The sequence below is a fragment of the Vipera berus genome, assembly GCF_964194415.1.
Source record: "Vipera berus genome assembly, chromosome: 5".
Lineage (NCBI taxonomy): Eukaryota > Metazoa > Chordata > Lepidosauria > Squamata > Viperidae > Vipera > Vipera berus.
Window position 1 is genome coordinate 63,848,347 of NC_138207.1, and position 60,948 is coordinate 63,909,294.

At 36.5% G+C, this 60,948-nt stretch overlaps 2 protein-coding genes across 5 annotated transcripts in view; one reads left to right on the top strand and one right to left on the bottom strand.

Moving 5' to 3' along the window:
* The window catches only part of TEX36 (testis expressed 36), a gene marked incomplete at both ends in the record, with an annotated part of 17,518 nt that extends 8,816 nt beyond the window's left edge, over nt 1-8,702 (bottom strand). Inside the window, 2 exons of the mRNA XM_081328572.1 lie at nt 2,737-2,868; nt 8,652-8,702. Of these exons, the coding sequence (XP_081184698.1) occupies nt 2,737-2,868; nt 8,652-8,702 (183 nt within the window). The remainder of the gene's footprint in view (nt 1-2,736; nt 2,869-8,651) is intronic.
* An 8,619-nt stretch (nt 8,703-17,321) lies between these two features.
* Nucleotides 17,322-56,387, top strand: EDRF1 (erythroid differentiation regulatory factor 1). Of its 4 annotated transcripts, none has more exons than XM_081329677.1 (25): nt 17,322-17,529; nt 18,969-19,177; nt 22,902-22,968; nt 25,573-25,698; nt 26,812-26,936; nt 28,178-28,337; nt 31,123-31,224; nt 31,500-31,621; nt 32,195-32,306; nt 33,170-33,317; nt 34,057-34,165; nt 35,190-35,301; nt 35,839-36,099; nt 37,193-37,264; nt 37,357-37,507; nt 38,685-38,873; nt 39,568-39,768; nt 41,499-41,721; nt 43,987-44,206; nt 45,128-45,286; nt 46,297-46,446; nt 46,590-46,743; nt 46,927-47,042; nt 47,917-48,083; nt 56,055-56,387. In XM_081329677.1, exons 1-25 carry the CDS (start codon nt 17,416-17,418, stop codon nt 56,218-56,220), a joined length of 3,735 nt encoding a protein of 1,244 aa, XP_081185803.1. In that variant the 5' UTR covers nt 17,322-17,415; the 3' UTR covers nt 56,221-56,387. The 4 variants fall into 4 exon arrangements, with proteins under 4 accessions (XP_081185803.1, XP_081185804.1, XP_081185805.1 ...); XM_081329678.1 differs by having other exon boundaries at nt 56,058-56,387; XM_081329679.1 differs by lacking the exon at nt 31,123-31,224.
* Nucleotides 56,388-60,948: the final 4,561 nt, after the last annotated feature.

Here is a 60,948-nt window from a genome sequence, read left to right on the forward strand (position 1 = left end):
AAACACCTACCAGATTACAAAAACAATCAGATATTACAGATTAAAAGTCTTTCCTTCCCACAAAAAAAACCCTTCACCATGAAAACATACAATAAAACATTACATTGATCAAAACAATATTCAAATATATTTCTTAAGATGTCAATCATTCGTTTCCAAAAACTACAACTGTTCATTACAATAATTAAAATGTGACATTACGCATTCCATAATATAGTTCACTTAGTTTTGGCTTACAGGTTTGTATAAACTGAAAAAAAAATAATATAAATTGTAAACCAAGCAAGGTTCATACACTGCACTGAGTCCTGGGATACTTAACCATAATTTGCTGAATAAGCCATAACTGACTTTGAATAAAGTCAAAACCCATGGTTTCATAAAACATAATGACTAAATTCATACAGTGAAATAAATTACACTGTAGTTTCTTCACTTTGGGCTTAGCGTGTTGTGTGAACATGTATTGAGTAAGTGCGTCTTACAACTTTTGCTCCAGGGAATTTTGGTTGGCATTCATTCTGTTTTCTTTTTGGCATGAGGCAACTAATTTGTTATTTAACCAAACTGAACCAAATAGTTTATGCTGCAAATGTATAGTTCTTTGGGGAATTAAGCCATGTAAAATTAAATGGGTTTTACTTGCATTAAATAGACATTTATAGGATATGTTATATCAACCTACATGTTACTTTATTATCTTTTTTATATTAGTCTATTAAAATATCTGATTTGTAATTGTGTCTGTTACATATTGTCCTATTTTCTTTTTTTCAATTCTGAAAGCTATGCTAAGCTGTCAGGGCTTAGGCTGAAAACCAGCTAAAAATAGCATGCATACATAAATGAAGAAGGGACTTAGAGCAACTAGTAGGAATAAGCAGAGTTCTGATACTTGTTCACTTATGTAGGCAACGCCTCTCAGGAAGTACGGCTAATACTGAATGCTCCATCTGTGGTTAGTTAATTATTAGTTAATTCCTGATTTCTGTGTACAAACAAATTATGCACAGGTAATTATCTACACCTGGAAGCAGGATTTAAAAAAAGAGTGATCAAGCATATTGATCAACATGCTAGTTATCAGATATGCCAGTATTAAAAAGCAAAGAAGTAGGTACCATACTTTGATACAAACACACATATACTCTATCACTCCACATAACATAATCTTTATCTGTTTTGGATATAAATAGAAAGTGGAGCAAATTGCCTTTTTTTTGTTAGGAAAGACAGCTAAGCTAAAGCTTTGGGGCTCTGTAAGAACAACAAAAAAACTCCAGGTGCTATAAAATAATTTCATTACTGTCTAGCACATTTCAGATACAAATCCTTCCTCAAGGGCTGATTTCAAAAATCCTTTTATAAATTCCATATCAGTTTCTGTTAGACGTTGTGCTCTATAAAAAGTTTTGAAGAAACAAAAGCTCTTCAGGATGGATTTGTACACTATCTAAAATATAATAAACTATTTTCTCAAGAGCCTGAAGCATTTTTGTGCCTTTGCTTTTCCCTCATTTTTTTGATTTTATGAAGGGATTAGAGTTAAGCCTATGGTGATCTCATCCCAAACTGAACTTGATTAAGTGTTTTGAACCTGGAATTTCTGGCTCCTTAGAGAAGTTGAAGCAAACATAAAGGAATTTGTACTGTTCATATCAAAAATTGTTGCAGCACATGTTAGTGATCAGGTCAGAACCATATTTATCTATAGACCATACATTGGAGAAAAGACAGGCATATTTGCTTGGCAAAATAATGTCTATATAAACTGTCTTTACAGTTTCATATATTGGAGAAAATGACTTTAATTTGTATTCTTCTAACGAGTGAATGTAAGATTTATTAATATCACTAAGGTATATTATAAAAGAAGGCAAATTATTGTAGATTTATTCTAATTTACTGTATTTGTTAAATGGCATAGGCAAATTGACTCTAGGTCACAGATCTCAAACTCGCTACGTCATCGTGAATTTTTTACATTGCCGGAGCTGGGGTGGGCATGGCCTTCCCATGATGCAACCAGCCTACCGGCCGGCAGTTTGACACCCCTGCTCTAGGTCATGAGATGAAAGTTCTGAATAAACAGGAATATAGCATTGAGATAAACACAATTTAATTACATTTTACTGACAACTGCTATTTTAGCAGCTAAAAAGAATTATACATTTAATACAAGGGTCATCAATTTCGCTGTATCTCAGTGCCTTCCCCCATGACAAATATTTGTGTGATGGTATGTGATTAAAACTACATAACTAAGAAATAAAACTGCTGAGACCAGTGGTTTTGCAAATGGCTGGACCCATAGGGTTTAGCCATCTCTCAAAACTCTGGGTTTTACTCAGTGTTTTGCCTCTGTAAACCTGCTACAATAATGTCTAGGCAACTCAAAGCAAGTTTTGATAGTGCTTCCACTTTGTCTATGTAAGTCTGATTAGTTAAAAAAAAGAGAAAAAAAGACTATACCTCTGATGTGCTCACAACAGCCCAGGGACTGCAATCTAGTCTGAGAAATTCTGCATCAATTTAGAAATTCCAGATTAGGATATAATGTAACTGCAATTGAAAATCTGCTAACTTCAGAAACAAACAGCCCGAGAAAACACTGATCTATACTATAACAGTACTAACTTAGCTACAAATTGAAGTTGAGAAGTTTCAAAATTAAAACAAACTTAGACATGTATTTATAGTAAGCTGAAGTTTCGTAAAAATTGGAAAAATACTTACTTTCTCACGTTCTTTGTACATCATTGGCACATTTTTTCCAGTTTGATAATTGGCATCTATACTAAATATCTGCTTTTGCATTGTAGCTGTAAGAGATTCTGGAAATATTTGCAGGTTTCCACACTGTTTGAACTGCAAAACACAAACAAAATAATCTATACAATTCAATACTTAAAAAATGAATGCCAGATTCTATAGTCTGCATTTTATTGTTTGTATTACAGCAACACCTAGAGGCCCCATATAGAAGCAAAATCTCATTCTATTTTCATTTTATAAAAACATAACATAATTTCTATTTTCCAAGTTACATGATACATAAAAATATGTTAATATATTACACACACACACACATACACTTCTTGGTTGGTTGGATTTGAATAAAACTGTTTTATTTATTTGTTTAATGTGCTGCCCATCTCATCTAGAGGGGGCTCTGGGCAGGTCACATCATATTCATATTGGATGCACCGAGGTGCTTCCAGGTTGAAAGGATTAGCCGGTGACATTATCGTTGTCTGGAGGAAGCTCAGTTGGGGGCTCCTTTCATGTCCCCAGCACGACATGAGCTGGAGCAAAGGATGGGAGCTCATCCTGTCTCTGGTGGAGTTACAAACATTAAAGCCAGTAGACATTAAAATGATAAAACAATAAATAAAAAGTACAACTAAAAGATAGGGAAGAGGAGAGCACAAAGGACATGGGGAGAGGTGTGGTCTTTTCTTAATCTAATTATCACCTCCAGAATGGTACGCCCCTGTTGGGGGTCCCAGTTCAACCGGCAGAGCCAGATCTTCAGGACTTTATGGAAGGTCTAGCAGGCTGAGAATTTTAATTCTAATTTTAATTGGGGGTTTTTACTTTTTCAGGGACTGTTATAATCTTTTTAATTGTTTTTAATTTTTGTATTTCTTGTTTTAATTACCCTGTTAACCGCCCTGAGTCCTTCGGGAAAGGGCGGTATACAAATCCAATTAAATAAAATAAATAAAATAAATAAAGCTATAAATTAATTATACTTTGCATGGAATAATTTATGCCTTGCATAAAATTGGATGTTTCCAGCACGGTGGCCAAATGTACAAAAAGTAATCCATACTGGCCTTATTGTTAGAAGAATGCTGTAAATATAGTTAGTCATCTATCTATAAATTCTATATATTACTAAGAAGGTGTAGGTGACAGTTTCAATTGACCAAAATGATAACAAATGGGCAGATATCACTCTCTTATGTGCCTATCTACTAACAATGAGCAAAGTTTGTATAATACAGCTTTTTTTGTGGTGTTAAAAAACAGTCTTTCTTTCTCTTCAGCATGTCACTGAGAAATACATAAATTGTAAAAAGGTTCACTGCACATTTGTTGATTTAGAAAAAGTATATTAAAAAGGGAGTAAGTCTAATTTATTTTTATCAAATTTATTTTTCATTTTATCACATTTGTATGCTAGTCATCTTGCAGTACGAGGCAACATTGAAGCAATTTATGATGAATTGCACAAATTTGGAGTTTTTCAATGTAGTAAGAACAATGTATGATCGGACTAAGCTTGTGAAAGATTAGGGGGGGGAAGTGTTGGAAAAATGGTATAAGAGTAGATTGTATGATGTTCCCTTGGTTATTTAATGTAAGGTAAAGGTAAAAGGTAAAGGTTCCCCGGCACATGCGTGCTAGTCGTTTCCAACTCTAGGGGCCGGTGCTCATCTCCGTTTCAAAGCCGAAGAGCCAGCGCTTGTCCAAGGACGTCTCTGTGGTCATGTGGCCGGCATGACTAGACGCCAAAGGCGCACAGAACGCTGTTACCTTCTCACCATAGTGGTCCCTATTTTTCTACTTGCATTTTTACGTGCTTTCGAACTGCTAGGTTGGCAGAAGCTGGGACGAGTAACAGGCACTCACTCTGTTACACGGCACTCGGGATTTGACCCGCCGAACTGCCGACCATCTGATCGACAAGCTCAGCATCCTAACCCACTGAGCCACCGCGTCCCTTCTTATTTAATGTACTGATGGATAAATATATAAACATGGATAAATGCTTATGCTAACTTCATATACATTAGTTAGGGATAGGAATATGCACACACACATTTGTATGCGGATTATGCTGCAGTGTTGGTTGAGAAGCTGAATGAGTTACAAAGAATGCTAAGACTGTATGAAGCAAAGAGGAACATGGATCTGAAAATTAATACAGCAAAGTTATGGTTGGCAAGAAAATAAAATGAATAAAATAAAATAAATGGCAAAAAACTAAAATCAGTACAACTGATGAATTTCTGTCACAGCAGAAGAAAATATATGTAGCTCAGAGTTGAACTATGCTGCTCTCTGAGCTTGCTTGTTAGTTTTCCAATGTTTCATTACCCAACTAGATAACATCATCAGTGCTAGTGAGTATTTTATACTGGCCTTTTTTTTTACTTAAGATGTTTTGGAGGATTTTAGTTGGTTTGTGTGCTATGGTGATAGTATGTGGATGTGTCAGTCTGTTGGCTGTTTCTGAGATATTTTTTATGTATGGCAGTGTTATCTTCTTCAGTTCAGTAGCCAGTGACCCAGTAATTCAAGAAGAAAAAACAGGAGTCATCTACAACACAATAAGAACTGTAACTGCCACTATGTAGGACATACAGACAGAAGACCCTGCAGATCATCAATGAACACCAAGAAGTCAGATGACATGACCAAAACTCTTTAATCTCACAACACAGAGTTGGACAGAGTCAACCATACTGTAGAATACCATTCAAGAGACAATAAACTACGAATGAACCAAAAAGACAAAAAATACATTCTACAGTAACCAACACCTAGACAACCATAGATTAATCCCAGACAAGCAATCAAGCAGACAGCAATAGCCTGATCAAAAAACTACTAAGCAGAAAACCACACCTCCACCAACACTGTCAGGGCGAGCTACTGTATATAAATAGGAGCAAATGTCACACTCACTAGCACTGAAGATGTTAACTATTAGGTAATGAAATGTCTGCAAGCAAACACAAGGTTTGAAGAGCATCAAGGACTCCACATGAATTTTTGTACTATGTTACTATTGAGTTTATTAAAAATGGAAAATATATAGAAAATATATATTATAATTTAGATGTATAAAGTTGCCCAATTCCACATTGATTCAATGTACAAATTAAAAACAGATACAACACTTACAAACAAAATAAAAATTATGCAGTACATAAAGGACTAAACAGACATACCCTAACTGAAACACACTGCATGTCAAATGGGCAATCTCTCCCAGAGCTTGGGGGAGGGGGAAGCTGTTTTTTTAAAAAAGTGCTTAAGGCTTGAAGGGAGTCTAAACCTCTGGGGGAATACTATTCCAAAAAGGAGATGCTGTCACAAAGACAATGCACTTGTTAAGTCCTTTCAAATGGCATTATTTAAAGCAGGGGTGTCAAACTCGCTGCATCACATGACGTGTCGTGACATATCGCAACTTTTTTCCCCTTGCCGGAGCTGGGGTAAGTGCGGCTTCCACGTAACACATCAAGCCCGCAGGCTGCCAGTTTTACACCCCTGATTTAAAGGATAGAATATGAAGCACACCTTCTCTGTTAGATCTTACAGGGCAGAAATGGGAGAGAAACAATTCCTTCAGATAGCCAGGCCTTATGCACAAAGGCTTTATTTCAGTTATACATGCCAGTTCAGCAGCCTCATTCATGAGTTTTAGTTACAGAAGAGGGAAGGCTTGTTACATATACCAATCTGTTGTTTTACTGCTAGAGTTCAGAGCAACTGAGAATCTAGTTACCTAGCAATGGAACTGAACAGTGGAAGCTGGAAGGCATAACTGATATCAAATATTGACTCAGACATTAATATGTGCAAAACTGCTAAAAAGGTAGTAGATAACTGATAAAAAATAAAACGGCTTTGTGTGCTATCTAGCCACTTTGTGGGAATGTTATCTAGAAGTTGAGCATGTCAGAAGAACCATAAAATTGAATATAATGGGAATCCAGGGTAATTAAGTGTGCATGGTAAAACAAGAAGAGGCGAATGAATGGGTGCTGAATGAATGTGGATTAATACAAAAGTGATTGACTAGTACAGGGGTAGGCAACCTTGGCTCTTTTATGACTCATGGACTTCAACCCCCAGAATTCCCGAGCCAGCATGGCTCAGCTTGGAAACCTCTCCCTTTCCCCTCAGCATGGCTGGCTCAGGAATTCTGGGAGTTGAAGTCCACCAGTCATAAAAGAGCCAAGGTTGCCTACCCCTGGACTAGTACAAAGGAAGTACATTAAAGTAGTTTGGCCATGCAGAGAGAAGAAACGAGGAATGCAAAACAAATATATAAACAAAGAGAATGGAATGAGTGAACAAGAAAATTCATAAAGAAGTGGATAGGCCGATTGGATGAGATTCTCAAAGAGAACTATGAGAACAGGAAAGAACAAAAAGCAATGTATAAATGCTGTGTGAATTCAGCCAATTTTACTCATTGAAATAATGTTGAACAATCCCTTAGTGCAGTATATAACCAATTAAGTATTATCACAGGAATAAAAAAGACAATTCATAAGAATAAGAGGCAAGCATATTTGACAAGGAGGTTTGGTATTAACGCCAAATTAAAAGTGAAAAGGAAATGTAATAAAGTGTATATTCAGCATGATTATTATTCATATTTTCAACAAGAGCTTTCATGAGTAAGTTTTATTTTGCATGATGTAGAACAATAGTTCTCTGCATTCAATATGAAAGAAATAATCTATATTAACACTGTATTCCTTATTAAAGCACAAGAGCAATTTGGCATTTCATAACAATAACAGTTACTGCTTCTATTGTATCATATTCTCCCATTAGAGACCAAGGTAATGAGCCATTCTCTTGCCAAAAGGGGAAAAAAGAGTGAGACAGGAAAAAAAAGCAAATTAAGTAGATTGTATGAAGAAGGGAAAAAATAAACTGGAGGGTGTAAAAGATAGAGGGAAATGCTAAATTATATACGAAGAAAAGCATTACTATTATATACAATGCTTGTACATCACAATTATATCTTCTTCAAATAAAAATGAAGAACAGCTTAGGAAAACATTTTTGGAGGGGGATACTGTTAACTGGTAACATTTTGCAGGCATCAGTAATACTAGAGCAGATAAATAGTTGTGTACTCTGTTAGACTGCAAGCGTTAAAACTGAAGATATTTCAAATTATTCCTTATTCTTCTGCCTCTTTTCCTCCAAGCAGTCAGAGCAACATTTAGACTGCTTTTCTCTCACAACAATCTTGTGCGACAAAACTAGGATGAAAAGGGCCACTTCCTCCAAGATAACGTAACTTTTTACAGCAGCAGAGCTCTTAAGTCACACTCAAGGCGGAGGACAAGATTATTTCCCTACTTAAATCTTTCAATCTATTCACCCGGCCACGTGCTGTGTGAATTCGAATTCTGCTTGATAAAAGTTTGAAACGATTTCCCTTAAATCACGCAACAGGGCGATACTTCGCCGAGCGGGAATACTTTTTAGGGCTTTAGTGGAAGAGATAGGAATCTCTCAGTACATACATCTCCAGAGGCCGGGATTAAAAAGAAATGAAAGACGAATCACAAGGATCTTTGCTTGGACGAAGCAATAGATGGTAACCCTAAATCCGGGGCTATTATGCCTTTTTTTTCCTTTTTTTTTTTTGCGGACCGTCTCTCCTGCAGGCTCTTCCTTGCCTCCACGTGCCCAATGGACCAAGTGAGCCAGACAGTCTGGCCCAGGGGTCGGCAACCTCGGCTCTTTTATGACTCGTGGACTTCAACTCCCAGAATTCCTGAGCCAGCTATGCTGGCTCAGGAATTCTGGGAGTTGAAGTCCACGAGTCATAAAAGAGCCGAGGTTGCCGACCCCTGGTCTGGCCTGACCGTCGTCACCTTCCTTACCCAGATACCGTCCCGGGTGGTGCTTGGATTGGCCCGCCTCCCTTTCGGCATGGTTGAGGGAGCTGAAGCCGAGCGCTCGGATTAGGACTTTTCGCCTGTGGGGGGTGGGTTAACTTCGCCAGGGAGGCAGAAGAAAAAAAAGGTCGCCCTCCTCCGAGGAGGAGAAAGAAAAAGAAGAGCAAGAGGTGGTGGTGGAGGTAGTTCTGGTTGCCACGGCTACTGTTGTCAAGCTCCTTGCTTCTGTGTCACGCTGAGGGACTCCCCCCCCCCCGCCTTTCCTTCAGTCGCTGGACGCGCTCCTGAATGGCTTTCCCAACCATTGAAGAAAAAGGCGGGAAATCGCTTCTGCGTCAGTTGGAGCTTCTGTTTGAGGTAGTTTCTGGCATTTAAAGAGCTTCCAGCGGACATCTAGGGCAGCGTTTCCCAACCTTAGGAACTTGAAGATGCGTGGACTTCAACTCCCAGAATTCCCCAGCCAGCATAGCTGGCTGGGGAATTCTGGGAGTTGAAGTCCACGCATCTTCAAGTTCCTAAGGTTGGGAAACGCTGATCTAGGGAACTCAACTTTACGCAGGGAAATCGTTCAGGCACCGGCAGGCCAAGAATTAAAGAAAGGTGGAAGAATTGTTTTGAGGCTCACGTTTAGTTCCAGAGAGAATATTCTCCTGACCCATCGCAAGACTCTCTTGAAATTCCCACACCTGACCCATCACTAGACCTACTGACCACACGAAGCCCCTATAAACGAAAGAACACTGACATCCCCTAAACTCCGCTGAAGATGTTATCTGGCCTGGTAATGAAAAGTTCCAGAAACCAATCCACAAGCTTGGAGAACAAACCTTCACCCTCATCCTACACCCCAGCTACAGATATTCGCCACTCTTGCAAATATTCTTCATTAGCATGGAGCAATGACAACTCCATCTCTCCACAAGAGAAATAGTCAGGTCTCTGAATGTGACTTCTGAGGCAAATATATTGTGTGATAGTTGAATTGCACAGTTTGATTTATTGGTGAAGTTGGTCTATTTGCTGCAGTGTCACGTGTTCCTGTCACAAGTTTTCATCAAAACCTAAACAATAGTAAGCTGCTTGGAGTCACCTAGGGTGAGTTGGGTGGCTATATACATTTTCTTAATAAATAAATACAATAAACAGCATGAGCTGTAAAACATTTTTAGAAGATGCCAACACGGAAAAGACACAGTTGAATGGTACTTTCTTACTCTGACCATTTGGGAGAAAGCTGATATAAATTAGGATTCATACTGCAAAGGAATGAGTGGAAGTAAAAAGGTGGAAAGGGATGACCAATGTTCATATGCTCATTTATCAGCTCAAATACAGGTAGATCTCAACTTACAACAGTTTGTTTAGTGACTGTTTGAAGCTACACCACCATTAAAAAAGTGACATTGCTTTCCACACTTACAACCATTGCAGCATCCCCATGATTACACGATCAAAATTCAGATGTTTGGCAACTGACTCATTTAGTATTGCAGTGCCCCAGGGTCATGTGATCCCTTTTGCAAAACTCTGACAAGCAAAGACAATGGGGAAGCCAGATTCACTTAACAACCGTGTTACTTAACAGCTGCTGTGATACACTTAACTTTAGCAACAGAAATTTTGGACTAAATTGTGGTCTTAAGCCGAGGATTACCTTTCATTGTCATTCTAGATATTGAGAAACATTTATATGAAATGTGGGTTCTATTAGCATTTAGTTCTGTAGCAATCTTTTAAAGATCAATTGTGGTCCATGTTAAATAAGCAAACTGGCAGTCTGTTTGTACTTCATTTCCTATTTCAAAGCTTTTGATCTCATTTTGAAGTCAATTTTTCCACAAATCCAATGTCATACTTAAAATCAACTTCATAATTTTAGTGTATTTTTTACAGTGTATAAAACATAATCTTATAAAATAACTGTTTAGAAAAATACATTATCCTAGATTGCTTTATAATTCCCTGCTGTGATTTCTTCTTGCCCAATTACTTCATATTCATACTGGAGGTAATGAGACATTCTGTGAATAACGCAAGATAAGATTTTTTTTATTTTTACAAAAACACCCAGTTAAAGAAGTCTCTAAAAAATGGCAGAGTCCGTGCTCCAAACTCTTGGTTCAAAGGGTACCCCTGAAAAACTTAACAGCATTTAATAGGCTCTCATAATATAGTTGCCATGGAAAAAATTATCTAAAATGGCTGTCACAGTGGTTAGGAACACTGCAAGGGAAGAAGGAAATATGTTACTGAAACTTCATCATAAGACAGGGGTGGGCGATTAATTTTTCCACGAGGTCACATAAGGAACTGGGACTGTTGTTGAGGGCCAAATCAATAGGATTGTGAAGATGCATAGACGCATACACATATTCATAAGTAAAGTGGAAAAAAATAATTGCTTTCCAAATAAAAGCAATGAATTTATATTACGTGCATGGCATATATTTATTTATATTTGATTTCTAATTTCTGATCGACCTCATGAGGGCCAGACAGGGACAGCCAAAGGACTAGATATGGTCCAGGGGTCATAAAATAACTCGATGTGGTTTAAGATGATGTTAAACTTTAAAGCCCTAAAAGTCTTAGAACAGAGGCCCCCAACTTTTTGGGCACCAGGGACCAGTTCCATGGACAGAGATTTTTCTGTAGACTGGAGGGACCGTGGTTTTGTGTGTTGCCTGCATCCTGCGGATGGGGCTTCATTTATTTGCATTGCCTGGTTTCTGGCATGCCACAGACCAGTGCCAGTTCATGGACCAGAGGTTGGGAACCCGTCTTAGAGCCTACAAATAAGATCAATTGCCTGTTCTGAACTTAAGTCCTGCCATAGTGATTTTTTAAAAGATTTTTCCTCTTCCAGAAACTTACTGAACTGGCATATGGTAAAGAACTTTCTCCAACTTAATTCTAGGCCAAGAAAATATTCCCTCAAGATTTGACTTTGACCCTTGCTCTTTCTGCTTTTCAGAGATCATAGGACAGTGATGGCGAACCTTTTAGAGACCGAGTGCCCAAACCGCAACCCAAAACCCACTTATTTATCGCAAAGTGCCAGGGGCACATCAGCATGTTGTCCCCATGGGGGGTGGCAGGGAGGCCCCTATGAGTGCCGTCTCTGGCACACAAAAACCAGGAGTGCAAAAATAGGCCACCGTGCTGCAAGGTGTAAAAACGGCTGCCGGTGCGCCATGAGGTCCACATACAAGGCGCTGCACCACGCAAGAATGGGGCAGGACTAAGGAGTATCACGCAGGCACTAGCCCCGCCCCATTTGCAGCACGTGTAAATATAAAATGCTTTCCCCTCCCTTTTCTTCCAGTCTGTCAATCCACAATGGTTGGTGACCTCTGCTCTACCTCGACTCCCCTCCGCCCCGTGCGTTCCCACAGAGAGGGCCTCCTCAGGGTGCCTCCAGTCAGAGAATGTCGACTGGTGGCCCCCAGGGGGAGAGCCTTCTCTGTGGGCGCTCCGGCTTTGTGGAATCAGCTGCCGGTTGAGCTCCGGATGGCACCGGATCTCCGCTCCTTCCGGCGCGGGTTAAAGACCCATTTATTTGAACAAGCTGGCCTGGCCTGATGGGGAATTACTTAGGGTTTTAATATTTATATATATATATTATTGTTTTTACAGTATTGTGGGCAATAATTTAATTCTTTTTTAACTTTTGTACTTTTGTAGTTTTAAGATATGCCCTGTTCACCGCCCTGAGTCCTTCGGGAGAAGGGCGGTATAAAAATTTAATTAAATAAATAAATAAAATAAATAAATAAATAAATACCACCTCTAGTCGAGCTTGCTAGTCGGCTACTTTGCCTCCTTTGTGCTGGGTGGATCAGCCTGATGAATCTGCTGCTGGTGGCAGCGGCACGTGTGCCAACAGAGAGGGCTCTGAGTGCCGCCTCTGGCACATGTGCCATAGGTTCGCCACCACTGTCATAGGACATATTTGTTTGGCAGATCTTACATGTTAATAATATTTATCATGATTGTGTACAGTATTTTCTTTTTGCAGAGTTTTCAGGTAAACAGAAAAGAAAGATAAAAGCTGAATTAAAAATTCAAAATAAGCACACGGTAACAGAATTCAGCTGGGTATGTTATAATTTGCTGCTACACTTATCTGTTCACAAGATACTATTTCCTTTTGCAGTAAAGACTTGTTTAGAGCATTAAAAAAGTAAAAAAAATTGAACAGGAATTATGGGATTGAGATGAGCAAAATAAAAGGAAATATAATTAAACTAGTTTATCTCAGCACCATTAACAATATCACCTCATAATATTATATTCCTGCAAATGAGCCTTGTTCCACCACAGCTATACACTGCTGATATTTTCCTTTTCTCTTTAAAATTTTAACTTCTGTGATTTGAGGATCTTATCAATTCCTGTCATGAATACTTTGGTCTTCTTGTTGATGAATTTACTCTTCCTTCATATATATTTTTCCACAGGTCAACCTTCATTCGCTATCTGTGACCAAATTTTATCAAGTATATTGCTTATATTTCATGGTTGTAATTCAGTTTTGTATTGAAATCCATATTCATTCAGTACCCATATATTCTTAATCTACCTGTTCTTGTTTTACCACATACACACATTTTTAATATCCCTATAGCAATAATTTTCTCTGTAAGATGCAACTACCTTGGAGAGAGAGAGAGAGAGAGAGAGAGAGAGAGAGAGAGAGAGAGAGAGAGAGATCATTACACTGTCAATCACCAATAAAGCATTGTCTACTTCTTTATGCGATACAGAAAGTACTTCTGTATTGATGTCTAAAACAATGCACCTCTAATATCATAAGCATTCCTAATATGTTTCTAAATTAATTAACCAAGGGGAAATCATATAGCATTATCTTCCTTCTTGGTCAGTGCTAAATCATTCACTATACATTCTATTTATTTCACATGTAGCTTATTTCCATAATATATGCCTTTATTTGGCAAATAGCTCCATATTTATGCAAAACATTTCAGGGGTTATATCTATTGACTTTATTGTAATTTGCAGATTGCTGTCTGGCAAAAATGCTATACTGTGCTCTCAAATTGTACTCATTTTCATTCAATCTAAATTTTTCCAAACTATCTTCCCAGGGACACTGAACAAAAGAATTCCCCTGAAGTTTATATATTCACTATTCCTTCCTTTCCCTTTGTATAGGAGAATAACATTCTTCCAATCATCAGACATCAATACTGTTTTTACGTATTTCTAATGTTCCTTCTGCATTCTTTCTCTACCTAATCATGTCATCATTTTTTAAAACTTCATTTCCACAGTATTTCATTATTTTTCTCGGATACTAATATTTATCCGTGTTCAATTCTACTCTTAGTATATCACTAGCATTCCTATATAGCAGCTAAAATATTCTTTCCAGCATTCCCTTCAATTTCAACCTTAATAATTTCATCACTTTTATTTTTAATCCTGTTTATTCTTTTGGAAGCTATTTGTTTAATTTTCTTCATCCACTTCAAACCAATGTTGTATTTACATCAAAATTGCTGGGCATTTATTCTGCCTTGATAACTTGCTCTCTTTAACTACTTTCTCTGCAATAAACTCTTTCTTCTGGATACATTATATAATATGTTACTCTCATGTTTTCTAGCAATGATTATATACAGAATAAGTTTTCATTTATAGCCTATTCCACTTCAGGATTTCACCAGGCATCCTTTTCAAGCTTCACATTAGCACACCCCATATTTTGTGGCAGTCTGCAACATTTTCACTTTGTTCTAAGCAATTTCCAATCATTCTTTTTTGAGACTAATCTATCTAGGTCATAATGGATTTATATAACTGTGCCTAGAGTAATTTTACATTCAGTGGTTTCTTTCCACATTTTCTACATACATTGTTTCAACTCCTGATAGCTCCTGATCTAAAATCAGTTTATAGAGATTCTGAATTTCTAACCACTTTTGTACTCTTGTCTATTTTTAAATCTTTTGTCATAATCAAGTTAGATATTTTTTATTTATATGTTTCTTGCCATGTGTATGGATACCTAAAACTGCTTAAATCATTTACTTGAAACGTATAATTTCTAAGCAGATATTCATTAGACATCATTATCATTAATTCTTGTCTCCAAATGGAAAATACCTTTTTCTGTACCTTATCTCCATTTAGCCTTTTATATCAATTAACAAAATATTTTTCTCCTGAATCTCATTCATTCAGAATGTTGCATAATTTTCCCCAAAACTCACCTCTACTTCTTTATTATCACTGTCATGTAATTTGCAACTATTTTTGCATCACTCTATTGGTTTTTGCTTTCTAATCCACTTTTGTTGTTGTTAGCTGCAAAGTCGTGTCCGACCCATCGTGACCCTATGGACAACGTTCCTCCAGGCCTTCCTGTCCTCTATCATCTTCTGGAGTCCATTTAAGCTCACGCCTACTGTTTCAGTGACTCTATCCAGCTACAATCTAAATGACTTCAACATATTGAAAAAACATAGTCGCTGTTTCACTCTTAATATATCTTAATTGCATGTGTTCATCAACTGGATGGCATAGGCTCAGTGTACTTTTTCAGATTATAATCCTCTTTTTTGCTCACCATCAAAACACAATAAATCTATTTTTCTCATATTATTTATTTCTCTTATATTCCAAATCATAAACTTCCATATAACATGATCACATATCTGTGTTTGTGTGTATCTCTACTCACCCATTAGGGCTTTTGGTCAAGGCTTTTACAAAATACTTGTTTAATAAGATAGAGAAGATATAAACTAGATTAGTTTTAGTCACAGCTGTGACATATATATCATTCCCGGCTTGGGCAGTAACTATTCATTTTTCCACATTTTATTTAATATGTCACAAGCAAAATTAAAACCCAGTTTTACCCTGCTATGCTCAGGCTATTTTTTATAAGCAGGATCTCTGATCTAGAGGCTTATCTTAAAAACCAACATATTGTTACCTCAATTCATCGGCTAGGTGTATGCAGTGTATAAACACTTTGAAGATATGAACATCTGTTCATAATCATCTATGGAGTTGCCTCGTGAAAAAGCATCTTTGGGATCTGTTCATAATCATAACCCAGGGTAACTTGTATAATTTACAAATATAACAAGTGAATTGGGCCACTAATTTAAAAACCATTATTTATGACAGTGTGTTTATATGACAAGCTAAATCAATCTGGTTAATAGTGGTTGATAGGCAATCTTATTCTTCTTCCCTCTCCCTGGAAACCTATGACATGAATCTTCAGGATGAATGTATTATATAGACCTAAAGTGGCTGCTGTTTCAAGGTGACTTGAAGTAGACCATGGTTAAAGGGTTCTATGGAACATAGTAAAGATAGGATTAATACTAGAAGTAACCAGCACAGCCTAACAAGTCATGCATGAAATCCAACCACTTGTGGTTTATTGTACAGCTAACCATGGGTTAGTACCATGTATACACCAGGCTATGATAAGTTTTCATAGATTATAGTAAAACCTTTTATGGGCTGCAAAAACAAACTGATCTTAATTTCACGGTGCACTGAAGTCTTGAGAGAGGACTTGCAGCACTGGTAGATTGGGAAGGGGGGGGAAGATATTGTGTTCTTGTGCTTCACAATTATTATTCTAATTAATTTGTTTAGCTTAAAAGATTATATAACAGCTGTACAAAAATAACTTTGCAATAATGCAAGAAGTAGACAGAATTTTGCCTTGTATTATGATCAGAAAATGCTTTTGGCCTGAGATAGTCTAAACATATTTTGGGAATGAGTTTCCCGCAACAAAACCGTTTTGTTTTTTTTGGTACGATTGGACAAACATTAAGAGTTTTAAATCGGATTGAAAGTAAGCGTCATTAATTATATCAATTAAGCAAAAGATAACTAAAACGTTTTTCGACTATAACTCTCCAAAATACTTAAATGCTGCTATACAGATGCGGTATAAAAAATTTGCCTGAAATGTATAGGTTTCCTGCTAAGATGATGATGATAACTTTATTGTCACTTTGAATGTACACCAATCGGCATACATCAAAATGAAATTTCGTTGCATACAGCTCTCAAAGGGTCACCACCTCCGATATATACTCCTTGTTTGGGGCCCGCTCAAATTTCACATTGTCCATTTTAGACTCTAGGGCAGGGGTCTTCAAACTTGGCCCTTTTATGACTTGTGGACTTCAACTCCCAGAATTCCTCAGCCAGCAAAGCTGGCTGAGGAATTCTGGGAGTTGAAGTCCACAAGTCATAAAAGGGCCAAGTTTGAAGACCCCTGCTCTAGGGAGTGAACAATGGCAAACAGGACAGATGGAAATGGGGTTGGACTAGAAGACCTCAAAGGTCCTTTCCAACTCTCGTTATTCTGACTATTACGGGCTACGTGCTCCCGAGTCGACAGTTAATAATGGCAATTAACCATTTCCATGATCCCACAGCGAAGGGGGGGGAAACGCGCCTTTCCTACGCTTTTCTCCTCGCTTTGCCTCGCTCGCTTCCTTTCCCCTCTCACAGATCAGCAGGAGATCTCGCGAGATCTTGTCTGCGCGCGGGAGCTTTCCTCTGGCCAGGAACGGAACCAAAAAGAAGCACAGCGAGAAAGAGAAATTGCTGGACGTCTGAGGTGGCTTCGCGTCCTTTCCGGTGGTTGCCAAATTGCAGGAACCTCCTCCTGCCGGAGAGGGCTTTCAACTTCCTGTGGCAACTTGCTGCTCTCTCCGCGGCCGCCAGCCGAGCGAAACGAATGGGAGACCTCTGGGGGACGGGGGCTGGGGTTTGCCCCAATGAGAGAAGCTACCCCGGGACGTCCGAACCCGGGCAAGTGGCGCTGACAGGAGAGCAAGAAGAGCCTAAACAGGTATCTCAGCGCGGCTTTAAGGCAGCTGCTAACTCCTTCCCGGGAGTCCCAGGACTCTGTGCTTCTGCTCTGCCTTCCCAGGGGTCCTTTGAGCCCACCAAAGGCGAAACCCACAGCTGCCTTCTTTCTGTGGCAGTCGCTTGGACTTGGGGGGCCGTGTGAATCAAGGCAGCGTTTAGTTCCTTTTCACGTGGCAGGACCTGCCAATGGGTGAAGTTGGGACAGACAGAAGTAAAACCATAACTGACGCAGAGAAGTCCGTTTTTTCTGGGTCTCCTCGCGGACAACCTCTGGCTAGTTACTTCCCTGGTGTTTATAGTTTCCAGTTGCTTAAATAGAGAGGAGGACAAGCGGAGTCCTTTGTGAAATGGAATTCCTGGGATTCTGCAGAAATATCTGGTACATTATCTGGTACAATATCTGGTACATAGATCGCGTGAAGTACTAATACCACTTTACAATGCTTTGGTAAGGCCACACCTGGAATACTGCATCCAGTTTTGGTCACCACGATGTAAAAAAGATGTCGAGACTCTAGAAAGGGTACAGAGAAGAGCAACAAAGATGATTGGGGGACTGGAGGCTAAAACATATAGGGAACAGTTGCTGGAATTGGGTATGTGTAGTTTAATGAAGAGAAGGGTGAGGGGTGACATGATAGCAGTGTTCCAATATCTCATGGGCTACCACAAAGAAGAGGGAGTCAAGCTATTCTCCAGGACAAGAAGCAACGGATGGAAACTAATCAAGGAGAGAAGCAACCTAGAACTAAGGAGAAACTTCCTGACAGAACAATTAACCAGTGGAACAACCTGCCTCCAGAGGTGGTGAATGCTCCAACACTGGAGGTTTTTAAGAAGAGACTGGACAGCCATTTGCCTGAAATGGTATAGGGTTTCCTGCCTGAGCAGGGGGTTGGACTAGATGACCTCCAAGGTCCCTTCCAACTTTATATTATATTATTATTATTATTATTATTAGACACAACTGTCTTGTGGTTGTAGAGGGGCATCAAAATAGCTTCAGAGCATTTGCTAGTTTTCCTTCTTTTGTGGCAGCAGAAATGTTTCTATTCCTCAAGCGGTATGGAGGATCAGAAAGTCTTCCTCGTTTCCCCAGCGTCCCTAGGGATGCACTCTGTTACCCAAACTGATAGCTTTAGTTGTCACATATCAAAATTGAAGAAGCTTCTTGGATGAGAAGCAAAACATCTTCAAGGAAAAAGAAAGAAAGTCCATTTGCCTTTGAAAAAGCACCTTTGAGACAACCAGACTCTCTGGATGACTGGGAATCTCCATAGACGTATCAAAACTGACTAGTTATTTTTGCTTATTCTTTTTTATGGTTACTTTTGAATGTGATCAATTGAGTGAACTATACATGTACAGAGTATGTGCAGTTGAACTTTGTAATTCTTTCATTTTTTAAATATAATTTAGGGATCTGTGTTGTTGCTTGGTGGCAATGAAATAAAGAGCAGTGCTGTGGTAAAATATTCATCTGCACCACCACAAGCAGCATTTTCCCGTCTTCAAGAAAAGACTGATCTAAAACTTCCACCTGCTAACTGGTTGCGTGAAAGTGCAAAACTGGGACCAGCAGGGGCAACTATTCTTGGCAATAGCAAGAAAAGCAAACCATTTTCAAGGTAAATATTCAGAATCTTTTTTATCCCTGTCTTAGTAAAAAATACTCTCAAGTTTATTATAAGGCATCTAATGAGTTCTAAATTATAAATTTGTGTGGAAGGTGAAATATAGGATCTAAAGAATTTTGCATCAGTTCATTCAAACACACATACACACATACATATGTTGTTAGAAGATTGACATTTTCAGCAAATGGAAAGCTGTTGCAGAAAACGAAGACATATAATTGAGCTTTTAATAAAGTCCCAATAAAATGGCTGGTTTAAGTACTAATTAATTATAATTCCAAAGTTAATCTTATGAAATAGTGATTTGACATGAAAATTGAATAGAAAAGATGGAAACTGTAGAAACAACAGTGGGAAACTAGGCCAGAATATTATGGAGGCACTGCGGAGGAACCCTTGAGATAAAGGGGTGAGGAAACCTCTGTGAGGTAACTACAGTTTCTGGGAGGAGCATACCTAAAGGTAAAGGTTCCCCTGCACATGCGTGCTACTCGTTTCCAACTCTAGGGGCCGGTGCTCATCTCCGTTTCAAAGCCGAAGAGCCAGCGCTTGTCCGAGGACGTCTCCGTGGTCATGTGGCCGGCATGACTAGATGCCAAAGGCGCACAGAACGCTGTTACCTTCCCACCGTAGTGGTCCCTATTTTTCTACTTGCATTTTTTTACATGCTTTCGAACTGCTAGGTTGGCAGAAGCTGGGACGAGTAACAGGCGCTCACTCTGTTACACGGCACTCAGGATTCAACCCGCCAAACTGCCAACCTTCTGATCAACAAGCTCAGCGTCCTAACCCACTGAGTTGCCAAGCGTCCTAACCCATGTTGCCAAGACACACTCAATCTTACACAGGAAAAGACCCGAATACCCGAATACTTATAAGCAAAATAAAAACAAAATGTAAAGATTTAAAAAAATCAAAGAAAAAGCAAAAAGTGCAAGGAAAAAACCTGAAGGAAAAAAAGAAAAGGAAGAAAAAAGATATAATGCTTCTGATATTCTTCAAAGCAGTTATAAGTACAAATATATTTTAATTTCTCTAAAGTTACATTATTCTTCTGTAACCCTAATTATCAAAACCATAAATTACAAATTCATTTTTATGCAAGATGTCTGTAAAAGCTTTAAGTCAATTTAGTCTTTTCTCTAATCCAGGGGGCCCCACCCCCCAGGCCGGTTTGAAACTGGGCTGCGGGAGATGTGGGCAAGTGCGCATGACTGCTCTCTGCTTCACATGAGTAGAGTTTCACACGCGAGCACAAGCGCCCTCTGCTAAAGCACCCTCTGCTAGTGTGAGTGGAACATTGTGTGCGAGTGCAAGCACCCTCTGCTCACACGTGAAGGTCCATTCGTGTGAGTGGAAGGCACGCGCACACACCACTCACACAGATGGAACTGTATGCATGTGTGCTTGCCACTCACATGCTGTCCCCACGCAGGGCCGGGCTGCCAAGTTGGAAAGGTTGGGGACTTTTGGTCTAATCAAAAAAGTCAATTTATGATAAACCCGTTTGGTCTAGTAGTGGTTAAGGCAACAGACTAGAATGCAGGAGATTGTAGGTTTTAGTCCTGCTTTAGTCATGAAAGCCAGCTGGGTGACTTTGGGCCTGTCATCCTCAGCCCAATTAACCTCACAGTATTGTTGTGGAAAAAATAGAAGGAGGAAGGTATATTGGATATGTTTGTTGCCTTGAGTTATTTTGTAATAACTGCATTATCCTGTATTATTTTTGTAAAAATAATACAGGCTGGATACAAATAAATAAAATTTATCTATTTTGGCAAAATCTGTGAACTTCATCAACCATTCATCCATAATGGGGAGCATTGAATCTTTCCATCTGTACGTCTTGCCACAGTAATCATATATTGAAGTAATCTTCCATGGCTTTTTCTAGCTGTTTTATTCATTAATCTTAAATCTACCTACTCAAATTCTGATGTGATTCTGATGTGAATCCAACCTTATTTTGGTGCAGAATAAAACAGAGTAGTGAATAGGATTAGAAAGGAACAGTTGTATTCTATGCAAGGATTTGGATTTAGCCTATGGTATAAGTACAGAACGATATATTTCTAATCAGCTCTCTCTCTTCTCCCATCCTACCCCTGTGTTCATTACAATAACTGAGCATATATAAGTATTCCTTGACTTACAACTATTTGTTTCGTGTCAGAAGTTATTGAAAAAAGTGACTTATGACCAGTTTTCACACATGCGACCATAGCAGCACCCCAATGGTCACATGATCAGACTTTGGGCACTTGGCAAGTGGCATGTATTTATGATAGTTGCACTGTCCCGGGGTGATGTGATTACCATTTTAACCTTCCTAGCTGGCTTCCAACAAGCAAAGAAAAAATTGGGAAGCCAGATTCAATTAACAACCACATAATTCACTTAGCAACTGTAGTGATTTGCTTAACAATTGTGGCAATAAAGGCTGCAAAATGGGACAAAACTCATTTAACACTTGCCTTGCTCAATATCAGGAGATCCTCAGTCATCCAGGTCATAGTTATCCCAAGGGTGCTTTTTCACAAGGCAACCGGACTTCCTTGTTTTTCTTTAAAGACGTTTCACTTTGAGCTGAAGAAGCTTCTTGGATGAGAGGCGAAAACGTCTTCAAAGAAAAACAAAGTCCAGTTGCCTTGTGAAAAAGCACCTTTGGGATAACCTGCCTTGCTTAGCAACAGAAATTTGGAGCTCAATTGTAATCATAAGTTGAGAACTATCTGAATCATTTTTATTTGAATTTTCTTCTTCCGTTTTCTTTGATAACCCCAAAAATATGTTTTAAATATTGTTAATACATTTTGCTGGGGAGAATGAGTGCAAGTAGCCTTTGATCTAAGACCGGTTGTTCATATGACCGCATTTTGGGTGCTCAGTAACACAGGCATATATTTACAGCCATTTGCAGCACCATGCAATCACATGACCATGATTTACAATGTTTTTGCCAAAACCAGTTTTTACTTCCAGTTTCTAGCAAAAAACACCCCATAGCAAACAGTGAGTTCATTTAACGATTTCTGCAAAAGTCTTAAAATTGAGTCTGGTCAAATGGTGGCCTGCTTTATAAATGTAATTGTGGACTCAATTACAGTTGTAATTCGATGACTACCTGTACATATTTGTTTTTCTGAGGAAAAATAATGGCAATAAATACAGAGTTTTAAAAAAAGAAATATTTTTCTGAGGAAAAGGACTGAGATCTCTTCCTCTAAAAATCAATAACAATAATACAGATGGTAGATTGTGGTTCCCTTTTTTCTTGCTTACAACTGAATTAGTGGTAATGATGGGTTTTCTTAGCATCACCCTTCACACCCTTACTGCCAAGAGGTCAGAAGGAAGCAGTGGTCTAAACTTCTGATATTTAAATGATTTATAATGTTGTTTAGACATATAATTTGGATTACATTTAAAAGCTATGTATCGATTAAGTACTATGGAATGCAATCCTTTGGCAGTTCTTCATTCTTTTTTGGTTTTAGAAAAGGATAATTCCCTTTTTAGCCAGACTTTTTGAATTAGATTATGGTGATTTTAATACCGGTTTTAAAGTAGTTTCAATTTTAAAAAGTCTGTTAGCTGTTGTGAATGCCTTGGTGATGAAAAGATGGGGTACAAAACTGAAATGTTAAAAGTTGGTGCATTGATTTTGAAAAATAAATCTAAGACTTGATTAATTTCATATCTTTATTTAAAATAGTTTTGGCATGGCATATGATTTTATCGACTCAGTTGGAAACGATGTGGATGTTGTATCTGATTCTGAGGTATGTATATTCTTAAGTAACATAGTATAGCGTACAATACAAACTTGCTAGACTATGTAATTGATCTTACTACTTTAAAGGGGGAGAGCTTTGTGCTAAGATTATTTTATTACATTTATATTGCATTTATATATTATATTTATTACATTTATATTCCACATTATATATTTGTATTGGTTATTTTAGTGTTTATTGTGAATTTTGGTTGATATATTGATATAACAATACTGACTTTAGTCATGTGCACACTAAATAACAATTTCTGCTACTATTTATCAGCATTAAATGCTTTTAATATTGAGTTATTCATATTTTACAAAAATAGGGTTGTCTTTTAATAGGATAATTGACAAAATCTAATTCAAATGTCATGGGTTGAATCCAAAGGTATGTGCAAAATGGACCTCTCTCTAACAAGCCTAGCAATGTAGGGCTATAAAAGCTGAGCAGAGAGACAGCAGAATGTGGTAAGGTTGGAGTTGTGTGGGTGTGAAAGGAAAGGTGATTTGGGTTTATTTGGGGAACTAAAGAATCCTTAAAGTAGCCTAAGGCAAATTTACTATTACTGTTCTCGATCAATGGGGCTCAAAAGAGAAGTAGTAGTGGAGGAGCAGAAGTTGTAGTAGCCTAGGAGAAAAGTATATAGTGAACTGTGGGTGTGTTGCCTAGAAGCTAGGTGGGGTTGTGTTGGCTGTCCTGGAGTTTTCGAGCCCACTAACCTGTGGTTATATAAAAGAACCTCTGACAGTATCTTTCCATTCAGAGAAGTGGTCCAATCAAATTAAAATGGGGCAATTTATTAATTTCCCATTCAGAGTTTGGAATTTCTTCTGCTACATCCAGTAGTATATATTTTGGTATATATTTTGTTTTGAGTGGGGAGATGAGGTATTACAGAGGAAAGGATGATCTAAAACTTTGTAGAGATCAGTCTTGACTTCTAGAAGGTAGCCAATGTTCAGGCAAGTCTCACCTCTTAAGAGGAGATTGCTTCATAGCTCCACAGATGCTATGATGGAGAAATATCGCCTCCTGACCGCAGTACCACTAGTTGTATAGAAGTGCTATGGTTTGTCCCATTCCTGAAATTAAAATATTCCTTAAACCTTTGAGAGTTCTCAGTATTTTCTCATGTTGCATATTTCATTTTTTGTAGTGTTTTTAATAGCACATTTTAAAATCCTGTTAGGCATATAAAGATGCCAGGCTAATGACTTGTACTATTTCCATCTCCAGTTGGAGATGGCTAAAAACAGTAGTTGCTGATTATGCAGTTTAGCACACTGTCTTCACAAAGACATGTTTTCATCTTTTCCAAACCAGGAATATAGCCTTAGTTTGCAATAGATTTTGACGTTATTTTTCATTAGGCCAGATCAAGATAATATATGTCAGTGGTCCCCAGCCTTTCTGCCTTTGCGGACTGGGGAGAGGGAATGTTTCTGCGTGAGTGGCGTATGCCCGCCGCTCACACAAATGCAGCTGCGTGCGCTTGTCACTGCCGTTTTAATTTTGTCAGCAGCTCGTTTCTGTCTGTCTTTTTCTGCCTAGAAAAAGTTTCTCACAGTTACTTCTTACTTTTCTCTTCTGCCTGATGAGAGAATGTAGTCAGTTTAGGTCTTTTGTTTTCTCATTAAAAGTTTTACAATAGAATATGCCTCGGATTTTCTTTCTTTGATATTCACCATGCAAATGAACCACGGTCCAGCCTCCTGGTCGGAATGTTAATTATTCCGCGATAGCGCTCACCCACTGCTTCCACGGCCTGGTTCTGAATGGGCCACGGCTTGGTAGTGGGCCATGGCCCAGGTGTCGGGGACCCCTAACACATGTATTTAGATTATTAGTTCCTAAAGAAGGAGTGGGCAATTTCTGAGTGAAAAAGAAATGCAGTTTTAGAGTGGACAGAGATGCAAGTCATTGAGCTCAAGCCACATGAAGAGCTGAAATTAACATTTCAAAAACAGCTCTGGACTTCAGTGGCACTCCTGCTAGCTAGAACATTAAGCAGGAGAATAACAAACAAAAGCCAAAATACGTACCAAGTGTGTTAATACTTTTCTGTTTATACTTCCAGCTCACTACTACTTCTACATAGGAATTTCCTCAAGTCATAATATTTGACAGCATAATATTTAAATAGGCCATGGTTTACAGCTTTTCAGTTTTCCTCTGCTTAATATTCCAGTTTTTAGTTACAGCAATGCTAGGATTAGAAAAATATCCACAATTTGTTAATTTGAACAACATTATCCTAAGTTATAGTTAGTATAAAACATAGTTCCTGAACTGTTTTGAAACCAACATTTCTGACTCATGTTTTAAAGTTTATAGGAAATGTGAGGTGCTAATTCAATGTTACACCAAACCATAGGATGACTTCCTTAATCAGAATTCACAGACGTTTTGCTGAATATCTGAACCGTTTTCAAATTTCATTGAAAAGCCTTTCAAAATTTTGATGGTGTTCACAAATGTCAGTAATTTGCTCTAAAACCAATTCATTTCTCTTTTTATTATTCCTCTCAAGTTTATCTGTATTGAAACTTTTGAGTTGCAGCTCTGCCTAATTCCTTAAAAACATTGTGTTTACTTATTCTGCAGAATATTAAAAAGCTTCTTAAGATACCTTACAGCAAATCACATGTCAGCATGGCAGTACATCGAATTGGGAGAACGCTTCTTTTGGATGATTTAGACATTCAAGAACTCTTCATGAGATCATCGCAGGTGGTCACAGTTCTATTGTAATATTTTATTTAGTTGACAGTGTCGCTATTTATCCTTCAATGATATTAACAGAAACACTTAGGATTCTTGCTAGGAGACTTGGGACGGTGAAACAATCTGTGGTCTCAGGAGAATTCTAGGGTTAGGATTATTGCAGCCAATTCTGTGCAACATCTATCAATACATTTTGATAAAAGGCACACATCTTCCTTTTTTTTAGAATTTTGTCTGATGAAACAATTGAAAGAATTCAAAAGATCAACTTGTAGGTAATATGTGGTATAATATACTACTTCAACAGCTGGAGGCACCATTGCTTTAATACAGCTAAGAAAAAAATAAGACAAAGCAGAAAAAAGAAAACACTAAAATAGGTAATTGCTAAATAAAATACATTATCTATTTTTGAACAACAAATTAGGCTTTACCTAAGAATCATATTGGCCAGTCTTTCTAATGTATAATTCAAGAGGTAATTCATAGGCTAAGGATACATACATTTCAGTGAGCCACTTCTTAATATCAAATGAACAGATCTCTTAATAGATACGAATTTCAGGGCTGTAAATTAGACCAAAAAAGAAAGAAAAAAAGAAAAAAAAGGGAAAAGATGGAAAACCATTCATTTTTAATTTTTTACAGGTAATTCTCAAATTTCTGTTAAGTGAATTTTGCCCCATTTTATGACCTTTCTTGCCACACTTAAGTGAGTAATTGCAGTTATTAAGTTAGTAACATGGTTGTTAATGAATCTGACTTCCACATTGACTTTACTTCTCAGAAGATTGCAAAAAATAATCATGTGACCCCAGGACACTGCAACTGTCAAATGAGTCAGTTTTCAAGTGTCTGAATTTTGACCATGTAACCATGGTTGTAAGTGTGAAAAATGATCATAAGTCACTTTTTTCAGTGCAGTAACTTTGAATGGTCACTAAGTGAAATGTTGTAAGTCAAGCATACCTATATTACAAAAATAGATGTACTGCCTGAATACCAGGCTGTATGTATTTTATATACTGTTGTCAAGAAACCTGTTTTATCTTTTTTTTAACCATTAATAAGATAATTGCTATTTATCTTTTTAAGTTCTTATTTTTGTTTGCCATGTAGACTGGAGACTGGACGTGGCTGAAAGAATTCTATCAGAGATTAATAGATCAGAAGTGGCAGCGAAAAAAGAAGAGCAAAGAACATTGGTACCACAAAGCTATACTTTCCAAATTTTTATATTACAGGTACCTTTTGGTAATTTTTTTTCTGGTTTTTGTAATTTTATTAAAAAAAATTCCCTTGTATTTAGCCTGCACTGTATCTACATCCTAAGCAAAAAAAAATCTTCATTTCAAAGCTTAGGCAAAAATATATCTCTTTTGTTTCTGAACATTGACTGAGAAAAAAAAGAGTGAATAGAAGCTGATTTTCCCTCCTGATTTTATAGACCTTCATTTCTCATGGAAAGTCGTTCCAAAAGGTTCCCTTCCTTTGGAGAGCTGCAGTTTTTATAGCTAGCCAAGGAAATATTAAAGTTTCCATGAACATGTCGCACTTTGAATCCAGATTAGTATTAGAAATGGATAATTTCTATTTAATATTCTTTTCTAAAGTATCTAAAGAAATTGAATTAACAAACTGTCTTAACAGTCTATACTTTTGTAATGGTGGATCCATATGGTTGAATGGCAGCAAATTGCATGCCTGTGAAAATGTATGGCTTTTCTGGTCTAATACTAATTATCAAAAGCAAAATGATGAGATCCAGGGACAGGTAACTTATTCAGGAAACTGGGTCCAAAGCAGAGAGGGGGTCGAATCCTGAATTATACATATTGACCTGTACAAATTATACCAAAATAGCGTTTCATAGAAAGTAAATAGGTGCTATCAAAAAAATGGCAAATAGAATGATCTGCACAAAAAAGACAGCACACGTACACAGTGCATATCACATCAAACTGCGTCAAAACAAAACCTGAGCAACCTACTGTATATTCATATACTATTTACTCATCCCTTATCTAATACACCCATGATATTTTTCCATTATCCTTTCTGCATATGCGCCCTGGTAGCTAGGCACTGTGTTAAACTGAAAAGACTTTTATAGACTTAAGGATTATCCTTGTAAAGAAATACGGCATTGTAGACTAAGGCTAAGTTTTTAAGTATGGTAGACTCCCTTTTAGAAATAATGATAAAATTTAAAAGAGACAAATCTATTATGTTACAGTTGCTTGAAATACAGACACCATATTGGGAACCTTAGTTTTACGTGGATAGAAACAAAAGTGGCCGATTGAGAAATGTAATACTTATATTCTCTTCTATTGAAACCATGCTATGGGATAAAAATACATTGTAAAAAAATCTTTGTGTGTCATATTGCAAATATTAGTATGTTATTTAAAAATAACAATATTAAAATGTAGGATTTTTATGAAAATGATTTCATTAACATTTTCAGTTTCTTTCTTGACAGTATCAATGGTGATGAAGCTGCTCAACCTGTTCCTAGTTCCAAAGAGCAAAATCAAGAAGAAAGTGCAGAAGATGAAACTGATGAACCTAGCAGAGTTTCTTGGCCAGCTCCTTTTGAAATGCCTTCCTCCCTTTCTGAAGATGCAAGTGCTTCTAATCAGGTAAATATTGTGCCCTTTCTATCTTAATAGTAGAAGTTGTTTCTTACAGCACCCATTGCCAATGTCTAGTCTGGTGACTGTTAAACCGCAGGGACAAATTGCAGCTTCTTGCCCTTTTTTTACAGGTAGATGGGAGCAAAATACATCTTGTAAGTGAGTGTACAAGAGCTCACTAGATAGCATGGTGTGGAGAGTGCTTAGGATATCCAAATTATTTATGTACATGAGCTTGAGTAGAAGTCCGAAATAAACTATTAAACATACTTCAGATTATGCTGCTTGATGTGTTTTGGCTGTATTCAGAAGAGATTATAAAGTACTTTGGATAACGTGAATATTTGGCAGTTCACTGGTCATACAAAAAATAAATGAGAGTGTGTTTGAGAAAAATACGTAAATTATACTGATACTTTTTTTCTGGTGTGATAGAAAGATTTATGGTTTTCTTCCCTGTTTTAAGCTCTGAATAGTGAATGGAGAAGAAATTTGGAAAAATAGATTGCTTAAAACCTATATAATACCTCATGTCGTTATTTATGTCAGGCCAGTTTTTAATTGTTATTACTTTGCTTCAGATAATCTGGTTAATAAGGAAAATCTGTAATTCAATTTTTGTATGTTGTTTAAAAATGTGCCAAACCTCTGCTATATAATCATTGCTTTTACTGCTGATATAGGGTGCTCTCCAAGTATATTCCTGTTCTTCATATATTCCTGAATTTGTTCCATTAATTTCCCGATCTTCTTATGGTCCATCTTTATAGGAATTCTGTTGTAAAATGACCTAACAATATGAGATGTACTTTACAGAAAATATCTGCTTCAGAGTTTTATACCTCAGGAAGATATCTTACTTTCAAATATAATTTATTTACTGATTGACATTATAGATTCTACCTACTTAAAAGGTAAAGGTAAAGGTTCCCCCGCACATGCGTGCTAGTCGTTTCCAACTCTAGAGGCCGGTGCTCATCTCCGTTTCAAAGCCGAAGAGCCAGCGCTTGTCCGAGGACGTCTCCGTGGTCATGTGGCCGGCATCACTAGATGCCAAAGGCGCACGAAACGCTGTTACCTTCTCACCGTAGTGGTCCCTATTTTTCTACTTGCATTTTTACGTGCTTTCGAACTGCTAGGTTGGCAGAAGCTGGGACGAGTAACAGGCGCTGACTCTGTTACGCGGCACTTGGGATTCGACCCGCCAAACTGCCGACCAGCTGATCGACAATCTCTGCGTCCTAACCCACTGAGTCACTGCGTCCCTTTCTACCTACTTAGCTAAATTTAATTAACTCTATCATTCCTGGCTATATTATTTTTAAAAAATTTAGCCCCTTTATGTTTTTAACACCTTCACATTTCTAGTCTTGCATAAAAGTGTTAGAGCCTTTGAGTTTCTCCCACGTTCTTATGCTAGGAGTGTGGTGGCTCATGTGGTTAGGACGCTGGGTTGGAGTTTATCAAGCCTGCGTTTGAGACCTGTGTGCTGTTGCTTGGTGGGTTGAGCTGCTGTTATTCGCTCCAACTTTTGACAGGGACATGGAAGGAAATTCACAGAAACATGCCTGGCCAACAGTGATGTCACTCACGAATGAAGGCAAATATATATGTTCCAGGATCCAATCTGGGTCACTCACTGGAACCAGAAGTTTAGTCTTCCAAGCTTTTGGACTTGTGCTAGAGCCCATCCTCAGAGAACTTCTCTCTAGCAGAGTGTGTGTTTTGGGCTATTCTGTGTGTAGCATTTATATGGTGCTTGGCTGTGTGTGGCTTTTTAGTTGTTGCTTGGGGTGTTGATGGCTGGCTATTAAGTAGTTTTCTATGGTATCCTTGTGCTGCCAAGACCTTGCCCCCCTAAGTATTTGATAAGCTGGTGGTAAATCAGTACTCCTTTTGACAGAATGATGTCAGTGGCTAATCCTTTCAACTCAGAAACGCTTTACATGGTGCCTCTGACACAGACGGGATGGGCTACTTGTCCTTTCAAAATTCAGGATGTTTTTCTTTGTCTACCTCTTGATCTTTTTGCACCACTATGTTGTTCAACATTTTCTCTTGCTTTAACTTGCTTATAATAACTGCATGGGTAGCCAATATGTCATAAACTGATACTTAGATATATGGTAGAACTACTGAAAAGGTGTCGTCAGTCTATAGTGCTTTTTGGCAAGACTGGAAAAATCTGTGGCCTCTCTATGTAGCTCATAAACAATTTAACTTCCAGAAGCCTATGCTCTGGTAGAAAGCCTTTCCCCATTTACTCACTTTCTTAAAGGTTTTCTGTGTAGTCCAGCAGTAATTTCTTTTGTTTCCTCTTAAAAAGAAGTCAGTGTTTCTTTTACCATGATTGGGCTCAAAAATTTGGGAATGAAAAAACAGTTAATAAAACTGAAGGATATTTGTAATATAAATGCAAGCAAATATTTTGTCATCCATTGGGAACTTTTATAATTTTATTATTGCAAAACATTTAAGTACCTGTATCGAAGTCTAGTGTGTAAGTAATCTTGCTTGAATTTTATGCAGAAATTGGTAGAATTATGTTTTTCTGGATAAGACTGCTCGTATGAACAAAGAAATTGCAAAGATTTAAAAGGAGATGTTTCTAAACAATTTTCATGATGGACTGTTGAAAGGTATCAGTTGAAAAGAACCTAGTAAATATGTATGCTCGGTGAATAAAGCCTTCACAGATCGGTTATAAAATATGCAAAATAGGTACTTTATTAAAAACAGAGTTTATATAATTTCAACAGTAGAATCACTTATGCCCTTGTGCTTTTCACAGGGAAATGTGCCTCTTGAACCCTCATATGTAGTGGGGCATGTGGCCTCAGCCCCCAAAGAACAAAACCTAACTACTTTGTTCAGTGACGGGGAAAGCAGTCAGGTATGATTTTATGTGGAATTTGACCTGAGGAAAAACCCCTTGCTCAGTTTGATTTATAGTGTAGCTGAGGGTGGGGAGGGATCATTTTAATCATTTGTTTTGTGGCATCTGCCATCTTGATTTTTTTATTGTGAAAGTCTAGAATAGCTACCATGTATTATCTTTTATTTGCGTCTTGTGCATCTTGCTTTTTTTTAAAGTCTGTAAAGCTATGCTACTTTTTTTATAATAAAGAGAATAAATGTTTATACATGGCATGTTCTTCAAATTTAAAGGGTCTTAAAAATGACTTTGTTCGGAACATCTTATGGACATTTGAAGATATTCACATGTTGGTAGGTTCAAATATGCCTATATTTGGAGGAGGAAGATACCCTGCTGTCAGCTTGCGTCTCAGGTGAATAAAGTGAATTAGATAAGATAGCTCGCTGTTGGAAAATGCTCCTTTTGTTTTTATTTATAACTTGCTGTTAAAAAGTCACATCAAAAAGTAATTCCTTATTCAATATGAACTAAGTTTAAGTATTTCCAATAGATGAGGAGTCTTTTAAAAAAATTAATCTATGTTTGTCTATTTTGCAAAAAAAAATTTTTGTAAAATATTGATAGGTCAAACTGTTTTATATGTATATTTCTCATTTTTGGCCTCTGTATTTCACTTGGAATTAATTATTTAATTTATATGATCTTCTGATTTATTAGTTTTAAAGGACAAGCTTAAAATTGCTTCTTGAATTGAAAAGTTTCCACTACATAATAGAAATAAAATTATAAAAATGCTCATTATTCAAAGCCACTGTTGATTTCATATCTGTTGCAAATGTTTTCATTTTCCTATTAGTCATGATAGCTAATATTCACAAGGTTATATTGTATTAACCTAGTATTTAATTTGGAATCAACACTATATTTTTAATGAGTCCTAACTATGATTTTATTGAAATAACATTAGAACATTTTTTATTTTAAGGGATAACAATAAGCGAATTAATGTGCTAACAGGAATTGATTATTGGTTGGACAACTTGATCTGTAATGTTCCAGAACTTGTTATGTGTTTTCATGTCAATGGAATTGTTCAGGTAAGTTTTTAGTCAAAATATTCTAATTGCTTTCTTAATCTCAATCAGCAAAAGAATAAGTCAGAGAGTTAATGTATACATTTGCTATGATTTCCTCCAGTGTGATGTCCCCTATATATGTTCTGAAATAATCTTTGAAGTTCCTAGCTAGCTTAGCTGATTACTGAGGAGAATATTAGTTGAAGAAAATGAAAAGCATCCATTCAAGGAAGGTTGCTATGGCAAGTGGATAGCAGCCCATCTGAGATTTCTTGGTGAATGTTTTTGTAAGCGCCTGTTTTATATTCACTTTCAGCAGTACACAAGAACTTACTTTTATGCATGTTAACAACTGTGACTTCTGTATTATATCAACCAACTTATCACAAAAAGTTGTGCAAGCTTTTTAGCTTTATGGGTAGTCCTCCACAACCCTAGTGGAACCTGCCCATTACAGTTGCAAGTGGTGAGAGCCGTTAAGCCAGAAAGCCTTTCTCAACAACCCCCCCACCCCGATACAGCTTTTAAAAAAAACCCTCACAGGTCATTAAATGGAGCATTGAGTGCCTTTTGTGGGAAAGGCACTGCCTGTCCTGGGCCTCTCAAGGCTTCCCGCACCTCCTGAGGCTCCCCGTGCCCCACCCACCCTTCAAGATCCCCACAGGCTTTAGGTGAAGCACTGCAGCATCCCTGTGGTTGATTGTAAGGGCAAACTACTGCAGGGACTGTAATGTCAGGGTTAGGTTGTAAGTAGCTTTGGGGCATCCACCATAGCTTCAAACAGTTGCTAAGGGAGGACTACTGTATAATGAAACTTTTGCAATCAGTGCTTCAGATAGTATATTTTTTCAGTTCTAAAAAATTCTTCAAAATTTTTATTGCAGAAATATGAAATGATTAAGACAGAAGATATACCCAATTTGGAGAACTCCAATTTCTCTACTAAAGTAATAAAGGATATTGCTCAAAATATTTTATCTTTTCTGAAATCAAATTGTACAAAAGAAGGACATACATACTGGCTGTTTAAAGGTAAGATTCTTTAAAAAAATTGTTTTTGAAAGGGCAATTAGCAATATGGCAGTGATTTGGAATGAAATATGGTACAGAAGGCTCACAGTTCTTAGAAAATAAAGAAGATAGTGAAATAGCAATCTCTTTCCCAAAATTTTCTAATCACTGGCTGCACTGACAATGCATAGAATTTCTTTTTCATTTACCCCAGCATAAGGAGATAGTATTTTGTGCTATTAAGTTAGTGTTTGCCACTACTGCGATCTTGTGAGCTTTCAGGCTTCCAATCAGGGGGAGTAATAGCAATAGCACTTAGACTTTTATACCACTTTACAGCCCTCCCTAAGCACTTTACAGAGTCAACATGTTGCCCCCAACAGTCTGGGTCCTCATTTTACTGACCTCAGAAGGATGGAAGGCTGGGTCAACCTTTAGCCAGTGAAGATCAAACCCCTGGCAGTTGGCAGAATTAGCCTACAATACTGCATTCTAACCACTGCTACCACAGCTCATACATCTAATACCTTCATGTGCAAGATGCACGTAATCCAACAGGAAGAAGGTTTCAAATTTTTCAGTTTTGTGTGTTGATTGGAAGACCTTGAGCCATAATAATGGTTAGGTAAACTGAAAGCAGAGCAAATCTTACCCATTAGCTTTATATTCTATAATACTATAGAATTATCAACAATTCTGGCTTTTGATTCTTTGGACTTCTAATTTTATCAGACAAACTGGAAAACATTTTTTCTTTCAGCAAGTGGAAGTGATATAGTGAAGTTGTATGATCTCACCACCCTGTGCGAAGAAACAGAAGATAAATACCAAAACCCTTTCACAATGCCAGTTGCAATTCTTCTCTATAAGTAAGTTAGTCTATATATCACGAGGATTCAAATCTATATAAAAGAAGGATTGGGTGACCCTTCTTTTACATATGTACACTCAAGACCTTTACCAAAAGTAAAATGTTAATCCTAGTGGCTATGTAAAATGTAATCCTATAGGCACTTGTTTTGATGCAGTGCATAACTTTTAAAAAAGTAATTAAATGGAGTCTGATATAGGGTTTTATATTGTAGGAGGAAAGAATGCAAGGGAAAAAAGCAAAATATTTTGTTTGAGTATGTTATAATGATAACATACTATCTGAATAGCAACCTATCCTACCCTATAAGTATGTTGAGTAATACCTAATGAAAATTCATTTTCAATTACATCTTATTAAATGATTTATTGCAGTATTTGATCCCAATGTTGAAATACTAATATTAGTAAAAGTGCTAATTTGTGTACAAGAAAATTGAAAAATGCACTGTTGGATTTTATTTTAATTTTGTAATCATCTAGATACTTGAAGAAGTTGACATGAAAAAATTTACTTTATAACCCATACTGATTTGTTCCCCAAGGATAAACAATGTCTTGGGCGGTGTGTGTGTGTGTTCAGTTTAATTATCTTCTCTTTTGAAAGCAAAGGAAACATTATGCCAACTTTATTTAGCTTGCTTTAGCCAAAGGGAGCAGCTGTGGGTCCATTAGAACTAAAGCTAGCCCTGGCAAACTGTTTGTCAGAAAATGAAATGCCTCATAATCTTTACAGGATTTTTATCAGTTGCCTTCTAAGACAAAAGGGGGTGGGATGTGTGTTTTGTGTTTAAAAGCAAAACTTGTGCTGAAGTACTAGAAAGACAACATTCAAAACAGTAGATGAGCGAAATTCCGAATTAATTTAAAGCGTGTAAAAAAGATTGTCTACAATCACATGAGCATTTTCTTGTCCTTGAAATATTTACAATGCATTCTTTTCTGACACACATTTAAAATAAAATGTCAGTAGATATTTGAAATGTGAGAACTTCTATTTCTTTTCTGTTTCCTTTTGCTTAGAGTGGCATGCAATATGATGTTGAAAAAAACTCAAAACCGGAAACATTATGGTACTATTAGAACTTTACTCCTTAATTGCGTAAAATTATTGGACAAGGGCAGGCATCCTCAGGTAAGAATTAAATCTATATGCTGTTGTTTCCGTATCTCATGGGCACCCAGTGAAAACATTTTATGTAGACTGGTTAAAATTAAGTATATATTTGATCTCCAATTACAATGGAAGGGTCTTCATGTTTATGCAATCTCACTGAATTCTAGATTACATATAATGCTAAGTCACTTCAATGAACTTTGCCTGTATACATTCCCTTCATAAAATAGCTGGAATTTGTTGTATCTGACATATTTAAACCTGGCTTATTTGAATAAAGTGAACTTAATTTGCCTTTTCAGCTATAACAGTTAAAATACTGGAACCATGTCCTTGCTGGGGAATTTTGGATTGAAAACTCATTCACATGTTGCCAAAATAATGTTTAGTGTTATAAATGAACTTAATGAGTACATCCTATTCTACCGTTTAAAATAATCAAGCATGTTTTTTAACTATAATTTTACCTTGAAATCCATTTTTAAGATATTTGTAAAAAAAAAGAATAGCGCTGAGAGACTTTGAATTCTTATTTCTGTCTTTATTTCAAATAAGATTATTGCTTCAGCAAATTACATGCTCTCAGAACTGTTCCAATTAGATGAGCCAAAAAAAGAAGAAAGCAGCGAATTTCCTTTAAATGGCAACTCTGATGAAAGTTATAGTGAAGAAGAAGAAGAAATGCCTGATAGTGATGAGAATGGATTATATAGCACCAGCTCAGATTTTCCAGATGACAGCAAAGCCGTTGCTATAATCAAATCTGTTGGAGAATTGTCAGTACCTGAAAAATATAAGTCTACTCATCAAATACGTGTAAGTTTATCTATTGCACTTGAAATGTCACGTCAGTTAATGCTGGGAATTACATTTTATGGTCTCAGTCTAAATATGTGAGATTCCTTTCTGTCAGGGTAATTAATATGAGAGAAGGAGTTTTCATTTAAAGATTACCTCCATTGGGCCTTCAGTGGAAATGTGTGCCTGTCAAAAATAGATATCCAAATGATTTATTTCAAATAAATAACTTCTTATTTTTTCCTGAAGTTCTGCATGATAAAACTGTCAACATTTTTGGCTGGTTAGAATCTTTTAAACGTATGTTAGATGAATCAGTAAATCCCGTCATCTCTAATTTACCACTGGACTTATTTTTCTTTTTTCTTTCTTAATTCCAAACTTATTTGTTTATTCATGGATTTTTAAAAAATTTGCATGTATACCTGTGTGTCTCTTATGTGTAATGTGGATTACATCCGTGCATTCTCAAACAATCCCCAAAATTCCAACAATATCATTTGACTGTGTATATAGTATCACCGCTGCCTCTGGTTGTCTTTGATGAGAGGTTATTCCAATGAGTGGATTATTGGAAAAATATTATATTCATAGCTTTCTGGAATCACAGCAGGAAAGGGGTCATAATTACTTCAGGGGGCGAGGTATTCCAGAGCGGGACAACTACCACTGAGAAGGTCTACTTACGATTACTGGATTTCCTAACATGTTGGGAGGAGGATTTTATAACATGATCTCTGAACCCATAGATATTAGATGGACAGATTCTACATAAAATAGATGGTCCCGTAGTTCCTTCCTGGACTGTTTTCAATATTTAGTGAAAAAAGCACGTTCCATTTCAAATCTCAACAGTTATTTATACATATTAGAAATCACATTATTGTCATTTGTACATAGTGCTCTTTCAAATTCTGTCCTATGTCTGGTGACTTTCTGTCCATATTAAACCGCTCCCTTAATTGTGTGTGTAAAAATCATTCTCTTGATTTTATCTTAAGTTCAAAACTGATGTGTTCTTTATAAGAATGGCTTCTTTGTTGGTTTTCAGTGAAAACATATGCTGAATTCCACTAGTTTCATGAAAACTTCTTTTGTTTTTTCTATAAAGCCTAGCTGTGCATTTCCTGTTTGCCATGACACTGAAGAACGATGCAGACTAGTACTCAGCTATGTTCTTGAAGTAAGTTATAAAACAGAAATGTGTTATTTAATAGTTTTTTAATGTGTAACTGTTGGTCCAATATTGAAAAGCTTTTTTCTTTTAACAAATAGGGCTTAAAATCGGTTGACAGTAGCATCAAGAAGGAGAGTGATCTTCCTGCAGCGGACCCCAGTATACCTATCCCTTTAAAATACGAAGATGAATCATCAACAGCTGGCCCTGAGTGCCTTGAAAAACAGATGGCCTTGTTTTTAGGCAAGAGTAAGTTTGGTTTGTTGCATCCTAAATGGCTTTTCATAGATGGTAAAACCTCTTTGGCAAGAAAGTCTTTAACCCCAAGTATTGCTTTTTTTAACGTATTACTTTGAATTACATGTAAATCTCTGCTATTTTAATGTATTTGTCTACATTGGGTGTATTTATTAAGAGACCTTTGCCAATTTGGTCTAGTGCATGGGTAGGCAACCTCTGCTCTTTTATGACTCATGGACTTCAACTCCCAGAATTCCTGAGTGACTCAGGAATTCTGGGAGTTGAAGTCCATGAGTCATTAAAGAGCCGAGGTTGCCTACCCCTGGTCTGGTGGTTAAGGCACCAGGCTAGAAACCTGGAGACACTTAAGTTCCAGTCCCATCTTAGGCCTGAAAGCCAGTTGGATGACTTTGAGACAGTGACTTTCTCTTTAGTCCAAGATATCGGGCCTGGGTGACAAGCTGGCTGGTCAGTTCCTGTTACAACCAATGTATTAATACTCAATTGATCCCCCCAAAAAGCAGACCGTGCACTTGCAGGAAGATGCCAGGACGAAAAAATTATTATGAGATATTTGAACATCCAGATACTATTTATGTTTACTACTGACGTTAGTTGGTCATAGGCATATTAATTGCTAAGATATATTTTAAGCAAGTGGCTTTTCATAATTCAGTTTGTAGATAGAATATTTGATCTTATGCATTTATTGATAAAGTAATAATAGCAATAGCAATAGCACTTAGACTTACATACCGCTTCTTAGTGCTTTGCAGCCCTCTCTAAGGTTTAAAGAGTCAGCATATTGTCCCCCAACAATCTGGGTCCTCATTTTATCGACCTCGGAAGGATGGAAGGCTGAGTCAATTTTGAACCAGTGAGACTCAAACTGTTGGCAGCCGGCAGTCAGCAGAATTAGCTTGCAATACTGCATTCTAACCACTGCGCCACTACACAGTGGCAGCATATATTCTCCATGTTTTCATATGCATGTCTTCTAAAACTCATGGCATATATTCAGATTGTTTTTTAGAAATGGAAAAGTAACCAAAAGCTAAAACAGTTTAATTTGAATAAGGAATGTTACCCTGTGATTAGATTTCAAAATGTAATTCTTTTAACTTTTATGTTGAGATTGCTGATCATTGTTTCATTTTTAATTCTATTGTTTCATTTTTAATTCTAGTGGGATCATTCCAGGAAGTTAAGCATTCCAGTCAGTCAGGAATGATCCCTGGATCCTGGCAATATAAAATGAAACTTCAACTGATTTTAAAATCTTCAAAGGCTTATTATGTTCTTTCTGATGCCGCTGTCAGTCTTCAGAAGTATGGGAGAGCATTACGGTACATAAGATTAGCTTTACAGTGTTATGGTAAATAGGACTATTTTTATTATATATTTCAGATGTATATTTTTATATCTAATTTAGCACTGATAATTTATTTATATCTGAGTATTTTAAGCTGGCTGCTTCAGATACAAAGTATTTTACAGTTTAATTTTTTCCTAATATCTCTGGAGATGGTCAGTCACAAGCCAAGCACTTATCAGCAAGAAGATTGGTGAGGTTTCTTCCATCCTCAGCCTCCTGGGATGTTCAGAACCACCCCAGTTTACCTTTCAATGTAACAGGGGGATCAAGTTGGGAAATGTACAAATAAAGCTCAGAGGTATCGTATTCCATAAATATGATATTAGCAGATGTTACTTTACTGCATGCTGTCTTCTGATTTGCTATTTTTTTAAAAAAATCAAATCATTACTAAAGCAAGAGAAGCAAAGAGATTGGCAGCTCACTGGTACGCACCATCATTTTTATCCTGAATATACAGTAAACATAGAACCAGGCAATTATATTTGCTGTTAGCAAAACACTAGTAAACACAGCACTTGCAATTTATGTAAGTACGTTTGGTGTTAGAAGTTAGATACATGGATTTTTATTTCTTGAATCTGCCGAAAGGTTTGAGGCTAGAATAGTACCATTCTTCATAATGTGGTTTCATACTAATGAGATATTCTAACTTGCAGTTCACCAATATCCTTTCTGATTTTTCCCCAATTAGATGCGTATTGCTGCCTCTTCATGAACATGCTTTCTGAAGTACTCCTGTTTCTTTGTCAGAGTTTAACCCTTTGTGGTGATATTCAGTTAATGCTGGCCCAGAATGCAAACAATAGAGCTGCATATCTTGAAGAATATAACTTTCAAACAAAAGAAGATCAGGAAATACTGCATAGCCTTCATCGAGAATCTAGCTGTCAAGGTAATTATGACTGCAACCTCTGTGCAACGATATGTCAAACTCCTCTCCAAATCAAAATAGTTAATAAAAGAACAATAATTTTTCAGCAGCAATATATTGCCCTTGGAATCATTTTGGCGGTAAAATGTATAGGTCCAGTAAAATGATAGCTATGCATTTTATTATATAATGCAAGGGCTTTTTATGTATTTTTTTTCTTCAAACAATTTTTAAAGAATTGTTTGAAACTGATCTCTAGACAGTATCATTATGAGGGACATGTATACTCCCTGTAATTCCAGAATAATTTGACTATTGGTAGTTCTTGTTTAACAGTTTAGTGACTGTTCATATTTATGATAGTGATGAAACAATAACTTTACAACCATTTTTCACATTTATGACTTGGGTTGATTTAAGTTAGGCAACTACCTAACTTAGTAACCATTCAAAGTTACAACAGTAATGAAATAATAACTTTATGACTAGTCTTTACATTTATGAAATTTGCAGGTCTGTAAACTTATGGAAGGGACGCAGTGGCTCAGTGGGTTAGGACGCTGAGCTTGTCAATCAGAAGGTCGGCAGTTTGGGTTGAATCCCGAGTGCCGCGTAACAGAGTGAGCGCCTGTTACTCGTCCCAGCTTCTGCCAACCTAGCAGTTTGAAGGCACGTAAAAATGCAAGTAGAAAAATAGGGACCACTACGGTGGGAAGGTAACAGCGTTCCGTGCGCCTTTGGCGTCTAGTCATGCTGGCCATATGACCGTGGAGACGTCCTCGGACAAACGCTGGCTCTTCGGCTTTGAAACGGAGATGAGCACCGGCCCCTAGAGTCGGAAACGACTAGCACGCATGTGCGGGGGAACCTTTACCTTTACCTTTAAACTTATGGAAAGCTGAAGTAAGATTATAAACACCGTTGTAGTTTCACTTAACTGACTAGCTATTCCCAATTGTGGTCTAAATAAGAACTACCGGAACAGTCAACAAATACAGTTATCTGATACAGTATATATTGATACAGATATAATAGTATTCCAAATGGCTGTAATGATGGTGTATAAATGAGACTAGTTCAGACTTTTCTAAAATTTGGGTGTTCAGTTTCTGACCTGTATTCCAGCTGATAGGTAGCACATTGTAATTAACCTTTTATTTGTTTGCCCATGTCAAATTTATAAATGATAATAGACATTGATTAGAACATGAATTTTTATACAGTATTTAAGCTTTCTTTGGTCTAAATGGAAAGAATAGAAGGAGTTGGATACAGCTATAGGCAACTTGCAAGAACTGAGGTGACTGTGGGTCAGAAGGATTCTGTTGACAGTACTGAAAATTACTGAGAAGTTCAGCAAAGCCTAGAGGGACACACCCTCTGTATTAGTTTATAATGTACTATGGCCACTGAGTTTGGCCACTGTGGCTCAAAGATTCCATTGCATATCAGATTGGAATGGTTCTAAACATACCTTTAACTAGAAATATCTAGAACAGAAATGCAATAGGATGTTTTTGTCTACTTGCTCAACAACGGATTATTGACTTAGTTTATACATAATAGCTCTTACAAATACAGTGTTTTGCATGTACAAATGAAACTGAATGTATAACTAATAGCTGATTCCAGAATCCTCCTTAAATGGTTTTTCAGTAGCTTATTATGTACTTTTCTGTGTTACGGATTTAATCTAGAAATACCTAAATAGAAAGTATTTGGCAATTTATAATGCTATTTTTTTATTGTAGTATTTTCTTGGGCTACTGACCTATCTACAGATTTGGAATGCCAGCTTTCGGTCAGCTGCAAATGTTATGAGGCAGCTCATGAAATTTTACTTTTTAGTCATTTAAAAGAGCAGAATCCAGAACAATATACCCAAGTAGTGAAGAGAATGGGCAATATTCAAAATGAAATTGGAGTATTTTATATGAACCAAGCTGCTGCTTTACAAAGTGAAAGAGTAGGCAAGTATATTTATACGTGTGTGTATTTTAGCCATGTGTATATGTACTTATTCTGTTGGTATTTTAAACATGGATCTACAATTGCCAGAAAACAATCTCAAAAGTGGAAGATAATATGTTCATTGTTTACAACATACTTGAGAAACTGCTGTGCACAATCCAATTAATTAAGGATAATTGTAAAGCATTATGAAGTAACTTCCATAAAACTAGGTGATACTGATTTAGTATACATATTGCCAGTTTAGGAAAATCATTGAGAATAAGCCATAGGACTTGATGCTCCTTTGCCTAGTGTTTCTTTCAAATGCCAAGCTGATGTCTCAATCAGGCTACTAGTTGCACATTAGTGGCAGAGAGCAAAAATAAAATTCCTTTTATAATTTTATTTATTTATCTATTTATTAAATTTATATTATTGCCAACGCTGAGTCTCGGTTCACAACAGACAGATTAAACTACCTATAAAGAAAAGAATGTAAAATATATAAAATTCATTTTGAAAGGTAAATATTATTAAAAAAAACAATGATATAAACCCTAGGTGAGAATAACTATAAGAATATAAAAATAACTAGCTTAGCAATGAAGCGATCTAAGCAAGTTTATGGTTCTCTGGGACTCCCAAGGGCTGATAGCATACCGAGGTCTTAAGGGCCTTCCGGAATGTTGAAAGGGGTGGAGTTAAACTAAAATTGGGGGAGACGGAGGAGAATGTTCCCTAAGGCCGATGGCAGAGAAGGCATGTCTCTTGGGGCCCTCCAACTGTAGATCTCTAATTGATGGTACTTGCATCGTGCCTGTTCTGCCACTTTAATAACAGTATTCTTTGCTACTATTTTTTCTTTCAGGAAGAGGACCAAAAGTTTATTCTTTCACAGTCAGGGGCATCGGTTCAATTATTGCTTGTAATTGGAAGAAATTAAATAATTCTGAAATAAATAATCCAATTATTTTTGTTATATGCTTTCTCAGTTACTTTTACAAAAGAAAAACTGAACCAAGTGAAAAACATGGCATTTCCTTCTTACAGTGTGGCCCGTATTTTCTTCTTTAATTTTCTAACAAATTTTCCATTAGCTTCTTTCACTGTCTTTAATAGAAAAGATTGACTACTTCAGTGGAATAATAACACAGGAAGATAGGGACTGTCTTTCATACCCAGGTACCCATCCTTCCTGCAGAGAATAAATACTCTGTACTTCTCAGGATCCCGGTTCACATTATTTCTGGTAGGATTTTGTCTATCACCAGACCACACTTTTCCTGTAGGTTGACTGATACAAGTGATAATTACAGACTTCCCCCCTCAAGCTGCTGTCCTGCCTGGTTTGTTTTCTTTTTTGTTTTAATTCTAATCTCTAAATAATCTATTCTTATTAATCCAGTTGGTGACTCATTTTTAGTTCAGTTTTATTTCAGGTTTTCAATCTCAAGAATATGAACTTTAGTGTCTCAAACTGTTTAGTAGTATCTAAAGCAAAATCATTTCCTTGTTTATTAAAAATATTATTAAATTTCAACAGAAATTCCATAACCCTGTAGAAAAAAGTCTTACTATTTATTAGCTATTAACCATATAAATATCAAGCAGAGTTCCATTGCTTTTGTTACATCTGTAAGCACATCTGCCTATCTGTTCATTTATAATACATATAAGGATGCCTATCTTATGTAAAATGCTCCTAGATTTTATTGGGCTTTTTCATTGTTCATTTGTAACTTGATATTATATCTATAGAAAAGATCAAGTAGAACTTGCATCTGTGGTCTGATAAATAATTTATATTTAATCAGATCAAAACTTACGATTTTTGTGCTCTTTTTAAAAACAAATTCTGAATACATTTTAATAATATAAATGGGGTTATTAACATGGAAACATAATTAAATATGCTTTTTGAAGGATATTCTGTTTTAGGAGTAATTTTCCTGTGAAGTCTAAGAATTTAGATTTAAATCCTTAGCTATTTATGACTTTTTCACAATTCTGGTAGCCATCATGGAACCAAAAAGCTCAGAAAGATAACAAGTTGAAAACAGCTTTTAAAAAAATATTTATTTGTTTTTGTACTGCCATGCTGCTGAGTCCTGACAGTTTCCAATGTGTTTCTTGGAAAAACAAAAACATTTGAAATGTTCTTTGTGCATTTGAAGTAAAAATATTTTTACTTAATTTTCAAGATTGGTGTTCAGATGTTTATTCCATGTAGTTTTTCTGATTTCTTTGAATGAAATGGGTCCCTTTCCTTTTATTCATTATAGAGAGCAAAACGGTATCTACAGCAGAACAGCAACTATGGAAGAAAAGTTTCTCTTTTTTTGAAAAAGGGATTCAAAACTTTGAATCTATTGATGATTCTACCAATGCTGCTCTTCTGTTGTGTAACATGGGAAGATTGATGCGAATTTGTGCACATGCACACTGCGCTGTGGGTGGAGACTTCAAAAGAGAATTTTCTCCTGAAGAGGCTCTTTATTATAACAAGGTAAGGCTAGGCCTAAACATTTAAGCAGACTGCAATACATCAGTGAAAAAATATGTTTGTACAGTAATTTTATCGTCATGGCATAACTTAAGTTTTCAAGAATACTGTAGTACAAAATTTTAGTTATGAATCTCATGTTCTTCTAAAGCTAATATTTATGCAGTTTTATCTTTGATAAGGGCAAGAAATTCATATTAGCATCTAAATTTTATCCTGGCAACATTGTTTAAAATCATTCTTTCAAACTTATAACTCCTTTAAAAGTTTTAATAGGTTTTTAATAAAATATGGATAGGCAGCTTTTTTTGTTCTTGATTCAGATTGTTTTTCCACTGGATTATATATATTAGTAACTACTCACATTGGGGCTTCACATTGTAACATTAGATAAATATGTTGTGGAAGCCAAATAGCTCTTTACTTTGTTGTTTTCCACATTCTTTCCTTAATAGAAAACAATCACAAGGGAACTATAGAACATAGTTTTTTAAAAGTGTAATGAACACTTTGGGTATAGGACCCTGATTAATGATCATAAAAGGATATTGCTTTGGATATATAAGAATTTATACTGAATCTTTCATTTATTAATATTTGAAAAGTCAATAAATTGTGAAAATATTTTCAGAATCCACAATGTATAAAGACATTTAAAAGCTACAGTAATATTCTGTAACTTGTGACTCTTTTCTATACTCAGATATCTCAAATTCCCAATCAGGATACCCAAAGGCTGGGAATTCTTTATATCTGGAGAATTCCACATTGAGAAAGTCTTGTCAACAGTCATCTTAATATAATTGTATTTATACTTAGCGTTAAAAATCAGCCCGTACTATTGACTCCCCTTTGTGATTTTACTATTACTGGTTTCCATAAATCTGTAAATGTCTCATATTCCATAATTATTAAATTTTATAGGCTGTTGATTATTATCTGAAGGCCTTACGATCTTTGAACAAAAGAGAAGTCCATCCAGCTGTCTGGGATTCTGTCAACTGGGAACTGTCCACTACGTATTTTACTATGGCAACTCTGCTGCAAGATTATGCACCATTATCTAGGAAAGCTCAGGAACAGGTATCGGATTTGACCTGATCATTGAAAATCAACTATTGTTTTACCGATGGGTAAATAATGAGGATCTATATATGGTTTGTCAGATGCCACTTTGATATGATTGTTTGTTACTGAATGACTGTGTTGCTTTTCTGTTAAGCTTCTATCAAATAATTCTACAGAAGTTTAAAATAACCAATTAAAAACTGCATTGTAAAGCTATGCACACACTTAAAAAGAACCAAAAACCTGGTAAAGCATCTTGATGAAACAAAATTATTAATGATTTCTGACAAAGACAAAAAATTCATACAAGGTTACAATAAATAAGGAAGGCTATGTTCAGATAACTGTTCCTTAGGGATCCCATTGATAGGATTATAAACAGGATTCTCAGAGCTCTGTGATTGGATTGGTACACTTGGGACAATTTTTCTAACAGATAAGTGGACCCCCCATTATTTAAGATAGAAATGTACAATCTGAGGCCCTTTTCAGAGCCTACTATAGGCTTTAAAGCTCTTTCAGTTTCTACTGAATTGTAAATACTGTATGACAAAAAGGAGCAAATTGTGTATATAGTGATATATATTGTGTATATAGTATATAGTGTGTATAGTATATATTGTGTATATAGTGCATTAAGTTAATGTAAATTAATTGTAAATAAATATACTTCCAAATGAAATCAAATCAAATGTATTTTTTTGTCCTAGCTCCATTGACCATGCTTTAGAATGTCATGCCATTCACCTGATGTCATGGTCAGCTATGGAAAACTGGAAAGAAATTCAGGGAAATCAGTATGACTGTCACTTTGTGTCTCTCTGACATAGGTTATTCTTGTGGGATTACCAAAACAGTTTCAATGGTGAACCTAGGCCTGAAAATAGATTTCTTGTTATATCATTGGGAGACAAATTATATGATCCCTGTTGAGGCTTATTATCATTTTGGACAGGACTACAATGAGGTTATAAGTTAACTGATTTTAATATAAATTTTGAAAGTTTTCCTTTTGTGCATTTTAGATAGAAAAAGAAGTTAGTGAGTCAATGATGAAATCTTTGAAATACTGTGATGTTGAGATAGTGACTACACGGCAACCTCTTTGCCAGTACCGAGCAGCCACAATTCACCACAGGTTGGCTTCCATGTACCACAGCTGTTTGAGAAATCAGGTATTTTCTCCAAAATTGCATAATTACATGGTCTTTCTGTAAATGTGCATGCTTATAAATGGGTATGTTGGTAAAATATCCTAATATAAAATACTGGTTGCTATTCTCTTGAGCTGACTTGTCAAAATATGTTATTGATGAAGGTTGGTGATGAGCATCAGCGTAAACAGCACAGGATACTGGTTGATCTTCATTACAGTAAAGCTGTGAAGTTTTTTCAGCTCTTGAAGGATGCACCATGCGAACTTCTCCGTGTGCAATTGGAAAGAGTGGCTTTTGCCGAATTTCAGATGACAAGTAAGTAAATCAAGGCATTTCTCTAATTTAGAGTGCAAATCCTATTTTAAATAGATGAATTTTCTGGGAACATTTGAACAAAATGTTTACAGTATATGTTCAAAAAATAAAAATTGTAGTTTCCTATTTTGAGGCAGGGCAATTATGAACTATTTATGTTGCTTACCTTTCTGATTCTATTAGGTCAGAATAGCAGCACTGGAAAACTAAAGACTTTGTCTGGGGCCTTAGATATAATGATTCAGTGTCGGTCCATTTTTCAATCTATCAGGAAAGAGCTTGGTGCTGAATGTGAACAGGTAACTATTACTTTTATTTTATTTTATTTTATTTTTTATTTTATTTTAATTCCATTTATATCCCGCCCTTCTCCGAAGACTCAGGGCGGCTTACAAGCTTAGCAGTAGCCTTCATTCTATGTATATGCCTGCTTATTAGGGCTTTCACACACCCCCAAGCGGCATTATTACAAAGTCAGCTTAATTGCCCCCAACAATCTGGGTCCTCATTTTACCTACCTCGGAAGGATGGAAGGCTGAGTCAACCTTGAGCCTGGTGGGATGCGAACCTGCACTAATTGCAGGCAGCTGGTGTTACTTAAGGAGGCATTAGCCCACTGCTCCACCAATACTTTTCATATTTGCATATTATGTTCAGATTTGCTTTCATATTATATTGTATACTATGTTTGGATCTCACATATCAAAGTTCCTATTTGTTATAAAAAGATGTTTGCCTGGGTAGGTTCAATTTTATCACTTTAACTATTTTTTTTAAAAAAACAGCATTGTAGACTTCTTACTGTAGAAGTGCACCTAATGAAATTCTGAAGGCATATTGCTTAGACCAGACATGTCAAACACAAGGCCCGGGGCCCAGATCCGGCCCATGAAGTGGTTTCATGCGGCCCGCAAAGCCATCCTGGAAACAGTGAGGGAACGGCCCCCACTGCCTTGGCCCTGGCCCTGGCCCAGAGACCCTCCTCCTGCCAGAGACCCTCAGATCTGGCCATGCCCACCCAGCAGGCCATACACACTTTAGCCACGCCCACCCAGGCCACACCCACCCGGTCCCCTGAGGGCAACCGCAATGCTGATGTGGCCCTCAATGAAATTGAGTTTGACACCCCTGGCTTAGACATTACAGTAATTCCATAACGCTCTTTCTGTTTAGAACTGTGTTGATGACTCAAGCAATGCTGAAAGAGTTCCTGTTGAAGATCCATCTACTAACCTTAATAAGGAAGAAATATTAAAGCTCCTTGGTATATTTGAATCTCGATTGTCTTTTCTTCTTCTTCAGTTCATCAAATTGCTTTCATCAACCAAAAAGAAAACTGGGTAAGTGCCAACATATTGTGTTACTTTCATTTAACTTCATTCTAAACCATGTAGAAATGTCTTTTTAAATATGAATTTGAATCACTGGCTGGGTATCAGTACTCTAAATAGAAATCGAAGAATAGTTTTCCAAACTCTGCAGAGTTATCTACTGCTATTTCATGTGTGTTCTGTATATGTGGTCATTTTAGGATGCACAAACAGTTGGGTAAACTGTTTTAGTGTTTCATTTTCCTTTAGTCCATGTTCTTATCTAATGTGAGAATTGTTACATGAGGAAATGCTTGTTTATCTGTCTTTCATGGTACTACATATATCTGTTGGATATAGAAGATTTAGATGCAGAAAAAGAGTATTACCCTTGTTTTCAGGTATCTATATGTAACAGGCAAATTATGATTTCTTTCATATGTGCTTAATTCATACTTATATTTCATATATGGTACTAATGGATAAAGATGATAAATTACATGCTTGTGTTGTGTAGTTTGCTGAATCTTAGACTTATTATATCAAGTTATGAAAGTTTCTCGTTTTTAGCAGTAAGCTCATTACTTTGATTCATCCAAATCAGGGGAAAGCTGTCAATATTTGTTTTTACAGGGAAAGGAGATAATCTACAGTATTGCCAGGAAAAAGCCAGTAATCAATTCAAAACTAACAATGTTAGCATTCTAGGACAAAAAATATCCATAGAGAAAAGGAGATGAATATATGGCAGGTTGAAATTGTAATAGAAGGTTCACAGGAATTGTAATAGAATTTCTAAGTCTCCACAAGATGGCAATATAAATACAGAACACAAAGAATATAATTCCTATTTCAAAATTAACCCATTTGTTATATAACCTGTTCATACCAATAATTGCTGTAATGTTGTGGTACTCTATAGTAATGGAAATTTGAAATTTTCATTTGGGGCAGATGGAGGGAACTAAAACCAGTATTTTCTTCAAAGAGTATGATATAAATCACCAGAGGTATTATTGTATGCTCATTAAAATATGAATTCAGAAGACAATATAGGTGGTCCTTGTTTAGCAACTGCCTCATATTATACGACCCATCCTTACAGCTACGCCCTTTGCCAGTCTATAAAGCAAATTAAGATCATAAATGCAGTTGTGGTTTTACTTAGTGATCACTTCACATAGCAACCAAGCTGGTCCCAATTGTGGTCTCTAAATGAAGACCACTTATATTTTTGTGATAGTTCTAATCATGGCAGATATTTGAATACTTCTGAGTGCTGGCAATGAATAGTCATAATAGCAAACTGTGGTTTGGGACTTAACTGTGTTTCCCCGAAAATAAGATCTGGGCTAATTTTTTCCTTCAAAAGAGGCATCAGGCTTTATTTTCAGGGGGGTATCTTTTTCGCCTCACCTCACAGCAGTGGCACCAACAGCCCCGCCCAGCTAGCAGCTGAGAATGGAGCTCTGGCCTGCATTTGCCATCAGAGCCCATTCCAGAAGGCCTCTGCAGCCGAGAACTGAGCTATGCATTGGATCCATAGCTCGGTTCTCGGCTGCAGAGGCCTTCTGGAAAGGCCTTTGACAGCAAAATGCAGGCTGGGGGATGCCACAGAAGTGGGCTGGCGAGAAGTAGGCTGCAATGGTAAGTGGGTACAGGGTGCATGGCATGAAGAATGGTTGCAGGAATTGGGCATGGCTAGTCTAGAGAAAAGAAGGACTAGGGGTGACATGATAGCCATATTCCAATATTTGAGGGGCCGCTACAAAGAGGAAGTGGTCAACTTATTTCCAAAGCACCAGAGGAAAGGACAAGAAACAATGGATGAAAACTAATCAAGGAGCGAAGCAACCTGGAATTAAGGAGAAATTTCCTAACACTGAGAACATTTAACCACTGGAACAGCTTACCATCAGAAGTTGTGGGTGCTTCATCACTGGAAGTTTTTTTAAAAAGACTGGTCAGTCACTTGTCTAAAATAGTATAGGGTCTCCTGCTTGAGCAGGGGGTTGGACTAGAAGACCTCCAAGGTCCCTTCCAGCTATTCACCGTAATAAAAAAGGACAACATTCTGTTTAAAGGATTGACTTAGGTTGTGAGAAGCCAGCAGGAAATTGCCTCACCTAAAAACATGGGATTGAGTTGACAATGGTAATCAGGACTTCAGAGGTTGCTATTGCTAAGCAATTCAGTTGCACTTTACGACTGCATCACTTAACAATGTTAATTCTGGGTCCAGCTACTATCATAAGTCAAGGGCTACCTGTGGCATAAATTGGAGATTCCTTCAAGAGCGGGGAGTAATGTAATGGATCTGGATAAAATTATTGGAAATAACAACTCAAGGCTGAGTCAGAGTTGGGGAAGCCACACAGGCTTTTTGTTTTAGTTGGAACTGAATGGGGCAGTTCTTTTAGCAGGCATTAATTCCTTTAATTACTGTAGTAAGGATTTATGAATAAGCAAAGACCTGAAAATCTCTGCAATGCTGAAATTGAAATCCATTTTGGGGGAATCTGATAGATTTGAAAGGAAAAAAAACCTAGCTCCCAAATAAGAACAGTTGTGATTAATCTTTTTGGTAAATACCTTGACAGTGCTTAAAAGTGTTTATTAAGGGACTTGTGGTTCCAACCTGTAGCGATGAAGCCAAGGGATTGCGGGGTTCCCCACCCCATGGCTGATTTTGCTCTGCCAGGGGACCCTAACTGGATCAAAAGTTGCCCCAGAGAGGTGACGAAGGAGGGGCACCCTGATGATCACAGAATGATGGTGGTCAATCCGCTCGATCCGGGGGAAGCCCTCCAGTCCAACAGGAGAAAGGCTAGTTGCACACCAGTGTCTAGCCCAAGCTACCAGCAGCCAAAGTCCAAGAGCACAAACCAGAACAATGGTGAACAGTATGCTTGTAACTGGATGCAAACGTTGATCTTCTCTCTTTTATTTTGTAATTGATTCCCTGGAAAAAATACACAAAGCAAGAAATCCTCCAAGAGTGAGAAGGAAGGGGATTATACTCCCACTCTTCCGTAGACGGAAGTGGCGAATTAACTTCATGGGGGAAAGAAATATATTGAAATGAAATTAATAATGTTATAAACTGGATAAATCTGAAAATTAAGAATAACCGTTAAGATTTTACATCTGTAAGAGTTTTGATGAAATTATAAAAAAAGACAATTCTTTGTTTGAAAAGTTGGAAAATAAATAACTACCACTGACATCTAGTGGAGAATTAGAGTATAGAACAACAGCAACACTGACTCAAAAATTGGCAAGACGTCCTGAAACAAAGAATAATCTGTTCCCTTGAACTTTAATAACTTTCAGCCAAATAGAAAACAGCTGAGAACAAAAAAAGTAAACATACTGGGCCATATACCACAAATTTGAGAATGACATTTGCTTCAAAAACTGCTGTCTGCCGAAAAAGAAAAACTAACTATTGGCTGATCTTCTAGGGGGGAATTTTACTGGATAGTCAAACATTCTGGACTGCAACCTTGGCTGGAGGATAAATTGGAAGACCCTTGAACAGAAGAAATGTTATAAAATACTGCCTTCAGTGGAACTTTGATAATTGGAAGCACATTGGATTATTAAAAAAACATATATAAAAAGATAAGAACTATATAAAATTTGGTGATTTGGATTTTAAGATTGGCTGGTTTAAAAGGCAAAACACAGACACTATGGTACCGGTGAAAGAACACCTGGAAGGGGGAGATAAAATGAATGCTGCACACCTATTAAAAAGTGGTAGGAAACTACATCTAATATCTTCCTTTGAAGGCCCCAGCCTGGAATATTAGAGATCTGCAGGAGCAATAATTCAAGACAAGGCAAATACTTTTCAGGAGGAAATGTATGCAATGCAGCGACAGATTCAAATGACAATAATTTCAAATCATGATGAGATTAAAAACAACTTCGATGACATAAATGAGCACATTTCCAACTTAAACTTAGAAGTAAAAAATTCTCAGAAAATGATGAAAAAGAATGAACAAACAGACCAGATAACAGAATATAAATCAGAGGTCAGTGACCCAAAAAGGGAAACTATAGCTCAAGAGAACTACAAACTAATACAAACAAAAGAAAATTTGCAAATTTTTACCATAACAATGGAAATGGAAAAGATATTCTATATTTCAGGACCTCAAAATCAAAAGAAAATCTAACAAAATGGACTATAGAGCAACCAGGACAATCATTAAAGTTTGGGAGAAAAAAATACCTAACTTGTTTTTTCTATTCCCAACAGCATTTAGAAAAATACAGGAATACACAAAAATACAAGTTGAATACACTAATTTTGAAAATTACTTGGCAAAAGAGGAAGGCTAGACTCAGATTTGAGGGATCTCATGTGATCTACCTGAGGAAGTACTATATAATTAAACACTTGTTTGAATATGGTTAAAAGAATAGATAAATTATAGATATAAGGGGGTCTCATAGTAAGAGAGATAAGACACAAGTAGTATAGTAATTTTTATAATATATGAAATGTGAAAATATTGGGATGGCATATATGAATGAAAAGGTTGGATATTTAAAGTTTACTAACTTTGAGAAAACTGACTGATAAGAATGGTTTGAATATAGAGGGGAAATTAAGTTTAAATAAGAATTTTGAAAACAACATATAGTGATTTAATAAGATGATTATTATAAATACAATTGAAATATAAACTGATAAAAAGATGCTATGTGCTGATGTTACTGTTATTTGTATAAATACATGAAAAAGGTTTATATTTAACTTTATATGTATTGAATTTTAAGAATGATATTTGCTAAATGATAAAAGAAGAATACCATTGGATGAAGAGAAGATCAAAAAAATATACCACTGATTAACATATTATGGGATTTCAGAATTAACTATTATTGTTTTTTAAACATTGAAATCAGACAACACACTGTTTACTAAGCACTAAAGAATGTTATTGTAAAAAATTAATAAAATACATTAAAAAAAGAATTCTAGAGAAGACAAAATGGTGGGGCAAAGAGGATTTTAAACAGCATGCTTGAATCTGGGTAAGAATATTGATTTTCTCTATCCTACCTATTTTCCTGAAGAAGAAAGTCCGAAAAATAAGAGATCTCCCGGGAAAAAAAGGAGGGGGATTCTACTCCCTCCTTTTGGTTACCGGAAGCGGCGAAACTTACCCTTTAGAAAGAGAAAAAAAGACTAGAAAGACCTGAAAAATGAGCAAACCCTGATACCTACTGGTGGGGATTTTTTTTCTCTGACCCTCAAAGTTCTTAAAAAATGCAGCTGTGTAAACAAAGTGAGAGTAACAAATCTGAAGCAATGAATACTTTACCAAAGGAAACATATGATAAGCGGCAACAATTTCAAAGGACAATGATTTTAAACCACAAAGAAATACAAAAGAACCTTGAGAGTATGAATCAACTTATCTCCAAATTAATTTCACTCCAAGAAATTTCCCAGGAAAATACAGTAGAGATGACTGAACATAATTCTGAGGATAGAGACTTAAAGATGGAACCGTATAAAATAAAAAATCATGATTTAATTCAAATGGGAAATATTTCAACACGTCCAAGCAACTTTGAAGATAAGGAAAAAAATGAGAAAAAATACTTTACAGAAACGAATGATGCAGCAAAACATACTGATTAAGAAAGGCAATGGCCAGAGGGAAAAAAAAGACTAAAATGGAAATCAAGAAAATAGATGATGGGACTTATCAGAGAGAATACTTAAAAAAGAAACATTTGTTTGAATATGGCTAAAAATGGAAAAACTTTGGAATATATTACTCTTAGAGAGATGAATTTTTTTTGTTAACTAATACAACAAGAAACATTTGTTTGAATATGGCTAAAGAAATGGAAAAACTTTGGAATATATTACTCTTAGAGAGATGAATTTTTTTATAATAAATACAATATTTTTTTCTTTTTCCTTTCTGTAAAAAAAAGTTGAAATGATTCAAACAAAGCAAACGTGTTAGTTATTTAAATGTGACGATAAGAAAAGCATAAAAAATGTCTTTTGAATGAGAGTTAAAGGATTAGATTAGATCTACTGAATGGAATGCTTAAAGTTTAAATAGATTAAATACATTCTCAGCTATAGTCAAAAGAATAAGAAATTGAGGGAATAAATATATATTAAATTAGGAGGGATACATATCTTCAGTCGTATGTTATTTTTTGTATCTTAGTGCTTTCGTCTTTTTTTCTTCTTTCCTCTTTTTTGTCTCTCCTCTTTTCTTTTCTCTTTGTACTTTTTTTACTTATTGATTAAGAAATATAAAAGTATGAGAGGGCTTATATGGAAAAAAATAGAATTAAATCCACCAATGTAAATGTAGTTAATTGTTGAGAAAATTGTCACTAGTAAGAATATTTAGAATTTAGGGGGAGAAATAAGCTGAAATAAGCACGGTAACAGGATTTACGATAAGGCAACTAAAATGACAAATAGGATTATTGGAAAAACTATATACTTAATTGTTGTTTATCAAAATAATGAGAATTGTTTTAATCTAATGTTTTGCAAAGAAATATACTTTGGGGAAAGGGGAAATCAACTGAAATTAACATATGGAATATAGATTATAGAAATCAATTGTTAAAGATTGTCTTATAAATGTTACCCAGACAACATACTGTTTACAAATTACTGAATGATTTATGTTATGTTAAAAAATGCCAATAAAATATATACAAAAAATAATAATTTTAAAAGCAGCCAAAATATCATGAGACTCCAAATAAGAACAAAAAGATCTTAATATATTTGATTGTCATTGTTGTTGTAATCCTCATTAAAATCTGAAGGTCAGTAGATGAAATATAGGGGCATCGTGGATGCCTAAATTGCTCTTCCATTGTTTGAGCTAAATCTTGTTGAATTTTGCGATTGTATTATTGTTGCCAAAAAGATAACTATATTTCAAATTAAATAGTATTGAGGTATATCATAATCAAGTTTTGAAAGAGCTCACTGTCCCCTATGTCATAATCTGCAAATCAGGGATTGTGGTTTTACTCAAGACATAAAAAATAAAGATGAAAGAATTGTAGAAGTGTTTATTAAGGTGCAAAGAAAAAACCTGATGCTGGTGTGAGGGGGAAGTTTGCTGAATGGGGCGATAAAGTCAGGGCTGTATACTGATGGATAATTTTACGGTGTTTTGAAGAATTGACATAAGATTAAAGAGAATAAGAAAGAAAAATTAAATTTTATAGAGCAAAAAGGGAAATCAATTTGAGGGTGAGAACAATATTCTGATAGTGGCAGTAAAAAACATACTGAATGGAATTGGTAGGAACTATCCTTAGGTTAATGGTACATAAATGGGGGGAAGGCTTCCTGCCAAACAGTTCTTTAATTCTACACAAGTGAATAACCATGTGCATTAGAAAAAAACACAAGGTAGAACTGGAATGAATGTAATTATTTCTGACAGTAATTAGGGATCATAAGGTGAAAATTTTAAGAGCCACTGATGAAAACATATAGAATGAGATAATAATGAGATAATGGAATTTACTCCAGATAGCAGAATGGAATGAATGTTAATTTTTTTTCTGCCTTCTCAGAAGAGTAAGGGGGTAAATTCTCCCAGTTTTCCCATGGAATAAACTGACTTCTATCTGCTTTCTTATTAAAAAGGAAAGAAACATTTAAATAGACATCTTCAGTTAACTTTATATATGGATGTATTTCTGAAAGAATAAGTTTTTGATCCAACAAATTGCCGCTAAAATGAAGCTTTCACACCCCTTGAAAAGCTGTTTTTAAGGATTTGGACAACTTTTGGAAGCAGTACGAGATGTGACTCAAAAATCTTCAGTGGGGAAAAAAATTGATGTAAAATAGGGAACTCTCCCTCTTGAACAAACTAAAGTGTCTCTTCTTCCTATTGATGTGCTATAGCAAAGACAATATTTGTCAGTGTTCTTTAAGCATTTGGATAACTTGTGTTCCATTTTGCCTTTTTCTAGCAGTAAAGATGAAGAAAACCTTAAGGTGAATAAGTATGCTTACTCACTTCTCTTGCGATCAGCAGCAAACAAAAATCTAACTTTACTGGAAAGAACAGACGTTATTTTAAACATACTGCAGCAGCTGACTCAGGACAGTGAAGGAAATAATCTGGGAATTCAATGATCCACCTTAATGCTGGCCTACTGCATTGTGGTAAATCAGTGCCTTGATCAAAATGGAATGTGTGCTTCTGTCCAACATGGAGTGTTTGATTTTATTTATATTGTTACATATTTAAGATTGTACAGTTGGAAAAATAAACTTTGACCATTATTCTTTAAATGCCATTATGAAGGTTTTTTTTTCTGTTTTCTTTTATTTAGTTGTTAAATTTATTTGCCATCTATCTCACCATGGGGCTACTCTAGGAGGCTTACAATAATTAAAAAGGAAGAAAAATGAAAAGATGCGTAGAAGGCACAAGTGAAATAACAGAACAATAAAGTAATAACAAAGGAACACAAGAATAAATGCATCAACATGATAACAAGAAGATGGATGGGTTAAGAGCAGAAAGCAAGGGGGAAGGGGGAGCCTACCATTAATTTAGCAACCACCTCTATTGTGGGACTCCCCCATTTGGTCCCCAGGCCAACCAGCAGAGCCAGGTCTTCAGGATCTTGCGGAAGGAGGGAGGGGGCAGATCTTACGTCAGATGGGTGGGGAACTATGGCCCCTTTGTGGCTCAGTAATTCTGAGAGTTGAAGTCCAAAAGGGGCCATAGTTTCCCACCTCTGCCTTAGAGGGAAAAATGTTCCAAAGGGCGGACATTGCATCAGAGAAGTCTCTTCTGTATCCTACTAGTCGGAGTTCTTTGACTGACAGGATCCAAAGTTGGCACTTTCTGCCAGCATGGGTAGGATGGGCTTGTCCTAGCACAGGGGTAGGCAACCTTGGCTCTTTTATGAGCTATGCTGGCTCAGGAATTCTGGGAGTTTGAAGTCCACGAGTCATGAAAGAGCCAAGGTTGCCTACCCCTGTCCTAGCAGGATAAGGCAGTGTCCTTGGGTCTCCAAACCTAAAGACATAGCCAGGTCTTGGCAGAACATTAAGGGGGTTGGAGCTAACTTCACTTCAGGGCGAAGAATGTTGCATAAGGCAAATGAACTATTTTGCATTTCAGCCACATTTTTCCCCCAGAAATGGAAATAAAGTTGTATATTAAAATGTGTTTTTATTGAAAATGAATCCTATAGGCTAGCATTATACTACTTTTGTGTTCCTGTTGCCTACTCTTCCCAAAAGCAACATTTGTATTTTACAGTGTTAGCAACATAGCATTTATTGCAACCTAATGGAACTTAGCTACTTTGTTTAGGATATTTTGGTCTATAGATATTTTGCACTGGTAAACACCTCTGAAATTTAAATAGTGTTGCAGATGCCTCAATAAAAGCTTCCCATGGCTAATTAGCTTGTCAGGCATGCCTGCTAAAATATAAATTTGTGCAGGAACCTAAATAAATGGCAAAAGTAGGACAGCTATCCAAGTGGAAAAACACAAACCTGTTTACCATGAGGTTATTTAATAACAGCTGCTTTCATTTGTCTTAGACTGAAGAAGTTCACATGTTAAAATGACAAAACAATATTATGAATCTATTTACCAGCACAATTCTTGCAGTATGGACCCCTTGGGGTTCCCTGAGGTGATTGTTTCAAACTTCTGTCGTAAGGTCTGATCAGTATAATTCTGACATTTAGCAATTCAGCATATGCAAGCTGGATATTGTTTGGCCTCTTTTCTGTCACAGCCATGGTTTTAGAGATTAAACATCCAATATTTTTCTGTCATTCTGAAGATAAGGCACCATTTTTGACCTAGCCCTTTCACTGATTTTCTTCTCCCTAAGCCCAGCAGTTTCTGTGTATTTTGTCAGCCCATACACATCCTCAGCTTTCTTTTTTCTTTTTATCTTAATTTCCCACCTACTGGCACCCTCTGTTTACGTTGATCATTCTTTACCGTCTTTTTGTCATTACCCAAAATTACTATATAACAGTTTTCTTCTTCTTTTTAAAATAAGTTTCAGTAAATTGCTAGAAAATATTTTTAGAAATGTCTCTAGACCATGTTTCAATTAGAAACATAGGAAATACAGAGAAGTTGAAGCTCTGCAGTTTTTTTTATTGTCCATGTTTTAAAAATATTTTTAAATATTTAAACAAAATTATTTAAATAGTGGAATGCTAGCTAAAAAATCACCCCATCTCATTCCACTGTCTCAACCATATCCTTTGTCTCAAAAAATTAACTTTCAGAGGTGGAGGGAAATAACCCACTGTAACAGTCAAGGCATTATAGCTTGTTTTTTTAAAAAAAATGGAGGCCATAATTTAATCATATTGTGTCTGGGAATTATTGCCTCATTATGTACTAATTAAATATTTTATGCAACCTTTATTTCTTCATTTTTCTCTTTCCTTGGGCCAACTTCTATTATTTTACCCTCTTCTGAATGCTTCTCACACAAAATGTTAAAAAAATTACCTTGAGATTACCTATATATTTCAGTGTGGTGCAGAATCATTTAACAGAATTCCTAATCTTAGCCGAGGTCTTATTCTGAATCCTAGTTACTCATTGCCCTAATTTGCATTCTGACAGCTGTTCCTCTGTTCCTGGAGACTAGAGAGTACTTTGGACAGCTATCAATGCAGTATTTGGCAGAAATCACCCCCTTTCTTATGCGATTGAAGGGATGCAAGCTACTTAATTCAAATTTAGTGCTATAATTAATATCTATTTGACAAACTAATTTACAATGGTAGGATTATAGAATGAGTTAAAGTGTTCTATATACTGAGTTACAGTATTAGCAGCCCAATCCTTTGAAGCAACAGGTTCCTTAAATGGCTTGCAAATTTTGGAAGCAATCTAAATCAAAACCTTTTAGATGCATTTTATACATCACTTTTATTTATAATTTGGTAAACATACTAATTTGAAGATTAAATGTAGCCTATTTTTTTTCTCCTTAACAGCAATTCCTGCTTTGCCAAATGTTAAATAACTTTTTTTCTAAACAGCAGATGGTAATACCCTAGATACAAATAAAGCTGCTTTAGACTGTAGTTCTATTTCTATCCTTGTCTTATGTTTTACTCTCATGAGATTGATCCTTTTCAATAGAAAATGTGTATGTAAATGAAATACCTTCAAGCTAATAGGAACAAGGTTCTTCTAATTTTGGTTGTTAAAATGGACATCCCAACACCTTCAAAAATTGTTTTAAAATGTAGCAAAACAACACACGCTGAAATTATACACCATTATTGAATGTCTGGCTTATTATTTCTGCCCTTTAATCAAACAGTAGCATCTCTCATTACGCAGCAAACTGTTCCTTTAACCTTATTAAGGAGCAACTACTGTTTCTTCTCAAAAGAATACTTGCTGAAATCATGCTTTTTATAATTAGTGGATTTAAAAAGTGAGAACATTAGATTATGAACAAGAAATTTACCTTGACTTTGAAATGCAGCCAATAATGCGGTTTAATGTGTGGTTCTTATGTAACTTGTATGTGAGGAATTGACTTGAAAAAGGTTTTGTGGTCAGAATGGAAAGCTTAAATTGTCAGTAAAGAAAAATGTTCAGTGGAGTTTGAAGGGAATTCTCCAGAACAGACAGCATTTTTGGACTAATAGAAACCAGATGAGCTCCTTGCTGTGGGGAGAATGTTAAGATGTCTACCTGTTATTTTGTGTTCTGCATCGTAGCACCAACGCTGTATCTAACTGCTATGAAGCTCTTATTTGAGGAGAACTTAAAAGAGTTGACATAAAAATGAAAAACCGAAACACAACCCCTGAAGTACAAGAACTGAAATAATTCTACAAGAGCTGACTTGACTCTAGCTGACTGGATCATACATATAATTATGCTGACCAGTGACTACAAAAACAGCTGAATTGCTTTAGTGCCCATAAACCCTGTCCTGTATATTATATAAGCAGCAATTCTCTTCCCCTCTAGCTTTACAGTTAATGTACTTTGGCATCGGAGAGAAATTGCAGAGCAGGAACTGTCAGTTCTCAAGCCAGAGCACTAAATAACTAGTGTAATGTACCTTTTGTTCTCTACTGGAGCAGTCAGGCATCATACTTTCTGTCTGAACAAATTAGGAGGATACTAATGTGTAAGCTTTCACATGCTTTAGTATCATGCTTTCTAGTAAGGCATTCGAAAGACCTCTCAGTTAAAAACTGTCACACAAGCTTCCCTAATAGAACGGCATCTCTTACCTTGCTGTTCTATTGCAGAGATCCCCAACCTTTTGGGCACCAGGGACCGGTTCCATGGAGAAAGATTTTTCTGCGGACCAGAGAATGCGTGATTTTGTGTGCTGCCTGCATCCCATGGATGGGACTTTGCTTGTTTGTGTGGACCGGTTGCTGGCAAGCCGCGGACCGATACGAGTCCACAGCCCCGAGGGTTGGGGACCCCTGTTCTATTGGATCACCCTTGGTAAATTCATTAATAAGTTCTTCAGCTTACAGATAGCAGTATCAGAAACAGTACTGTCATCTATAGAATGTTTCTCATTTAGGCAAAATAAGGCTTTTCTGCATAACAACAACAACATCAACGTTGGAAGGGACCTTGGAGTTCTTCTAGTCCATACCCCCTGCTCAGGCAGGAAACCCTATACCACAGGTCTGCAACCCGCGGCTCCGGAGCCGCATGCGGCTCTTTCAGCCGTCTCCTGCGGCTCCCAGTGCTCTGCCATGTGCAGTCCAAAAAAAAAAGTGGGACTAAAAAAGTTCAACCAATCAATTCAAATATGCAGGGTAGCTACATATCTCGCCTTGGCTCCACTCTTCAGTCAAACCCTGTTCTGCGCATGC

Bases quoted from the DNA above. Each gene is read 5' to 3' on its own strand.
- EDRF1 (XM_081329677.1), top strand. From the start codon at position 17,416: ATGGGAGACCTCTGGGGGACGGGGGCTGGGGTTTGCCCCAATGAGAGA. The intron at 22,969-25,572 runs GTATGTATATTC...CTTATTCTGCAG, and splicing joins ATGTTGTATCTGATTCTGAG to AATATTAAAAAGCTTCTTAA. The intron at 32,307-33,169 runs GTAAGTTTTTAG...TTTTTATTGCAG, and splicing joins ATGTCAATGGAATTGTTCAG to AAATATGAAATGATTAAGAC.